The sequence below is a fragment of the Sphaerodactylus townsendi genome, linkage group LG03 (assembly GCF_021028975.2).
Source record: "Sphaerodactylus townsendi isolate TG3544 linkage group LG03, MPM_Stown_v2.3, whole genome shotgun sequence".
Classification (NCBI taxonomy): Eukaryota; Metazoa; Chordata; class Lepidosauria; order Squamata; family Sphaerodactylidae; genus Sphaerodactylus; species Sphaerodactylus townsendi.
Window position 1 is genome coordinate 62,525,323 of NC_059427.1, and position 72,089 is coordinate 62,597,411.

Sequence of the window (72,089 nt, forward strand, 5' to 3'; positions counted from 1 at the left end):
AAGCATTTGTAACAGTTATGGGGGAGGCACATGATACCTGAGGTAGCTTCTCATCTCATATTTCCATGTGCCCTTAAGATCTATAGGAGAAGGCCTAGTACATGTACCTCCCCTTCAGTGGAGTGGTGGCAACCTGTGTTTTCTACAGTGGTACTAGTTCTTTAGGATGTCTTGCCAAAAGGGGTTTGGCCAAAAACTCCCTTCCTTTAATTAAAATGTATTAAAACCATATATTTTTAAAGGGAAGAATTTATAATCAAACTACTTTTCCCGAGTGGACTGTTTTAATAGCGTATGCTGTTTAAGTTTATTTGTCCTTATTTTATTTTCCCATTTAATTATTTTGTACAGTTTTTATACCATTTCTTGTAAATTGTTCATAAGTTCTTTTTATGGTTAGGAAGTAGGGTGTAAATGCAAATTAGACAGTAATCGTAAGTATAATTAACTAATGTTGTTATTAACTGTCACAGTAATTCTTCACAGCTATATGCATATTATCACTGGTGACATGATATAGTTCTGCCATGATGGTGTAGAAAATCTTGGAATCCTGGCCATTTCTTGCTAAAATTCACTGTCAGTATCCCATTGTTTCTGTTTGATATAACATTATTTAGCATTTATACCGTATTCAGAACTTGACAGGCTCACTCTTTATTTAGTCATTATACCAGCTCTGCCAGGTTGGCCATCATTATCACCATATTGCACATGAGAGGCAGAGGCTAAGAGAGAAGGGCTTGCCTGAGGAGATGTGTGTTGCCAGCCTTCCACTTCCACCTGCTCACATCTCCCTCCCAGCCTGAAAATATGTGTCTGTGTGCAGAGGCGTAGCAGGGCAAAATGGCGCCCAGGGCAAAATAAATTTTTACCAAAAACAAAACAGGGGTGTGTGCTGCTATATCCACCCTGCTATGGAAATCCACACAAGTTTAGGTAAGCACTCTATTTCACCCTAAATACCTTTAAAAAACTATTCAGAAGTGCTGTCACTTTTTCTGCTGTTGCAGAAAAAAATAGGTAGAAAAATATAATTATGAGAAGAAGGGTCTCTTAGAAAACCCCCATTTCTTGAGTGATGAACCAATATCCTTTTGTAGCGAGGATACCCCTCTGGGATTAGGAGGAGATGGGCTTTTGATAGAGGGTAATTTGATTATTAGGCATATAAAGAGAAGTGTCTGTAACAGGCATCTTGACTGCATGGTGAGTTGCCTGCCTGGCACAAAGGTTGGGGAATCACATGCTGTCAAAATAGGTTGATGGGGCTGGGCATGAGTCACTATTCATAGCACCAAGGACATTGGGACATGTACTCATGTGGTCCTGGAGGAAAAAAAATAAGTTACCAGGCAAAAAGTTAAGAGGCTTTTTCTAAAGAAAAAAGAAGGTTTGCCCCAATGAATTGAACCACAGACTCTGGCAAAATAAATGCAAATCAATAATTAGGAATTCAAAAAGAGAATTTGAGAATCAGATTGCAAAAAGAATCAAAACAAACAATAAACATTTCTTTAAATATACATGGATCTGAAAACCAGTCAAAGAAACATTTGGGCCTTTGGAGACCAAGGAATAAAAAGATTGCTAAAGGAAGATGGGGAGATGACAGAGAAGATCAATTAATTTTTTGCTTCCACAGTGAGCAGGTGATAGAGATAATCAGCTGTTTGACCATATTTCATTGGAATCCCTAAACCCAAAGGAGAGCAGGTCTTGAAATCAGAATTAAACAGAGTTTGGTCATCCAACTCTAAGGCCCTTTCTGCACGGGCCATTTACAGCGGCCAGGGACAGCAAAAATGCCGTCCCTGGGCAGCTGTTTGCACAGGCAGCTGTCCTGTGCAGCTCCGAGCAGTGTGAAGGCGCTGCTTTCCACCTCCCTTCCCGAGGGAGGTTTTTGGAAAGAGCCGCCTTCCCATCAGCGCGGTGCAAACCGCACTGCACTGAAAGTGCCGCTTTCCAGCCCCCCCCCCCCCCACTCACCTCGTCCTCCACCAGTGGAGCATTCATCCAGTGGAGCACTCATCCCCACTTTTCAAAAATGTATGACAATTTCCCTGAATACAGAACTGGGATGAAGGAGACTTTGGTGAAGATAAAATGCTACTTTGTATTATTATGCAGAATTAGAATTTTATCTCATAATTTAGACATGAAAGCCAAAAAAGTGGGGGCGGGGGGCAAATGCAACCTCTTAACATTCATGAGAACAGATACAGATCATTCACCAGGACTACCAGTGCTGCTGCTTCATTTCCATAATTAGGTCAGAAGAATGACTCATCCATATGTGTCTGGAATCTTCTGTCATCAATTCAATAACTTTGAATACTGTTTGTTTATTTCTTCTGCTATTGGTGTTTTAGTACATTTCATATTTGCATACTTTTAAAATTACATTTTATTTTAATTAATTTGAAAATCATATTGGAAAAGCCATATTGTTGAAAAGTGGGAATATAAATATTTCAAGTAAATAAATAAATGGAGAGAATGTTGTACACAGTTCTAAAACCCACAAGTAAATCCTGCTAAATGATTTTTTTTAGAATGGTTTCAGTCCCTGTCTCTTGTATTGATAATACAATATGACTTTCCTCTATTGGAACACTGATGACTCTGATTAATAAATCCATGGTTTAGCCAAGTTGGTTCTAGCCAGCACAGAGAGATATGGACACCACAACTCCCAGGATCCAAATCCCCGGAGGTAAAGTGATTAAGCAGTTATGACATGTTTGACTTAGATTTTGCCCATTAACAATTAATTCACACATATCATTGCTGGATAGTAAACACAATGTTTTGCTTACACAGATGTTAAATTTGAACATTAAATTTAAATTCAAGGCCTTGAAAAGCAAGCCACACTTGCTAAATAAATTATTCTTAGCTCAAATCCTAACAAAAAAAGGCGGGAAGAATAATAAGCTACATTTTGTTTTGATAATGTCTTCTCAGTCCCACCTATAATCCCTACAAATATCCTTTCAAGAGCTACCAAAATCCAACAACTGGTGGAAAAAAAAGCCTTGCAATGTCTTCACACTTTACCCTTTTTGTGTTGATTGTAGATTTAAGTATAAACATATCCCCTCTGGATGGACACTTCATACATTTTATTGTGAGCTCCAACTCTCAAAACTTATGACAGGATCAATTTTAAGGCATAACTAGACTCCTGTTCTATTTTGAAAGGATGACTATGTAACAAATATTAAAACTGCTGGGCAGCAGCAGCAGAATCCCAGTATCACAATATTCAGTAACATAATTGGTTAATGAAGTGATAGGAGACAATTTGATAAGGACATAGAAAAGCATCTGTTTGCCTCCGTTCACCAATAAAATAAACCAGACTCAGAAAATCGAGAAGTATTTGTCTGATACATTTTACCAGTAAGAAGTGAAATTTCTCTCTATTTCTCTTCTCTCTTTTTATATATAAACATGATTCTTCTTTCTTGCTCCAGTTTTTTCTACAGTTGCTGCAGAATGCAGAATGGAAACAATGTAAAAAATATCAAAGTCTTCTTTAGTTTCCCAATGTTGTTTTCAGTTCACAAAATATGGGATAGGACAATTAAGAACAATATGTGCTCTTGTATCCAATCTGGTTTTAATGGTTATTAAGTTATTTAAAAATTAGCCTGTATTCCTCAGCTCAATTTCTTAGAAATTAGTTCCCTTGAAAACAATGGGTTGGTTGTATGCAACCAAACTGTAATTATTCTCAAGGGATAATCCCTAATTTCTGTTATCTGTTCCTAGTACTGTGCTGACCCGATTTTGCCTTTTAGGGAGAAGCTGAGATGCTGTTAGTGTGCACACAGTAGAACTACGTGAAGTACAGCTGTCACTGTTCAGGACTGCAGTCTCCATTCAAGAACAATGTGTTTGTTTGTTTGCTTGCTTATTTAAAATGTTTTTATGCTGCCTTTCCACACTACCAGGACCCACAAGGCAGCAAACATTAAAATCATTAAAAAATTTGCACAATTAAAAATAGTTAAAATCATAAATAATTCATTTAAAAACACACAAACGACAGTAGAAGGAGGGACAATGACTGCTATTTGGGGTGTACTAGACAAAACAAAAAGTCTTCACATGCAGGTGACAGACTTTGATAGGGATGAATCTCCCTGGGGAAGAAGTTCCAAATTTTAAATCAATAAATTGTGGCAATTGAGTCTGGATTCCAATGCACATCCATACAAATGCATGTGAATGGACCTGAAATGCCACTCACTGCTTTCATTGCACTATCTGGATATGTGCTGAATATCTTGGAAGATACATCTGTTCTATGAACAGTATTAAGCATTATATTGAACATCTTACATTTTCATCATAAAATAAACTGAAAGGTCATTTCTGCATGGCCAGAGCAGTGAGGCTGGATCGGCACGGCCGCACAACCCCCCAAACGCCTCCTTACCTTCTGTCACTCTGTGGAGGTCAGGGGACACGCCCCCATGGCCAGAGCAACAACTGCAGGGATGGAGGCCAGGAGGCCTCCACAGAGCGACGGAAGTCAGGAGAAGGTAAGGAGGAGTTTGGGGCCAGAGTGGGGAAAACGCACCTTCCACCCATTGTTGTTCGCACGGCAGCGGGTTGAAGACGACACTTTTGAAAAACCTTGCTCCCTGAACCAGCGCCTCAGGGACAGAATATTAGGCTGTGCGGAAACAGCCTAATATTCAGTTTTTTAAGGCTGACACTTAATTTGCCATTCAGTCATATGTTTCTTTTTCACAATGAATTTTTTTAAGTAAAAAGCAATCCAGGATGGGAGAGCTATAACTTTAAACTAAAGGGAGTGTGGGTGAATGTTTAATTCCTTCGTACAGGGAAAATGCAATAACCTTCACCTGTTAAACTCTGTTCATATACCATTTCACAGATTTATGTAAGTTTTTTTTAAGCCATGTGGGTGGGATATATATTTACATGCATATACACACATTTCCATATTAAATTTAAAAATTGCAATTGCAGTTTATCATCATATTCCATTTTTTGCACATTTAGTTAAAATAGGAACAATATAATATATGGGAGTAGGCAATAGTTGAATTTTATACCAGTAAACAAAATATTGCTGAGCGTAAAACTGATAGAAAACATTTATATTAACTCCTTCAAGGTTTGGATTTTTCCAGATGAAAATATTTCTTAATAGCTGGGGGCATTATCTTTTAAAAATTGCTCCCAGTTCAGACTCTTACTAGCATAATTATCATATAGTGTATTTCACTAACTACAGAAAACATGTTTATTCCAGCTGAATTCTGAAAGTATTTACAGGCAATCATCAATGCAGAAGTTATTGTGGAGTGATTGCTAAAGACTATGCAATGTTAGACCTGGATTTAAGAGCAGAGATTACAGGCACAGCACTTACCTTCAGGTACAAATTATACTACTTTGTCCCATCATGTAAAATTCAGGGAAGTTTTTTTATCAGTATAATCCAAGTGAACCATTGAAATCAAACAGCGAGAATCCATAAAACTCACCAAGAGATTGCAAACTAGAATGCACCAATATACGTTTTCTTCTCCTAATTTCTACAGAGATTATTAGCATTTGTCCAAGGATGTGTGTTGCTGGCGTTATATAAAATACTTAAAGCAATGCTGACTGAACTTCCTCTTGACCTATTAGATCTCTATATATTTGCAGTAAGATTACTCTTGTTTATAAAAAGTGTACAGTTAATTTCATTTGTAATCCTTAGCATTGCAAACTACAACCAGTAAAGTAGGTTTATTTGCCAAAAAATGATATGCTCATTACATGCTTTTGCTTCATTCACACCCAAACTCAAAAAGGTATCCAATAAAAGCTGTAGAATAGCCCATGTTTAATCTAATCTTCTATCTCTGACTTTTTAATTGTGAACAATGGCAACATTATCATTTATCTTCCTTCCCAGTGTTTGTGCAGAATTGTGCGGTGGTTAAGAGCAAGTGGATTTTAATCTGGAGAACCGGGTTGATTCCCCACTCCTCCACCTGAGTGGCAGAGGCTTATCTGGAGAACCAGATGTGTTTCCGCACTCCTACGTTCCTGCAGGGTGACCTTGGGCTAGTCACAGTTCTTTGGAACTCTCTTAGCCCCACCTACGTCATAAGGTGCCTGTTGTGAGAAGAGGAAGGGAAAGGAGCTTGCAAGCCACCTTGAGCCTCCTTACAGGAGAGAAAGGTGGTATAAAAATCCAAACTTCTTCTTGGTTCATTACACGGACCTTTGCAACATTTTGCTAAGAATGATTTCACATACACCCAAGGAAATGGGTTATTCTTTCTTCACATAAACACTAGGCCTACATTCTATATTTTTCCTAGACCAAAATATGGAAATATTAGCATGTGTCTGGGTGGAGTTCATTTGCAGCCGCTTTTGAATGTCTCTGGGGTTTTTTTGGTTTTGGTATTCTTTTAGTGCTGGTAGCCAAGTTTGTTGATTTTCAGACTCTCTTCCTTCTCAGTGTTTGTGCATTTCACTGGCTTGCCTGTGTAGTCTGACATAGTAGCTGCACCTGCATCCAAAATGTTAGCAACTACCAACATACAGCCACAAAGCTTGGAAAATTCACAACAGCTAGCTGATTCCATGAAAGCCTTCAACTTCTACAACTTTGTCCCTTCCAAGGAAGCTCTCGGAACCTTCAGAAACTCAATGGTTTTACCAAAGAATTTTCAGTAGTTCCTGTAGCAACCCTTTATCACTTTGGGTAAGAATATCCAGTAAACACACAAGGTTGCATTTTTTAGAATTTTTCTCCATGACCCCCCTGTTTGTTGTCAGGCATTGGTTCTTTACAGACACTGTAAAACATGACCTCCTGTTTGTTGTCAGGAATTGGCCTTCACAGACACTGTAAAACATTTAGGCTGGGGGGAAAGTTTCATCTGAAGAGTTCCGCAACAATTTTACCCCAAAACATTTTATTTCAAACCTGAAAACATTGTAAATGCATCCTCTTTTTTAGCAATTCTTTTGGTGAAACATTTTCAAAAAGTTTTGACTTGCTGTGTGATCTCTTTAAGATGTTTCCCATGCCTCTCTACAGTATCCAAACTTCCTCCTCAGTGCCATTGTTTGAACTCATTCTGGCCATCTCATTTATTGTTGTGATTTGTTTTTTTTTCTCTTGCTTTGGGGGTGAAATCTACATAGCATCAATTACACGAACTGTGGAGAGTCACAGTGTAACCTCAGCTTGTGAGTTCTGTGAGGCAGTAGTTGGAAGGAGTTGCAAAGAAACTAAATTTAAAACAGAATGGTTTACTTAACAAATAACACTTTTAACATTTAACATTTAACACATTACGGTCCTGTTAAGTTGCATTTTCAAGTCCTTATATTTACAGTCTACTGATATTGCCAAGTCCAATTCTTCTTTGCAAGTGGGTTGGCTCCTGAAGACTCCAAGGGATTGATGAACAGGATTCAACATGATGAACTCTCACCCATTACAACCACAAAAACCCTGAAACAATAAACTCCAACATTTACAACATAGCAAAAACAAACAACTACCTTCCCACTAGTTCCCAACAACATTGCAGTTACCTTAACAAGGTGTTAAGGGCTTATACAAATCAAGGTCCGAGTCTAGTAGCCTTGTCTCCTCTAAACTACATGAGCTCTGCAGCCTCCTGCTGCTTTGAGTCTCCACCCCTTTCTGGGTCAACCCATTCTGAGCATGGGGGTTACAACAGCATGAAGCATTCCAGCATCAAATCCATGAAGTATATATTCTTAATCCCATCTAACCATATTAGCTGACTTTCCAGACCTAGTTTCCCATTTCCCAAGACCTGAAGTCAGTTAATACATCTTTTCTTATATATACGCTCCTCAGGACTAGGGCAAAATACACATTGCTCTACTTTATTATTTAGGAAATGTTCTCATTGTCTTTTAATCAACAATGGAGGTTTACAATATACAATAAAATGAATGAGATTAGAAAAACAATTTTACTTTCCAAACAATACCACTGTAAAATATAAAAATCCATATAAACTCTATGTAAATCAAAGTCTCTGTGGAACAGGCAAGTCTTTCAGCCCACACCAAGAAGGTCTTTATAATATGGCCACACTCATTTCTTGTGGGAGAGTATTCCACTGGTGGCAGGCAGCAACAGAGAAAACATTTCCTTGTGTCTCAGCCAGCCAATTAGACAACACTATTTCTCTTAGCAGATTCCAAGTCCTAAATCGGGCAATATGGGTGGAGAAAGTTCTTTAGGCACTGATCAAACTAGCCATTTAGGATTGTAAAGGTCAAATTCAGCACCTTGTATGCTGGCTGACAGCAAACTGGCTGGCAGCAAATGTGGCAACACATTTCAGCGAATCCATTTAATAGATAAAAAGAAAATAAAAATGTAACTTATCCCTATGGTGTTGCAGTTCACACTGGCAATTCACACTCTGACTATCCCTATCATGGTGTCTCTGGATGGGTATCTTGATGGGTACCATAGTACCCATCAACCACTTTTCTGGCACCTGACAAGTGTTCTTAGGAAGTGGGCAGGGCTAGGTAGGCTGTTTGCCCAGTAAGACTTCTGATTGTCTGTTGGAGATTTGATTGACTGTTGAGGTTTTTAAAAAGATGTTTCTTTGGCAGCAGCTGCCACCACAGCACAGACATGTGAGTTGTGCTACTAAAGTAAAGCTGTGGCTGGCTCTGCCTCCTGTGGCAGCCATTTTGTTGCCTTGCCCACCATGCCATGTCAGAATCCCAAATGTCCCTGCAAACGCAAAAGCACTGATGACCTCTGTCTTAAACAATCCCAAAATGGAGTTATAAAAGTAGAAAACAATGCAGTGAGAGCAAGATAATCCATACAATAACCAGAATGCTTGAGGGAAAGGGGGCAGGCTTTCTGATCTATTTAGGCAGGCCAATCCACAAAGTAGAAGTCACAATAGAGCCAGTATGTGCTGATTTTACCCATTTGCAGGGTGGTACCTTCAAAAGGCTTTGCTCAAATAAGCAAAGCTGTCATGTAATTGGGGAGGCAATCCTGAAGACATGAGGGTCCAAGATCATGAAAGGTTTTGTAGATGATAACCAATACCTTGAGTGGAACCTGGTAACCGATTTATATATGGAGAAAAGGCAACATAGTATAACCTGATCTTGTCAGATCTCAGATGCTAAGCAGGGTTGGTACTTGGAAAGGAGATCTCCAAGGAAGACTCTGAAGAGAAAGGCAATGGCAGACCACCTCTGCTTCTCACTTGCCTTGAAGGCCCCTTGCTGCGGTTGCCATAAGTTAGCTGCAATTTGTTGGCACTTTACACACACACAGATTTGTATATTTTTATACTTAATTTAACTAGTATTCTATATTTACAATGTGTGCCATTTATCATAAAATATACCTATAATATATAATGCTTTTGAAAAAGCATACATTTTAAAAGGAAAAAATTATTTGAGGAAGCAGAAAATATCATGGAAAATAAATTGGTTTGCACAAAGGGAAAAGGAAAGCAAAATGGAATGTTTAGTTCAGAACAGCAGGGATCAGAAATTCAATACCTTCCCTCTCTGTCATTCAACTTCATTTCACTAACTTTTCTAGGTTTTGCCCAGGATATATTCTACCTTCTGTGAGCTGCATTTCCCACCTGAGGATAAAACTTGGGCATTCAGTTGTTTTTACTATCAACTTCTGATAAGTAGATTGATGACTCAGAACTGATCCAAATTTGGCCCAAGATGATTCCACTAATAGAATTAGCTATATGAGGTGATACTCTAGGGGTATTTTTTTAGTGTTGGATGCTTTGTAATTACATTGATCTTTTGTGCAGAATGAGGGAAGACCTGTCAGTACCACCAGCCATATGATTTTGGAATAAACTTATACAAGAAAAAATAAAAGCATCTATGCAGCCACTGTGTTCTGTGTAGTTTCACTTTTAATGCTACCTGGCATAACGTTCCGGCTTGGCTCTCAAGCACTGACTTGTACACACAGTAATGATTTTCCTGTTTCAATCATTCCTGCAGCACCTTGTGCAGCATCTCCATGCTATATGTAGAATGTTACGTCACCTTGTTCTAGCAGCAATCAGGGACAAGTGATGCTTGTAGAGTGACGTGGGGACCAGCTCTATTGTTTATGTGCTGTAATTTGCTTTTCAAACTGTAATTTGTCCAAGCAAATATGAAGGCTTACAATGTACTAATTCTACTTAGTTGGCATATTTCAGCTAAGAGAAACAAGAAGAATCAGAAGGAAGAGATGAAAGGCAACAGAAATGAGCCTGTTAATTCACCCTCTGTACAAGTTTTCCTTTTGTCTGGTAGCCTGTGAGAAGCAGCAGGATGTTTGAGGATATACTGAGAAAACACAACAGCTACACAGGAGTTCTATTTGCTTTCACTGTTCATCTTGTCATTGTGGGGTCTTGTTTATGCATGCAGTGAATGTGTGCGGGCAAACCCAGTTAGGGAGAGCACGTTCTATGAAGCTACTGAATCAGAGTAATTATCATTGCCCCAGCTGAACCAGGGGCCACAGTAAGACTGGGCTCTACCATCTGTGGCCCTGTATACATCTGATATACATAACACAGAACCAAGAAATAAAAATGCTGTATAAAAAGCAGAGAAAACTACATTGTTATCATAATTGGAAAAAAGGAAAAATTAAACATGTTACAATATTTCAGTGTTCAAACAGAACAGTGCAGATGAGTCCCCAAGAATTGTGCTGTGCTCCATTCTGCAAAACAAAAAAAGTGCTTACATGTGGATTACCAGCACAGTCACAAAAAGTGGGGGGGAAAGAGGTTGGTACATATACCTGGGTCTATATCCCACATATTTTTCATTTATGTGTTAACTGAAGGTGGATTGACAGGAAAAAGCTTTTTCTGCTGTGAATCACACATCTCCTACAAGATAGCATATTGTTTCCCTGAGGCTTTCAGAATCATAGCAAGGTGAACAGTTCCACAGTGCCAAGGCTCAAACAGAGAACAAGTGACACCTAGCTGTGGTGTGAAAATGGCAATCATGCCAAAATTGGAAGACTGTTATTATCTGGAAAAGGAGCCAGAGGCTAAACAAAGAAAATAAGAAAATAAAAGTATAGGTGTACATTACAGCGGGTATCTGGTAATGGATTGAGAACTGTCTTAATCCATACATCTCAATTGTTAGTTAATGAAAGGTTTGAGAACATCTATGGACCCTAAAATAAAACGAAAAGTCTTATACAGTCAGTTATGATAGCTGGAATGTCCATCCATCAGCCTCTCTTCTGCATGGTTCAAATTCTGACAGTAGTTTCTGGCCTATAAACCTCTCAGTGTCTGTGTGGTGGGGGTGGGGGTGGGAACAGTGCAACATTCTAGCTGCATCAAAAACCCTGACATCTGGCAAGTCTAGTTTTAATTTACATTGCAGAGATTAGTCAGGTTTAAAGGAGGAAAACAAACACATTAGTTCATGTTGAAATAATTCCTGTGCAACCGTTTGGATATCTCATCTCAGCCAGCTTGGTAGCTGGCAAATGCTACATAAATTTACTTGTGTGCTAGGCTGAGCAGGAGAACCCTACCATGGTTCTTATTACTATCAAAATAATACCATGCCACAGATCTCAATTAGCCATTCCTAGAAGCATGATTATTAAAGTACATGAGAAGAGAGTTCTCTTCCACTTTCTTTGAAAACAGATTACCCAGAGATATTTGACATCATAATTACAGTAAAAACAAAGCTGTGTTTGCTGTGACATCAAATCATACAAGCAGCTGCTGCTGCCTTGTTGGCATCAACATGAGACTCAGCGACTGGCATCAGCACTGAGGACCAAACTGTATGTGTGCAATGTTTATCCCAATGATTATTTTTCTATGAACAGCAAGTGGAGAAATTTGGGAAGACGACTGGGTAAAAACTCTGAAGTCAGTTCTCCTATTCCAGCCTTTTGCTGTAAATTGCAGATGCCATAACTGCATTTAATTTAAAAAAAAGGAAACTGAAACACACACAAGATTAGAACCTCTCTCAAATGGAATGACTTCCTTTACCTCACTTATCTATCCCTACAAATCCACTACCAAACTGAAGATTGTTGCTGAGTTTGCTGATCACCTGTGCAATGAAAGTCTGCCACAGTTCCATCCTTCTCCACAACAAGTGATTACACAACTGTCAGTATAATAATGGAACTGCAGCAATCTATTTTTTATTTCACCTCAAATGTTGGAAGAACGTTTCTAGACACGTGCATGCAAGATTTGGGAGAACAATGAGAATGTGGACAGATCTATTGACTAAAAAAACTATGTTCACTCCACACTGTACTATGGAGATAAGGGAGTGGCCAAGACTGAGGGCAGCTGCCATAGCAGGCCGGGGAAGGGTGGCAGTGGCCTTGTTGCTTCCTCCCCGCTTCCCAGTGAGCAGTGCGTGCGCCGGGAGCCCATCTGGGCATGCGCAGCTCAGCCCAGCTCATCCGCTGCACCTGACACCAGGGAACAACATCGTGACATTAAGAGGCCCCGCCTGCACCTTTATAAGGTGGGGCCGGGTGCGCTGAGGCCCTCTTGCTTCACCAAGTCCGCGCTGGTCGCATTGAAGCTGCTGATATCAGATGATGTGGAAGGTAGGAGGCTCCGGGGGAAAGGTCCTGCCTTATTTTAAAAATTATGGGGGAGAGTAGCAGGTCTTTTCAGTCTGTCTGAGGCCAGCCCAGGCACAGCTTAGGCTGACCGGTTCATCAGGCACCAGCTCCCTCACTACCACCACCCTCCAGTCCTCCTCTGCTCTAACCTTTGAGATATTTAACGTCTGTTAGTGGAGGCAAGCACCATTTTCTATTCACACACACACACCCTACCCCAGCTGTTGTAAGGGAATATGCTGGGCAACTGGGCTTTCTCTGGCTGAGGTTTCAACAGCTTTAGCTCATTGTTGTCATAGAAGTGTGGGCAATTTAATATTTAGTTACAAGGTACCTAAACTTGGGTACCAAGCCCTGGTTGGTAACATCTTCTTGGGGTTATACGTATTTAATTAAATCTATTTGTATTTGTAAAATCAGCACGGCATCAAGGGCACGCAAGGCGGTGGTAGCAAAAAAAAGGCTATCCCTCTGATTGTCAAAGGCTTTCACAGCTGGATTCAACTGGTTGTTGTGGGTTTTCCGGGTTGTGTGGCCATGATCTGGTAGATCTTGTTCCTAACATTTCGCCTGCATCTGTGGCTGGCATCTTCAGAGGTGTATCACAGAGAGAAGCCTATTACACACTGTGTTTAGTGAGAAGGGAATGTTTAATAGGGTATATATTGTCCATGTCCCAGGGTGGGGAACCAATCAATAAGTGTTTGGGTGGAACTTGCTATGAAAAGGTGTGATAGAGTGCATTGTATTGCAGGTGGGGTTATCAGTCCAAATGCGACCACAGGGGTCCTCTGGCTTCCTTGGCCCCGCCCATGTTGATGACGACATCGGTGGCGCTGAGGGCACCAGAAGACAACACCAGAAGGATGTCCTGCTACCTTGCTATCTTCCTGGTCATGTGGGGGGCCGATTTTGTGCCCCCACGTGACCAAATCAGTGGCACCCGGGGGCAGAGGGTACCCCCTGTCCCTAGGCAAATATGCCCCTGATTATGAACTACCAAGTTACTTCTGACTTATGAATCAATTACCTCCAAAACATCCTTTCTTTAACAGGCTGGACTGTGGTAATACAGAAAGCCTAGCCAGAGCAAGAACCAACACATTTCCTCTTACACTAACTCCAGAGAGATTTACAACATCTTTACACCAGAAGCATGTTTGTGTGTATTGTCTAAATCTCTGAAGGGTCACTGGAGCACATTTTGTTTATCTGCCCAAAATTTATGGAATTTAGACCCAGTTTTTTTCCTTAAGGCTCCAATTTTGGCAGGCCCTTGCCCTCCAAACTGAATTATCTCCTGAATAATCAGGATCCCATGCTATTGGAAATGTTGGCCAATTTCTTGATTAATATTCTGAAATAATCCTCTGGGCTTTCCTCTCTGTATATATTATGTTTGTACACTTTCAATACCCCCTCAGTTCTCTTATTTTGTCTAATTTTATCTGGTGTATTTCTTTTGATGCCTAATAAAGGTCACTGTACTACAGAAGGCCTAGCCATTTGATTTCATATGCTGTTTAGAATATAGAACATGGAGCATAGGAGGAACTTCAGGGGTTATCTTGAATGCAGGAATATCACAACTACCTTTCCAGCAACTTCCTAAATGACCCCGACTCTACTTGTTTTTGATCAGGGTCATATGGGGGTGGGGTTCCAGATGGAATTTTTATCCAGGGCCCATAGAGGCTCTTGGCACTGGTGACTGATATTCCTATTTTAAGTTGATAAAGCATAGGTGATCCTTACATTATGCAAAATACATACGTAATATTTTTATATTTGCCCCAGGACTGCTGTTGGTCATAGAATTTATCACTAACTTATTTGCAATATGAAAACCAAAATCTATTGCATAATTAAATAAGGCCTCATTTGTAAAATGCTTCTTATTGTCATGTATGCTCTATAATATCAATTATGGGTAGTATCCTCTTGAGCGGTACATCTTCCATGATTGTCCAACCTCAACGTAGTGTTCTGTAAATAGCATTCCAGCTTACCGTGCCTTATGGCTACCTGAATCTTTGAGTATCCACTTGTCATTGCAATCGATAAGACTGTACTCATACATTTTTAATAGCCAAGGTTACACAATCCTAAAACCACTTCCTCCTATGTAATCATTTTGTGCTCATTGAGTAGGTTGTTTGAGAACTGCTATTACCATGTTACCAACGAGGCGGTGCTCACCACAGTGGCAAGTACAAGCACAAGCTGGGGGTAGGAGCATCTTGTTAAACCAAATTATAAAGAGCCAGGCGGCAGGAAACTGGTAGCAGAGGTTTCCCTGAAATGGCAGATTAGGACTCTTAACAATGACAGACTTGGATTCTTTTGAACTGGCTTGTGCTGCCTGTGGCCAAGGAATAACAATGAAGCTTTACACCAACCGTGATTGTGATCTTCAACAGACCAGTGAACAGAGGACTAGGAAATGGGGGTTGGTGGCAGAAACCCCCAGTAGACTGGTTGAGGGAGAGGAGACAATAGCCTTTTTTCAACCTGGGCTTTGTACCATCACCCCTTCTTTGCCATTGCCTAATGTAGTTAATGTTGCCTAATGTAGTTAATTATTAGGAGTATGTGCTGCTAGGAATAGTTAGTTTTCTCCTTATATATTGTTAGCTACATTTCCTTTGTATATTGCTAGGAACTGTAGCTAACTTTGTAGTTTAACTTCCTCTTGTAGAGTGTTAGGGAGTGTAGGAGGAATAAGTGTAGCCAGCTCCTTCTGGAGTAATTTGGTAGTATTGCTAGGCTGTCTCTTTTTTGCAGCAGTTTTAGTTTAGTGTAGAGTAGTCTCAGTACTATTGTTAATGATTTAGTTTACTGTTAATGTACTGGTATAGAGTTGATGTATAGATACATTGTGCATTTATGGTTGTAGATGTATTGATACATTGTTAATTGATATTGCCTACATATTGATGTTTGTTATACTGATTGATTGTTAATATATTGTTGATGTATTGTTAATACACTGATTTATTATTAATGTATTGATAGTATCAATTTAGTACTGATATGTATTGATATGTATAATGTAGTGCTGCTGTTATTGTTACTAGCTAATTGTTAGGCTTGGGGTGTTTAACTTGCCATTGGAAATTTCATTCTCATGTAGTTTTCATGTATGTTATTAGCATTTACTTTGTTACAATGTATATTGTTTTATTGTGTTGTTAACCACCATGAGCCTTTCGGGGATAGGGTGGGGTATAAATCAAATAACAAATACAAATACAAATCTAGTTTATGTTGTCAAAAATAAGCAGCATTACCTCACTATGGTACAATCCTTTATTTCCAAGCACCTGAATGTTTAGTTATTTATCTTAAACCATTCATTTAAGGCAGAACTGCAGTTCAAATACACATATACTAAATTGCTTCAAAAGTTCTATCATGTAATGCAAAAAGCCCAAAACCTGTTTATGACAAACAACATATCAAGAAGTGCTTCAACAGAAACATTTGTATAACTGTCATTAAGAATGCTACGGTCACATCAAGGTCTGGTTTTGTAATTCCTGGATTTTCAACTTCAATAATCCATTATAAATGCAATCTCTAAAATATATCTGTTAGTCATTGGCCCTTTCCACACAAACCTTTTAAAATGTTTTGAGGCAGGAAATAAAACATTTCCTCCATGAAGTTTTCCATTGTTTTTACCCCCTTCGCAGGCAGGCAGGACCAACACCCCCCTCCCCCCCGTCATGATATGGCCTGTTTCCCCTGCATGACTCCACAGATGGGAGCTGGGGAAGGGGTTTTTGAGAATCACGTTATGTGTGATTCTCTTGTTTTAATGCAATTAAAAACCCGGGGGGGGGGGATGCAGAGCAGATCCGTGTTAGGATAGGGATCCATGCGAAGTTCCCTCCAAACCTGGGTTTTTTACCAGGTTTGTCCCAGTTTAATTGGCTTGTGCGGAAAGGGCCTTAGTCCTAACTATTTTTTTATGCAATGCCTGAATGTAAACATCCTTCTTTAATTCTGCCAAGTTCTCTGAGAATCACTGATTATCTGCAAACTGAATTCATTTTTCTCTGTGTGACATCAGAAGTAAATCATAGTGTTAGTCTTTTTTAAATCCCCCCCCTTTTAAAATCCAGTGAAAGAAATAAGATGCTCCATAATATGGGCCAGAACAATATTCTCACAAAGAGAGAAGGTCTCACTTTCAGTACGTAAACTGACACCATTAGTTTGACAGATTTCACTTCACTATTAGTCAGATGTTTATTTTCAAAGATGACTTAGACCGCTCTATAAGACTGGAAACTTTACACAACTCACAGTGCTGGTTTATCCGTAGAAAAACAAATGAGCTTCATAAATGGGAACTGTAGTCACATCACCAATTTCTTCTGCAGTGAATCAATCTTGATGTCAGAACTGGGGGAAAAGCAACAACAAAGATGTTCAAGATAAAGAGCAAAGGCAAAGTAGAAAAATAAACAGCAGCAAGCTGTAAATGAGCTATAATGTGTAGCAGGGTGTCAAAAGACCAGGAGTGTGGGGGTGCATGTCTGTCTTGTAAATCCTGGGTTCTTTTTTTCCCAGATACTGAAAAAACGCTGAGTCTTCCAAAGATTTTATTGAAAAACAGAAAATAAGAGAATGTTCTAATACATAGATTTTTCAGCTACAGCACCATTCCAAACATGACTTGTTGCAGACCTGGGCCAGGAACTGCTTTCCCCTGCCCGGCCTACATCAGAATCTTCTTTTTTCTCTCCCCTTGGTTTCCAGCTAATCTCCATTTCCTGCCCCCACCCCATAGATCAACCTCTCTGATCTCCAACCGTTTGACCACTTGATTCCTTTGTGTAATTTATTCAAAGAAACTAAGCTTCCTATATCCAGAGATCAAAGGTCCTATATCCAGAGATCAGGCTGGTGTGAATCTGCCTGAGACTGTAACCGGAACAACATCTTCACACAGAGCAAGGCAATTAGTGAGTTTCTAGCCCTGTTTTCAAAAATGTTTCTCCCCATATCTCAGGACTCAGTTGCCTCAGCATAAGATATTGTTCAATCTTGCTTTCTTTAAGATACAATATGTACACTATCTGAGTATTCATGTATTTTAACAAAAATATTTCTCAAACACACACAATTTCTGTAGTTGTGGGAGCCTCTAAATGGATGTGCCATAGGTTGGATCCAGTGCTGGGATTCTAAAAGATCAACCACCAGTTCGCGGCCCCCCCCCCACCGCACACACCCACCTCCCACTTACCTGTCTGCTGAACCCATGCCCCCCCTTCCCAATGTTGGGAGACGGAGGCAAGGGAAGGCAGTGACTTCGGGGGGTTGTGACGGAGGGCCAGCCACCTACCGATTAGGCTGCGTGCCTCTGAGCCGGGGGTGCAGCCTTCGGGGGAGACCTGCTGGAGCGCCAGCAGGCTGTACTTTGAGGGAGGCCTGCTGGGGTGCCTTTGAGGGAGGCCTGCTGGGATGTCTTTGAGGGAGGCCAGCAGGCCATGGTGTGCACATGTCCCAATCTGCAGCTGCCGATCAGGCCATGGGCCTCTGGGATGACGGCCTTGAGGGGAGGCCACACTGCTGCCCCAGGCGCATGGCCCAATCTGTGGCTGCCCTGGGATTCTAGCCGGTTAGTTACCAGTTCAGCAGAACCCATGCGAACCAGCTGAATCCCACCTCTGGTTGGATTCAACCAGCTTTTCAGCTAATGAAAGCAAGAGAGGATCTCCTTTGACAATCAAAAAGACTGTGCTGAGGGTCATGAACAAAAGCCATATGGGATGAGGGATAGCACATAGGGGAATTTTGTGAAATTGAATGAAAAACCTCACTGGATCCAACACAATTTTAAAAAAATGTTCGTCTATAGAAAACAAATTTTTAAACACAACACTTAAATCAGTTTGTTTGTGAATCAATCCATAATGAATATATGAAGCTTTCATTGTATAGGTTATGCACTGATTTCCCTTGTACACGCTATCTTGAGTTAACATTCATATGTAGCACAAATAGCATAAGGGAGTCTAGCAGTAAATCCTGCCTATGTTTACTCAAAACAATTCACAATTAGGCTTATAGCTTAGAAAGTATGGTTAGAATTATAGCTAATATCGTTGTTAAGTCTCACGGAGTCATATTTCTGCCACCAAAGTAGTACCAAAGTAGCATATTTCTGCCACCAAAGTGTCTCCCCTGGTTTAGTCTCCTGCTAATTTCTAGAAACATAAAACATTCGACCATTACCACACTGCTCTACTTCAATGGTAGCTGCTTGTGAGAAGCCATCGGTGCAAGAAGCCATGTATCTCTTCTAACTTCTAGTTCCAGCTTAGCCCTAAGCTCAATTGAAGACTTTAAATTGTTTACATATCAGATGCAGTGTATTTTATACTCCTTCTGTCCAAACTTCCATGTGGCCATTTCAAATTATGTTTCTTTTGTAGTAGAACATACTGAAGACTTAAGGAGCCTTTGCAATAAACTGTTTATTTACAAATGTAAGAAGGGACATCTACATAATGGAAGAGGAAGTAGCAAACACTAAATTGCCCTCAGAGCCATGTCCATACCCTATAGAGCAGGGGTCTGCAACCTGCGGCTCTCCAGATCTTCAATTGGCCATGCTGGCAGGGTCTGATGGGATTTGTAGTCCATGAACATCTGGAGAGCCACAGGTTGCAGACCCCTGCTATAGAGCATATGGCACAGTCAGAGGCATATCAGGATGAAATGGCACCCAGAGACAACTCCTTCTCCAGGTGCCCCCCTTGTGCTCAGGGGTGGGGCTTGGGGGTGTGGCCAAACCCGAGCCCCACCCCTGGCCTCCATGCAGAATTGGAGGTTTTGGCCACACTACTCACCCCCTCCCCCATCCCAACCAGCCCCAGTTCAATGGAATTTGCTTCTGAAAAATACTGGCAGATCTTATGAGAAGATCCCCCCCCACACACGTCCCAAGTCACTTTGCTGACCCAGGAATCAATGTGAAAGATGCGTGGAGTTTTTTTTGCTTTGGGAATCACCAAGGCTCCAAAACACAGGCTAAAACCATTAATGTATAATCTTTAATAACAAATAACAAGTGATTAAGTAATTGTCCTCTGCATTGTGGGGTGACAACAGGTTGGGACACCTGCCTCTGGAGCAGGGAGAGTCTGGCACGAAGCTCCCCAACTTTCCCACAGACAAGGAAGGGGGTACTTCTGGTCTCCAGGGATCCCAACCAAGGCAGAGCTGGGCAACTGCAGCTGGACTTCCAGCCACCTTCTGCCGCTTCCCTTCCACTCTGAGCAGGCTGCCTACTCAAAAAGGAAGGGAAGGGGTCATAGCTGGAGCTCCAGCCATGGCTGCTCCACTTCCCTTGCCCATGTTGTCCTCTTCGACAATGTGGGCAGGCTGAAGGAGGCTGAAGACTCAGGGAGAAGGCATCTGGTCATGTGGAGGACCGATTTTGTGCCCCCATGTGACAAGATTAGTTGTGCCCGGAGAGATGGGTTACCCCATGTCCCAGGGCAGATACACCACTGGGCACAGTCTTCATCGTAAATATTAAGTAGAAGTACAGCAGCAGCAATATCAATGCACCTTCCTCAAATCACATCGTCTGTGAGTAGCTTCTCTCACCAATGCCATTGGCAAACTCAATCATGCAAACTGGTTTTTGCCCCTTCACTATTTTTAAATAGACATGAATCCAAAGTAACTTCCACATGGTTTAGAACAAATAGCTTCTTTTTGCATCTAACTTCCCACTAAACAGTGTCCATTTCCCCCCACCAATTAGCACATTCCACATTGATACAAGGAATATTTTTTTAAAATTTCAAGGATGGAACAATAAGAATGAAACAGAAACTTTTCTGTCCCCATAGACCACACATGCATTCCTCCCCAGACTATATACAACCAATTCCTACCCCTCCCCAGAGTCTGTCTTAGTGTTCCCTTCAGAACCTCAATAACTCCTTGCTCAAAGTATGAGGGTCAAGCCATATTTCAGATTTGAACAGCAAAAATATCATATGCAAAAGCAAGAATAGGCTGCACCAGATCAGTCTGTGATCAGATGGCTCAATAAGATGCAATATGTATTCCTTCATTTACACATTGCATAAAAACAATGCATAATATTTACAAAGGAATTTTAATCTATCTTCATTGCCAATCCACACCACAAGGTGGCAAGATTGTAAAAATAAAGATAAAAAAGGTTAGAAGCATATACAAATGCTGATACCATCAGACACAGTATGTAAAAACATAAGAGTCCTGTTGGACCAGACTAGTGGTTCCTCTAGTCGAACATCCTCTTTCACACAGCAGCTAAATTGCTCCCTGAAGGGTTAGCTAAAAAGGAACAGCGGTCAACGACTTCCCCTAATGTGGCCTTCTAGCACTGGGTTTCAGTGTTTACTACCTCTGACTGTGCAAGTCCTTACGTAAAGGACTGGTTGTTATACTTACTAAATAATGAGACAAGTCACAGGTTTCAGCCTCTCACCAGGTTAAGTTACAAAAACTTAAGCAGTGGTTTATTCAGTATGAAACTTAAGAAAAGGAATACGGTATGATTATAGCATGATAAAAAGAAACAAAATAACAATTCTAAGGGATGGTAAGTTAAGAAGTGGAAAATACCATCAGATAATTAACCTTTGGCAACCCTGTACAGTTTTCAATGCAAGGATGTGGTTTGCCATTGCCTGTCTCCACAACACACTGCTGTTCTTCCTTGGTGGTCTCCCATCCAAATACTAACCATGGCTGATGCTGCTCATCTTCCAAGATTTGATGAGATCAGGCCAACCTGGGCTGTGCAGGTCAGAACAAAGTGTAGGTCATGTTAAATAGTAGTAGTAGTAGTTGTTGTTGTTGTTGTAATTCATTAATTTATAAATTTATAAATGTATTTATTATATTTAATAGACCGCCCTATCCCTGAAGGGCTCAGGGCGGTGTACAATAAAACCAACAACAGACAATATAATCTAGTATAACAAAAAAGCAAAAGTGCATTAAAATCCATTAAAACAGTAGCAGCATCATAACACGCGAAAACTCATATTTTAAAAGAGGCATCCAAATCTCAAAACTCCCTACTCCATACCCCCTTGGGAGGTATAGTTACCAACTATAGTGAGTTAGGATACCCAAATGTCTATTTAAGCCAGGATGTGATGCTGTGATTAATCTTGTAAGTTCTATTTTAGTGCTTTTTACATTGGATCTTTCCCTTAGCTTTCTCTCTCTTTCTGTTGGTTTGGCTCTTTCTTCCCCTTCTGGTTGGAAAGTCTCTTGTTGGGATGCAGCATAGGAAGGCAATGTTGTTATCCACTCTGTAAATGTGATTTCTTCAGTATCATGTCTGCTTCTTTTGTGGAGTCATCTTATTTTGAAGCACACAGAATGCTTCTTTCACCTGTGTAGGCAACATTGCATATCTGGACATCATAGGTCTTAAGATCCATGACTCCGTAGCCTCTTGAATTTGTATTGTAGCCAACTAATATTCCAACTTCAGTTTTGGACTATAAATGGAACATATTTCTCCATCCATTATAATTGTGTTTCCACTGTTCAGCAATCTAGGCACTGATATTAAATTTTCACTGGCATCAGGTGCAAACAGTGCCTCTTTTAGGTCATGCTGTACTGTCTCTTCAGTAGAACTCAAAACATCAGTTCTCACAGTACCTATTCCATATACTTTCAGTGGTTTACCATCAGCTTGCAAAAGTTTATCTTCTCATTATTGCAAACATGGGGAAAAGAAATAAACTCACTTTAGTGTTGCAGTCATTTGCAATCATTTATGCACATCTTTTCTTTTTTTCCGTTTTCTTTAACTGAAGTGATTTTATCTTTTCTTTGTCTTTATAGTTAAAGTTTTACTAATATCACCTGTTCTATAAGCATTACTTGGTTCTTCTTCTCTGCCTCTCCCGGTTGATTTTCTTTCAAGACAATATTAGCCACTTGTCCCTTTCTTCCACAGTTAAAACAAACTACTTCATTAGCATGATCCAGTCTAAGCACAGATAAGCCTTTCATTGCATTGGATGCTTTCCTTTCTGCATCTGTCTCTCTTACATAAGTCAGAACATACTTCGGGTCCAATGACTCTCTGGCCTCAAGCACAGACACTTGGGCAGATTCTGCATGAGCCAAAAATGCCGGTGTGAAAATGGTGTGAAAAAAGTGTAAAAGGGTTTAAATGGTGTAAAAGGGTTTACACTGTTTTCACACCATTTTCATACCGCTGTTTTTGGCCCATGCAGAATCTGCCTTGTTTTTCAAAACTTTCAGGCAAAGACCACAGGATTACAGAAATCAAATCTTTATCCCCCAAAATTTTCCCACTGCCCTGATTTCCACAATCATCTCAAACATCCATTTTAAAAGCTCATTCAAGTTGCTCCTTCTTTCATCCTTGCACTGTAATACTTCCTTTTTAGAAGTCTTATTTTCTTAACTGATTTTCCACAGTATTTCTCATCCAAGACTTTCCAAAGATTTGCTGATCATAACAAGGGCACTCTCCTCATCCTCTATTGTTGAAGCCAGGAGATGGCATGCTATGGAATCAGCCATTTTAAACGATTCCAACTCATGTAGATTTGGGGGCATTTCTTGCTCAATCACATGGGAGAGATTTTGAATAGCAAGAACATGCTTCATAGAAAATTTCCAGATCAAAAATTTTACTCACCCAAACAAGGGAGAGTAGGTAAAGTGGGACTGCTTGCCAGGACAAATTGGTTTTGGTCTTGTACTACTCTCACTTTTGCTGAAACAGTTGTTGCTAGGTTAGAGGCACTGACATAGGCATCTCCATCTGATATCTTGCTTCTTTAGGAGCTCCCTTTATATAAGCAACTCACTTTGCAACAAAGAGAAAAGTATATGTAGTGGAAACTTCTGGGCCCATAACCTTTTGTTGTATTGCAATGAATTAGCAGAGCAAATGATAGGGTGAGCTGTTTTCTAGAGCTTCACTAGATAACAAAATAAAGTTACACTAAATATAGGAACAGCAAACTCTATCAATGCAAGTGCTCCGTCTGGGTATCTGTGCAGTCTATCTGTGACTGTACGACTGCCTCGCCTCTTTTTCTGAAAGATGAAAGGAGAGATCTTTCCAGAAACTCATGTGATTCTAGGCATATGACTTCAGCAGTTAATTCTTGCTTGACTGAATGAAGCAGGTACTTGTAAAATCCTAACAGATACCCATCACAAATAACTAAGCTCTGCATTCCCCTTGTATGGGCTAATAGCAGAAAATCAACATTTTCTAATTTGTTGGGTTAAATTCCAGTCCAGTGAATGTACTAATCAAACCTGATATTAGAACTATTCACTTCACAACCATTTTGCAGAATTAGGACAAGTATTTACTACCAAGAATTAACAAATAAATCAAAAGCTCTAGCAACAGTTTAGCACTTGATAACAAGCCTTTTCCACTGAACAACTGAAAAGGCCCATTATTACTGTGCCAACTTAAATCTAGTCTTCTAATGCAGATTTATCAGCAAGGGAAGGAGAAAAAGAATTACGGAGAGTATTAATAGCAGTCACTGAGGGAACACTGTATGATTCAATGAATAAGAACACCAGCTTTTTTCCTCTGTGACTTCTGAAATAGCATGCAAACTTGGAATAAAAATAGAAAACATACTTTTTTCTGGCAAATTAACTGGAGTCATCCAGTATAATGTTTTGGTCCTGAAGGCTTTAAAAATAACATATTTGTCCTTCTGTAATTTACTCTGAACTGATGCCAGACTGAAAAAAGAGTTTTGTGCCATAATGAAAAACAGCTAATGTATAAGAATGCTTTTGAAAGCACTCAGTGTAGCAAGGAGAAGCCATGATGGCATCGGCTATTTGCTCTGATTTTATGGCTCTTCAGAGTAAAAAAAGAAGCATGTAATGACAAAAATCTCAAGAGCCCTAATCACTTGATTTTAATTGATGCTATTTTCCTCTGGCTCTTTGTTAGCAATGCTGCATAACACAGTTTTACCAAGAAACAAAGAAACCTGATGAACCAAACTGAAGAATTTCAGTCTGAACCTTTATGACAGATAGAAAAAGTTTTTAGTAAAAGAATGAAGAAATATTAATACTAATAAATATAATGGAAAGGAGATGACATTATTCTCTAAACATATTCCATGTTTAATTCTGAGGCTACCCAGAGCAGATAATACATGAATATTCTTTCCATCTCTTCTCAGATTAATAGCATTTAAACATTCACATAAATTGCATTTAATAGTATCTATTGTTCCCCCCCCCCCCCGATGTGATGAGAAAGACTAGAACAGGAGGATAGTTGTTGTGCTTCAACTGGGGAAGTAAGGAAAGGTGTGGTATTGTTACCCAAAGTAGGCTGTCTCCATTTTTAGTTGAGAGAATTAGGAGACAGAGCTTAGCAAGAAGTATTAGGAGAGACATGTGTAGTTGTGGGGCAAAAAGACATCTGTAGTTGTGGGGCAAAAAGTTGACATCACAGCACTCCAGACAAGCTTCCCTTATACCACAGATTGTATGTAAAGCATTCCCTTGTGTAAATGTTACATGTCTTCAGGATACAAACTCTAAAAGTTCTGCTTCCCAGCAATCAATATTAGGTGGGGAGTTAGATTTTCAAGTCTACAAAACCAGTTTCTTAGCAACTAAGGCTGTGTATTGAATCCAAGCCACTTGCATGTTATTTAAGATCACTTGGCATGCAAACAAGTACCAAAGGAACAAAGGAAAATTCACAGATTGAGCATAGGGAGAGATTAATTCTTTGCCTGACATTTTCCTCTAAACCATAAATTATCACACAGCTTCAATGCACATGTGTTAGATGCACATCTTAACTCCACACATATCCAACAATTAGCTGGACCAGTTGGGAAGGAATCACTGAGCATTCAGTAATATTTTTAGCATCAGTAATATATTTAACCAGGGTTGATTTCCCACTCTTCCACATGAAGCCTGCTAGGTCATCTTGGGCTAGTCACAATTCTCTCAGAACTTTCTCAGCCTCAGCTATCTCACAAGGTGACTGTTGCGGGGAGAGCAAGGGAAGGAGTTTGTAACCCACTTTTGAGACTCCGTATGGTTGAAAAAAGTGGGGTATAAATTCAAACTCTTATTTTCTTCAGAATTAGCATGGAGGAAACTACTGAATTCAATTTCATTGCTCTTGGATTGTGTCTGCTTATTTGTCATTCCACACTGATCATATGGAGTGGGAAGAATGTCTCCTGCTCTCTGCACAGCAAGCTGGGAATGTTTTGAAAACGTCTCAGGGAAAAAAGTCACTAGTTTAGCATTTTCAAAATAAAATATTTGGAGGGAAAATAAAACATTTTCCAAACATTTTGAGGAAAAAACTGTGTAGAATTCCTGCAGGAAATATTTAATATTCCAGCTTCAAAATGTTTTATTTGTGTTGGGCAGAATGGACCAAGGACAGCATGTGGATATACATTGTTGACTCTATTTTATGGAAACTTAGTACTCACATACAGAGCATGAAGGTGATATGCCCAAACAACCAAGGAGGAGGGCAAATGCTGTTACACCACATTGCTATTGTTCTGCTCAGTAGCCTTACAGATATTCTACTTCATGATGTATGTATATACATGTGTGCGGAGAGAGAGATGATATTGCTATCTCCAGTAGCAACAATAATCTGAATTGATGAAAGAGAGATGATATTGCTATCTCCAGTAGCAACAATAATCTGAATTGATGAAAGATTAATGGCTGAGATTAATTGCTTTGTACCGATTTCCCCTGATAGTTATGTTGTTTTTGCTGGTGATAATCTAGGAGTGAAAGGCTTTAAAAACTTTAAAAGGCTTTTTTTAAGCTGCACCAGTAGGAAACCATGATGTGGTCAATTCTGATTTTTGTATTGAAAGTTGAGTACTAATCGTTAAGAAATACACCCTGCTGATGGCCCGTACCCATGAAAAACAAAACAAAAAAACCTCTGTCTGGTAATTAAGGAGAAGACCAGTGATATTGGCAGATTTATTTGGCAGATTAATAGCTGTCAGATTCAGATTTAGTTTTTCTCTTATACTTCACTCTAAGACTTTTGGATTCATGGAAGAAGTTCCAGGTTGTGAGCACTACTAAGAAATTAGCTTCAAGGCTTTGGACAGATATGGATGGCAATATACACACAGGAAGTTAAATGTTCTTCTTCTTGATAGCTGTTTGAGAAAGAAACAAAGGGCAGTTCCTGCATGGGCTGAAAGCAACGGCTTCAGCCTGGTAAAACACCGTTTTGGCGGGGACCCTTCGCACAGGCGCTGCTGCCAAATTGATGCAGCAGCGCTCTGTGCCCGCCAAAATGGTGTTTTCGAAACTCACTTGAGGAGCAAGTTTTCCTGTTAACGGCAGCGGGTGGAAGCCGGCATTTCCTCTTCCTCGTTTCTCAGCTCAACGCCTTCATTAGTTTCAGTTGGAGCTATCACATTCTGTTAATGTCACTCTGAGGAGGGAAGGGGATACACCCCCTGGTGCTTCAGCCATTGCTCTGGCCATGGGGGTGTGTCCCCTTCCCTCCTCAGAGCAACGACAGAGTGATGGCTGCCAGCAGAAGGTAAGGAGGCGTTTGGGGCCGGGGAGGGGAATACGCAGCTGTGCAAAGCTTGCTCCAACAGCTGTGCATCCCATGAGGCTGTTTGTGTGAACGGCCCCAGAGCCTGCATCAGCATGATTAATGCCGATGCAGGCTCTCTCCCTTGGCTGTGCAGAAACAGCCAAAGAAAAGTAAATACACAACACATAATCTTACCAGTGATTAATTTAATCCTGTGGTGACTAAAAGATCACAAAGCCTTGTTATCCAACTGTGCTAGCCCTAGCACTTCAGAGCTAAGCTTGCTGATAACTTATTCTCACCAACTGTGCAGAAGAAATAGGTGTTTTATCTTTCTGTTGATTAACAGAAAGGCTTTAAATGCTCTGTCCCTTCTCCTACACTTGCAAAGGGTCTTGACTCTTGAGTATTCAACTTTTGTCCATTAATGTTTTAGCTACACTGAAATGTTACCAACAGAGAGCATGAATAGTTGTTAGTGTTACAAAATTGGTAGGACTATACAAGATGTCATAGGGATTAACTGATGCCTCAACAGGTGATGCCTTGATTTATAAATTTGTTGGTACTAATACGTTGATTTTTAAACATGCTAACACGTTGATTTTAAAACACGCTAACATCACAAGAGAATCATAAAATCATAGAATCATAGAGCTGGAAGAGACCACAAGGGCCATCAAGTCCAACTCTCTGCAAGAGTTAGAATGGCTATGAAAAAGTGGACTGTGGAGGTCAGGTTCATGTGAAATGATGCCACTGTGAAATAATGCATGCACTTAGAGGGGATGGTTTGGGGGTACAAGTCGTGGTGGGGTTCAGCAGGTTCACACCACTTTGGCAGAACCAGTTGTTAAAATGGTGCTTGTCAACAACCAGTCGTTAAAATATTTGAATCCCACCACTGGGTGCAAGCCAATGGGGGGTTGAACCTGAACCTGTGGTAGTAGTGTCCCCTGCCTTACACTTCACATTGCTAAGGAACATGTCAAGATGAAGTATCAGGATGGTGATATTATGAAAGGTAACAGACAATGCTTTCCATTTGCTAGTGCTTACATGTGTAATATGTATAATCAGCTAGATTTATTATTTTACTGTAATGCTAAAGAGAAGAAATAAGTTTTTAAACAATATTTTTAATGGGTCTTCTTGACTGATTTTAGATTTAGATTTTACACAGATTTAGATTTTACACAGAGAAAAGAAGACTTTTGATAAATTTATTACTAGGAATCACGTTTGATTCTATTTCATACCCATGCTTGATCTGTAGGATCCATATTAACCAGGGAGAGTCCCACTGCTGCTAGGGAAGACACCAGATCTGCTGCTTGAGATGAGGTCATGTCCACATGAATATTGAAATCCCCCAAGACAATCAGCCCGGGACATCATAAGGTCTGACACAACCTCTTGCAGTTTTGGCAGGGTGTTGCCTGTGCACTAGGTAGCCAGTATACCAGCAAGATTGCAAAACTCTCCACAGCATCCCACATTAGGCCTACACAGTCAGTGTCAGAGATCATTGGATCAGGGGTTGACCTGAAGGGGAAATCTTCTGAATGAGCATTTTGGGCCCCCCCCCATCCTTCGTCCAGGACTGATGGAAGATGGAGAATCCAGGGGAGGCTAGTTTTTTTAGGGCAACAGTTTTGTCCTCCCAAACCCAGGTCTCGGTAATATGTTCATTATTATCCTGCTGTTGCGGGGAGGTCTCTTTTTCTTTTCTTTAAAAATGTTTTTTGCATGTTGCATGACTGCAGGGGTTCATTTTTGTATGCCTTTACAGCTACGCATGTGTTCCAAAATTTTTTAAAAAGAGAAGCGTTTGTGTGAAGGTACGAAAGCAATTCGAATTGTTTCCATGGGCTCCAATTGCTGCCTGCACAGCATGCATTTGAATGGGGAAAAGGAAAACAGGTTCCTTATAACAACTGCAAATGGGGAAAAGGAAAACAGGTTCCTTATAACAACTGCAACAACATTTGCTGTGCGGAATCCACCAAAACTACATATTTCCAAGTAAGCTTAATAGAAAACAGAAAGAGAAATGAATTTCAGGAAAAATAAAAACTCTACTACGTGTATTAAATATCCATTCAGCATGGAAAATTCCCATTGATTGTTTAACCCTATGTGGAATATTACAACCTACATAAAACATACAGTATTGTCATTTTTGACACCTTGGCAACACCTTAAAGAAATGTGTATATTCAGTGAAAAATCACTGCCTAGTTATAAATTAAATTCTCTGTTACACAAATAATTAATAAAACATTTAAACAGATGCTTCCTCATTACCGAAGCACAAAATTTAGGCACCTTAAAGGTGGTTTCATTAGAGCCATCAGAAAGAAGGAAGGTATAAACCTTGCTCCATCTACTTGCAAAATTGAATAGAACTTGGATGATGTATAAGAAATGAATATCCTTATAAAATGAATGATACAATGTCACATGCCTAACTTATTCAACGGCATTCATTTGGTACAGACAAGAACATCTCCCTATAAAAAGAGCTGAAGGTGAGACATAAAAGTGGACTAATGTGGAGGAAATCATCTCCTTGGATTTTCAGTTGCTTATCTAGTGGGGCTACTGGTTCAGTTGACTCAATCTGACATTTGTAGGCCATTTTAGGCGGCTGTGGTGTGGCTCACTTTGATTACTTTGGTCACTTTGATTTTGGTGGCTGTAGTATGGCTCAATTTGAAGAATATCCAGATGCTACCAACCACATTGGATGAGGGACAGAATATCTTGGATAGAGACTAGGGGTATGGAGACAGTTTTGTTGAACCAAAAAAAGCAAAAAAAATATTTTTGGCAAGTTTGACTTTTTTTTTTCAACTGAAAGAAATGGTCTTCCTTTAATAGCAACCAAAAAGTTTAATCTGAAAATATTTTTGTTTAAAAAATTAGTTATTTTCCTGGCTTTTCAGGATTCCCTATAGGCTTCAACAGAGGCATTTAAATTTAAAATGTTAATTTTAAATGTTTCCATTGAAACCTAGAAGGAATATTTTTGGGCCTCTGGGATTTTGTTTTTTGTTTTTAAGGTAGTGGCACCAAATACAAAACATAGCAGCTGGTGACTCTCCTTACAAGAACCAACAAACATGGTAACGATTGCATCAAGGGTACAATTTCATTGGCCCCAAATGGAAGTAAAAATGGAGGCCCATAAAATTGGACATCCTGACCAATCTTAACCAAATTTGTGGGTTCTTGTAAGGAGAGTCATCAGCAGTTGTACTGCAAATGTGGTGCGTCTACCTTAAAAAATAGCCTCTCCAGAGTCCTGCAAAGGATTCTAATAGCATATTGTGGAGGCATTCTCCACTAGGATAACAACAATTTTTAAAAATCCAGTAAATTTCAGGTTTGGGTATAAAACTTAGAAATTTTTGGTAATGCTGAATAAAGCTGATAACCATTGGCTTCATTTGGGTTTTTATGGAACTTTTCTGGGTTTCTAAAATCCGAATCCATATAAAACATATGGTGCTTCTCCCTACCACTATTTCCCAAGCCTCTGTGGACTTTTTCCGGCTTTAACACTGCTTCTTTTATTTTATTGCTGTTTAATGTGATTTAACGTAGTTTTGTACCCATTGCAAGTAGCCTTGAATGCACCCTGGGGCACAGAAGCAGCATAATTATTTGCCTAAATAAATACTATTTTCATCTCACATTTAGAACGAACTGCGCTCTTGTTGGAAACTTTCTAGGTATCTTGTCTTAAACCAAGGACACAGTTCTTCTAAAGGCTCCCTCCTCCTAGATTGAGCTGGGGGAATGATTAGAATAATCAGTAGGGATACAGTCATCTATCAGGCATAAGAACCATCTCCAGTCCTGAAGTCTGAAAGCAAGGTGTTTGCAAGATGTTAGTTTCCTTTGCAGATTCCTCTGCCCCACCTATTCCTTGCTAACCATACAGCAATGTCCACATTTCATTCTATTGAAAAACAAGACAAGAGGACTAGCTACCACATTTTTTTGATGCTGGAACAGTTCATGCAGCAGGCAGGTAAAATTGCAGGAAAGAGATCTTATTAAGTATGTTGAAGCTTGAATTACAATTCTGAGACTCCGCTGTTAATGGGCTTGAAACTGTACACTCCCTTGTTTCCTATAGCCTCCTGTGTCACATCAAGCTTTTCCCTATTGAAGTCTGACACTATTTGTGTAGTTCCAAACCACTAAGAGGCATTCTAGATGAAGAAATGATATCTAAGGGGAGAAAGGTTCATCCCTTGTTTGTACTTTCTACTTATGTAACCGTACTGACCTTTGCATTTATTGTTCAGAAAGTCAGCAACTTCATGCCTCCAAGGCACCTTCTGTTTCCTGAGAATAATTCTGTGGGAGATGAGAAAAGCTGCCAGGATGTAGGGGGGAGTGCCTGCCCCAGCTGACCTAGGGCAGGAGAAGCCACTGTGATGCAAAGAAAATTCTTTGGTTTTCTCCAAGGCTGAAATGTTTATAGTTTTAAAATAACTTTGCCTTTAAATTACAAAGAACCAAAACTTTCTGATCAGGACTCTGCTTCCAGTTAAAGCAATGTTTTAAATAGTGCTCATTTTGTTAGGTTTTGTGGTTTAGTTCTTGCCAGTTTACTTACATATTAATGATCATGTTAATGTTTTGTTTAATGCTGTTAGAATACACAATTCCCTTATTGCTATCCCAAGTTTTATTTTATTTGGCAGATATTCTAAATTAGAATAGAAAACCCCATGACAGTAATTGGTTCATGTGCATCTAAAAATATGCTTCTAAAAACATTTTAATCTAAAAACACTTTAGACAATGCAAGAAGCCAGTGTAGTACAGTGGTTAGAGTGTCAGACTAGGATTTGGGACACTCAGTTTGAATCCCCATTCTGTCACAGAAGCTTACTGGGTGAACGAGGGCCAGTTAAACCCTTTTATCCTAATCTACCTTGTAGATGTTGTAGGGATGTTGTCAGGATAAAATGGAGAAAATGAGGGCTAAATCAACTGCCTTCAGTTCCCACTGGGGAGAAAGGTAGGACATAAACGGGGTAAACAAATAAATAATCAAAGATTCAAAGAAATGAAATCTGAGAGCCATGGTTTAATCATTCCCATTTCTGTTCTCATACTTGTAATGTAATGTAAGAATTCTGATTCCTACTTCTCTTCAGTTTTTCTCTTAACAATTCAATCAAAGTGGCTTATATTATTCACTTCTATACTGATTTCTTGGTGTTTGTTAATTCTAGGACGTACTAACTTGGAGAATCCTGAACACTTTAGCACTGTCATGCACAGCAACATTGTCCATTACTTGTAAAATACAGACAAGTCACTTTGTAAATGTGCTGTATTTCTTGGGATACAAGACCTATTTGGAAGAAGACTCTGAATGAAAAATACATGTTTCACGCATGGGTATAGCATTTGAAGCTTATTTGAAGTTTATATTTAACAACACAAAAGGATGTAAAAGGACAAGAGGCTACTGTTAGGACAAAATATGGAAAAAGCAGAATGGTTTCCAGCTGGCAATACCAGCTTCAAAATGTGTTGAAAAGGAGGAGGAGGAGGAGGAAGGGGAAGAGTTTGGATTTATACCCCCACCTTTCTCCCCTATAAGGAGACTCAAGGTGTCTTACAAGCTTTTTTCCCTTCCTCTCCCCACAACAGACACCTTCTGAGGTAGGTGGGGCTGAGAGAGTTCTGAAGGACTAGCCCAAGGTCACCCAGCAGGAATGAAGGAGTGCAGAAGCACATCTGGTTCACCAGATAAGCCTCTGCCACTCAGTTGGAATGGGGAATCAAACCTGGTTCTCCAGATTAGAATCCACCTGCTCTTAACCACTACACCACGCTGGCTCTCAAAAAAGAATGTATTTTACCTCCATATTTGTTCAATATGTATACAGAACAAAGCTGGAATAGATTTAGATGAAAGTGGAGTGAAAACAGGGGGAGGAACTTTAACAATTTGAAAGATGCTGATAAAATCACATTACTGGCAGAAAGTAGCAAATAACTACTGGTCGAAATTGAAAATTGAAACTACTACAGGTAGAAATTAAAGCAGGACTTCAGCTGAATATCAAGAAGACAAAAGTAATAACTACTGGGGAATTACTCAGTTTAAAGATTGACCATTAGGAAACTGAATTGTTCAAGACTTTCTATTCCTTGGTTCCATCATTAACCAAAAGGGAGACCCCAAAAAATCAGGAGATTGAGACTGGGAAGGAAGCCATGAAGGAGCTAGAAAAGATTCTTAAGCATAAGGAAGTGTCACTGTCAAGCAAGATCAAATTAATTCATGCCACAGTATTTCCTATTACTATGTACGCGTGTGAAAGTTGGACAATGAAGAAAACTGACAGGAAGAAAGTAGATTCCTTTGAAATGTGGTGTTGAATGAGAGCTTTATGGATACTGTGGACTGCCAAAAAGATAAATCAATGGGTTATAGATCAAATCAAGCCTGAACTCTCACTAGAGGCTAAAATGACTAAAGTGGGGTTATCGTACTTTGTCCACCTTATAAGAAAACAAGAATCACTGGAAATGGCAATGCTAGGAAAAGTTGAAGGCAGCAGGAAAAGAGGAACATAAGAACAAGCCTGCTGGATCAGACCAGAGTCCATCTAGTCCAGCACTCTGCTACTCGCAATGGCCCACCAGGTGCCTTTGGGAGCTCACGTGCAGGATGTGAAAGCAATGAGAAGACCCAGCATGAGATGGATTGACATGATAAAGGAAGTCATGGCTCTCAGTTTGCAAGACCTGAGCAAGGCTATTAATGATAGGACATTTTAGAGGACATTGATTCATAGAATGGCCATGAGTTGGACACAATTTGATGGCACCCCCCCCCCAATACATTTTTATATTAGTAAAGTTTACCAAAAGAATCTTGATAAAGCTGAACATATGTTCACAAGTTTGTTTTGTTGCTATGTTTATCAGCATATACATTCAGACTGGTATTATAGGGAGAAGAAAGATGCAAGAGACTGAAAACTGCAGTAATGTATGCGCCAGTTTTAGAAATTCTTTTTGTTAAAAGAATTACGCAAGAATGAAATACAGAACAGAAGGAAACTTGCTCATCTGTAATCCTGATGTGCTCAAATGTACAGTTATATTAGGATTCCTTCTGAGCAATGTTTCACTGATGTGCATATGTATACTAGAGTACTGGAAAAAATCAGTAAAAAGACTCTTGGTATCACCATATGTACAATCACATCAAAAGAGATAAAATACTGTAAAAAGCTATGTATACAAATACATTTGTATATATTTAGGACTTAGGGTGGATTACACAGTGTAAATTGATGCGATCAATAGGATCAGACATGTAAAAAGTCCTGTGAGTAGGATTACAACCCTGAACTGTTCTGTTATTCTATATTATCTTTACCTTTATAAATATGCCGTCCTGAACAACTCTTTTTTACATAGTTCATAGAATGACAGAAGTTCATGGTCTACCTGATTTGGTCAAACAGCCCATTCGAAAAGGTGGGGGTCACAACAGACATATGTTCATGCAGTCATATGTGTAATCATGTCAACACTATTATATGCAATGTTTAGCAATGCACACATGTATAGCAGTAATGGAAAAATGCTATGGATTCCCCATTCAGTGGGGTGACATCAACACATCCTAGTCATTATGGACTATGCTGCTGCATCATCATCACTTTTGTTACCTTTATTTGACTATCTCACTGGACTCAAGATGGATTACCAATGTAATGAGAATTATGCAGTCAATCAGTGAGAGGAGTACAAAGTAATGATATGATAAAATAAGTTTAACAGCAAAGATTCTTAACAAAATAATGTTGCGGGACTGGGATTGAAGAACTGGGAAACAGTGCAAGCTTACATGATTCCCAGAACCTATTTTCCGAGATTCCATGTGCATTGAAGGGGCTCTGTTCTGCTTATTTTCCGGGACTGGCTTGTCAAGGGAAATAATAACAGAAAGAAGTTGGCTTACAATGGGAGAAAAAATATGCAATTTTTAGGAAGAGGGTCAACATGCTGGTTTGAGGCTGTGGCCTGTGTCACCCACTACACTGTGCAACAAACCCTTCACCGTATGCCAGTGGTGGCCAAACTGTGGCTTGTGAACCATATGTGGCTCTTTTGCCACATAATGTGCAGCTCACAATCAGGCAGGCTGGTTAGTGGAGTGGGTCCCGCCCTCTCCTGGCTTGTCCCTTGCTCTATATATTTCTTGCCCTGGTCACACTGCTGTGCTTTGCTGTGGGACAGCAAGGCCAAAAGGGGCAGCAAGAGGATGGGTGAGGGTCGGAGGCTACTTCTAAAGCATGTAGCCAAATTGTAATTGTAAGCTGCTTTGAGACATCTTAAGGTTAAAAAAGTGGGGTATAAAAACCAACTCTTCTTCTTCAGTTGAATGTATTCCCATCTTTGCTGCTCATTTTAATATTTTTTAAACAGCTTAGCAGACATTAGGTACAGAAACAGAAGATGCATACTGAAAACAAATTTCAGTACAGCAGAAAAAGTATTTCTTGGAAACAAGAATTTCTTGCAAGTCTTTGCAGAGCCCCTTCCCAGTTTTTAAAAACAATAAACTATTGGAGCATCTTTGAGTCTGCTGGCACATATGAAATTCTGAACTGGTTGCCACAAAATGACTGCCACAGGAGGCAAACAAAGCCACAAAATGACTGCACAGCTTATCTTCAGTATTACAGTGCAGATCCTTGTGCTATGGGGGCAGCTGCTCCCAAAGCAACATTTTTAAAAATCCGCACAATTAAATCTCCAATAGGCAATCACAACCCTTGCTTATAGCAAAGATGGAGACTCACAATATTTCTAGTAACAGCAATACCAGTAAATATCTCCAATATTTTTCTCCATGTTTTATCCAGATATTTAATGTCTTAGCTAAAGAAGTAACTTAAGCAACACCTGTTTTTACCCCTTTTGTTTTTATTTTTGGCGGTCATGTTTAATGTTAATAAAAATTACATACATTATTAATTACATATGTATATTTCTTAATATGTGCATGTAATATTTTTTCATGTCTTGTGGCTCTTGAACATCTGAAGTTTATTCTATGTGGGTAAATTTGGCCACCCCTTCCTTGGGTGGTCACTGTGGTTAGTCAGCTGCAGAATGATATATATTTTTTCACAATCATCAGCCTCATGAAGGGATACTGGTTAAATCCCCTTGTGTATTGGCCCCAGTCTTGTTTAACTTATTTATTAATGATTTTGTACATGTGTTGTCAGATGTTAACACACACAGCCCAGTTCTTTCAAACAAACCCATACCACTCCTACTTTATGCTGATGACGTGATACTGATCTCTGGGTCTCAAGTGGGTCTTGAAAGGCTCCTTAGAAAAACTATGGAGTACTGTACATCTAACTTCCTGTCCTTAAACCCAGAAAAATAAAAAATGGCATTTTTTCCAATGTATTTAAGCCTTCGAGATAAGTTATTAATGGGGTTAAGGTCGAACACTCCAAGTCCTTTAAATACCTAGGCCTAACCTTTCATCATAAAGCCACATAGGCCAGACACAGAGACATTGCTGCAAAAGGAAGTTATCACGCTGCTTCAGCTGTGGTAAAGTTTTTTCACACCAGGGGAAGGGGATATATCCCAGCAGCCCTAAAGGTTTTCAACTCCAAGGTAGTTCAGCAACTTCTCTATGGAGTTCCTTTATGGAAATCCTCAAAGCATGGAACAATTCCGTTGAAATAATACAATCTGGCTTCCTATATAAAATACTCAGATTACTGCACTCTGTACCATATGCTGTACTATGCTTAGAAACTGGTCAGAACCTACTTGAAACAAGAGCATGGCTGAATACATTCAAGTATTGGATCAAATTATGTTTTAACTCTGATGTGCGCATACTGCGCACCCATATACTGCGCGCCCAGACCTATTTGCCTCTGAATGGTATCAACTTCTCAAATACCCCTTTAAGAACCAAGACTGAAAAAAACTGCTTTTGCACCTCCAAGGGTTCTTCCAGATCCAAATAATGATTACATAGTATCATTACAATTTTTCATAGCAGATCACACTCTGAACGCCTACAGAATGTTCTCCATGGGCCATATCAATGGCATCCTTATTTTTAATCACACACAGGCAAACCATCTACTAATTGTCATGGCTCCACACATGTGATGCCCAGAAAAGCAAAGTGTGATTTGAAGAGATTCAGTACCTATGTTACATGATAGCTTAAAATGACTTACACCCGCTACAGTCCAGAATCAACCCCTGTTGCAAACCCATCCTAAGAAAAAAAACCATCCTAAGGGGAAAAAAAAGCAAGTCCAGTGGTTCCTTGGCTTAACTAGTTATTTTGGACTTCCTTTCCCAATCTGAGGCCTCCTTTCCTGAGGAAGTGAGGAAAATCACTAAAGCACTATACTGCTGGCTCTGGATCACATCCTTATAATATATGTCCAAGGATGGAGAACCCCTACCCCACCTAACCTTGCATCTACTTCCTCCTCTGGAGGCCATGAGCCTGCCACGGCTGTTCCAGGTAAGCCCCCAAGGACTCTACTGTTGGCTGGTCTCATTTAGGTGGTGGGGGCTTGGATGGCTATTCCTGGTCTCCATCAGATGATCAGGGGAGAGAAGGCAAGGCAGTGCCAGCAGAGGGCAGCTAGGCAGTTATGAGAGACTGAGAGAAGAAAGACCAACATCTGGAGCAGATGGGAGGCCCAGCAGGCCCCAAAACACAAGAAATATGGGAGAAGGCTTTTAAACACTTGGAGGGGAAGTGGTAGGCTGGAGAGAGTGAAGCAGTGGCAGCCCCTTGACTGGGAGGCCAATTACTGATGGGGCTTTTAACCTGGGTTGCCACCTCTGGGTAGGGAAATACCTGGCGTTTTTGTGGGTGGATCCTGGTGAGACAGGGTTTGGGAAAGGGAGTGGCCTCAACAACTTATAATGCCATAGAGTCCACCTTCCAAAACTGTAATTTTCTCCAGGGGAACTGATCTTGGTCATCTGGAGATGTACTATAATAGCAAAAGATCTTCAGGTGCTACCTGAAGGTTGGCAACCCAATTTGCAACACATTAGTGGGAAGCCTGAGAAGTCTTTCCCTGGTTCTGCTTTATAAAGTCTGCTTGGAGACAGCCAAGTAAGAAGGTGGGCACGCCTTGTCCTCAAAGCCAAAGGGAAGGCAGAGTCCAGGGAGAGAGGTAAACATGATCCATTGCTGAATCAATGCTCACAGGCACACTAGAAAAGGAGGAGCTGGAAGGCAAACTCTCCCAGACTGTGCCTCCCAACCAATGTAGTTTGACAATGAGGCAATTGATACTTTCCCAAATCTAGGCCAAAATTCAGATGAAGAATGTGACAAGTCTTATTTTCCTACTAGGAATGCACAACCTCCTAAGATTTTTGGGATCTGCGTTTATTTTGAACTATAAACCTTCCTTTCATTTTCCAGCTGTTCTATAGGCAGCGAGTGCATAGGATTTGAGTTTGCTGCTGTGAGGTAAATTTTGTAGTGCACAAAGAAATTTCTAAGACCACTGAGGCTGAGTTAATATATAAACAGCTAAGGAGATTTTAAAGGAACAAACCAGCAGCACAGGTCTCCAGGTAGACAAAGTAGAAACCTGGCAGAGGTACAAAAATTTAAACTAGTTATGACTTCAGAGAGTAATTAGACTTTTCTTCAATGCTTTCAGGCAAAAACATTAGGTTGGATCTTCTCTCACATACCCAATTCCCCCCTCACCAGCCTACCCTTTCCCAGAGTCAAAATAAATGGTACAAGGACTGCTCATCACCAGAGACCAGTTTAACAACTGAACATTCTCTTCTCTCCTGGAGACAGTGCTAAACCACTCTGCCACACTTCCAGACAGAGCTACTGTATGGTTTGTTGTCACTGGTCTCTGCCTGTGGCAGAAATCTCTCTTTTCCTGCAATCCCTCCAACATGTCATCCCCCTTCTTGACAGTGACTGGATGCTGTAGCAGAACTCCTTTGGGCTCATCTGAGTGGCTGATTTTCCCTTAAGAGGCATGACAGCTTTCTGTCCATCACAGGAAAATGTTGGAAGAATAACTGTTATGCAAGTCCTAGTTCATGGGAAAATGTGGTTGAATCACACTCCTGTGTGCAAACACTTTGGCTATTCAAATATATTAATTTTTTTTACATTTAAAATGCTTTAGTGGTACATGCTAAATGGCAAACTAAGGGGTGGGGGCTCAACCTCATGTTTACCCTATGATGCTAAAGCAGATTACAAAATGAGTGTTGAACTCTTCCCATACCTGGTGTTTCTTTTCTGAAAATGCTGCTCCCATACTTCCACACACACACACCAGATAGGGTGCAAGATTAGAAGTTAGTTCAGAGATAGGAAAGCTGGATGGCAGAGGATTTGCAGGGAAGAATCAGCAGACATGGGAAAGTTAAGTGCTCTACCCACTTGTCAATTTTCCCTGGAAATTATTCCATGTCTTGTTTTTATGGCTTGTTTATTACTGATAATTTTATGTTGTTGGCTTTATGATTTTATTGTATTGTTTTTACTTTGTAAGTCACCTCCGGCACATCTACATTTTGTAAATGAACAAAAATATGTGAGGATATGTATTTACCACAGACTGAAAGCTTGGGATGCCTACAGTTACATATCTACAATCTTTCCTTCATAGCAGAAATAGAAAGAGGGGCTGTTATCTGAATTGTAATACAAGTTATACAAGTAAGCATGATACAAACTTTGCAAAGCCAGAAACAATTTCTTGTAAAAACAAGCCTGAAGTTGTAGCTGTTTTCTTTTTTATGTCATAGCTGTTTTCAAACACTATAAAATTTGAAAGCATTAATATAAAAATGTGCTGCAACTTACTATAAATAATGAATTGAGATTAAACCATACATACAAGCTTCTGAAACATGTCTCATAATGATTGCATGATTTTAGTAACTTAATATTTTAATGCTAATAGTTTATATTTGTTATTTGTTTTAATGCTGTTTTTAACTCATTTATACTGTTTTAATGTTGCTGCTAGACCCATTGAGTGGTTGGCAACTCAACAATCTAAGAAATAAAAAATAAATCCTATGAATATTGAATGTATGTTTTATTCATACAAGGTAAGCCATTGTCATGCTTATTAGCACTAATGTTATGGAAATGTACTCCATTTTTCAAAGAAAAGGCATCGCGTTCTTCCCATTGGGCAAAGTGGGCAGCTGCCCAGGGTGCCACCTTCTGGTGGGCGACAAAAATGCAGGTTCGTTTGTGGGGGATTTTGTTTTTTCAGTGTTTTTCCCGTTTTTGGCCTACACAGGGCACAGTTTTAAGGCTAGCAGCATGAAATTTTCAGGGATTTTTTGGGAGACTCTCCTGATGATATGACCCAGGTTTGGTGAGGTTTGGTTCAGGGAGTCCAAAGTTATGGACTCCCAAAGGGAGTGCCCCATCCCCCATTGTTTCCAATGGGAGCTAATAGGAGATGGGGGCTACACCTTTGAGGTTCCATAACTTTGGACGCTTTGAACCAAACTTCACCAAACCTGGGTGGTATCATCAGTAGGGTCTCAAAAAGATACTCTGAAATGTTGGTGCTGCTATCTTAATAATTACACCCCTGACAACAGGCACTCCCTAAATTTCCCCAGATTCTCTTTTTAAATCCACTCCCTTCCTGCCAATGCTTGTTTTCTTTTTCTTTTATTCTCTCAATGCCTAATAAAGGTTGTTGTTGTTGTTGTTGTTGTTGTTGTTGTTAAATCCACCCCCTTTGGCATGGATTTAAAGAGAGAATCTGAGGTCCCCAGTTTTAACATTGAAAGGGATGCTGTTTCAAGGTGGGGGAGAATCCACCCCAAAATAGCATCACTTTCAATGTTGTTTAAACTGGGGACCCCAGATTCTCCCTTTAAGGAGGATTTAAAAGGAGAATCTGGGCTCCCTAGTTTAAACACAACTGAAAATGATGCTGTTTGGGGGTGGATTCTAGCATCACTTGTTTAAACTAGAGAGCCCAGATTCTCCTTTTAAATCCACCTTAGAGGGAGAATCTGGGGTCCCCAGTTTAAACAACATTGAAAGTGATGCTGTTTCCCCCAATTGGGGGGACTGGATACAACACCATAAAATGTTTTCATAGCAGTGATAAAACATTTTGAAAGCTTTTTGAAAATGGCTTTTTGAAAGCTTTTTTTCCAAAAATTATTTCTGCTGTGTGGCATGGCCCATTGCTGTGTTCAGATTTGTGAGTTGGGGGATGTTCTATAATGTGATGGTGACTTTGAAACGACCTGGTGGAAAAAATCATTGTTTGTTCATGGTGGGGGAGGGTGGCCGCCCTTGGGGGGCATCAAACTCAAGTTTTGCTCAGGGCTCCAGTTTGCCTAGGTACGCCTTTGTCTCTAGTATATGATAATAATGTATCAATATTTATCCTTAACACATTATGGAAGATTCAGACTGCATTCCTAGTCTCCTCCACAGTAAATTGACAATAATGCTATTTTCTAAACATAAACAAAGTTAACAAAAAGGCACCATATTCATGATCACCAAATTTTCCTTGTAACTAAAAATTGTTATTGGCAAAAAGTTATTCTATAAGGCATCTTGATTGATGCCTATTGCTGATCAAAGCTGAAGGAAGTTACTTTAGTAGGCTGATAAATTCAAAAGAATAATATCTCTATTACATTTTAACAAGCCTGTAAAAGTGCCATGACAATTAGATTAATCCTTTACACAAGGTTAAGTATGTCATAAACAGTTACAGCAAGTTGTCAACCCAGTTGTAAACAGGATTACTTTGAAACATAATTGCAAAATACAGTTAGGTAAGGGAAGACTTAGAACTTGACAAAGATTTGTTTACTCCAGGAATGACAAAAAAGAAATGGCCAATTTGTTGAAATTACACCAACATTTTTGCATATTTCCAGTTTTCCCAAGCTTTTATTCCTTTGTTGCTGAGTCAAGACAAGACACTTGGAAAGGCATGCTGTACAATTTTAAAACTTCAATTCTAGTGAATTTTCTATATCATATATCAGACCTCATGGCTGGGCACTTATCACAAAAGTAGCAAAAGGTCAAGATATGTTTGTGCATTCTAAGAGGATTCCCTAGCTGTGCAAACAATTTGTCATTTGTCAATTTGAAAAGAAATGTGGAAGACTTTAAATGGCCTGCTGGGCACTAAGCATGCCAGTTGCTCTCAGAGTATTATGAGCAGCTGAGTATCACTTAAAGAGACAAAAGAAAAGAAAGAGGAAGGGGGAAATTGCCTGCTCAAAAGCTTGCAATATCCAGAGGAAAATACAGAGATTTACTCTCCCACCATTCTTGCTGACCCTAACTTATAAATAACTAGTGGGCCCGGCCACGCGTTGCTATGGCAGTTGTCCTTCTCATCACAATCGGCAACCCACACAGATGTCCATGCAGGTCCAATGATCCCCAGCATAGCCTTTTGGGGTGGTCAAATGGAATCCCTCTTTCCCTTTTCAATGCACATCGTTATATGGTGCTGTCTTGTTTTTTTAGTATAAGGTAACCCTTCCCATTCCACAGCGGAACTGTCCAGAATGTGAATCCCGCTGTCTATGAGGCTGGTTGACACGCACAGTCCTGGCTTGGGTAAGGCAGAACTGGGGCAAGGAGGCTATCCCAGTCAGGCAGCAGAGGCAGGGTGGTGAGGCGCTCAGATCAAGGCCAGCTCCCTGGGTTCTTAAAGGGCCACATGCAAAAGAAGTGGAGCCAGTAGTGTTGGTTCGCCCCCACCCCACGGATTTTCTTAAAAGAAAAAGGCAAACTCCAGCTCGCTTTTAATAAAAGAGAGCTTTGGCGAATATGGGTGAGGAAGTGGGTAAATGGTGGTTGGATGTGAGGGGTGCAGAGTGAGGTGTATAAGGATGAGCTGGATGTGTGTTGTGTGGTAGTAGTGGGTGAGGCACAGAGAGTGAAAGTTACCTCCGTGTGAGGGGGGGAATCCCACCTGGCATCTCACATGGCAAAGTGTGTATGTGTTTCACTTCCACTCATATTACCTAACAGTATTACCTATTTACTGTTTTAACTGCTCATCTCTGACCATCTGCACGAACATTCTAAGTCCTCATACCAAGCCCTCAGGCCACAGACATGCTGCACGAACATTCTAAGGGTGACAGTTAAACACAGCCAGCTTCATGGCTTGGTGCGCCAGGAAAAAGATGTTTTACCTGGCTCAGGTATGGACTTTTGGTGGTTTGAAGGTCCAATTACTTGCCTGCAACAGGGAGGGACGTCCTGTGAAAATTTGGGGGTGATCCATCCAGCAGTTTCTGAGGGAGACCATCAGGGACAAACACACTGTTATATATATATATATATATATATATATATATATATATATATATATATATATATATATAGGGTATGTATGTGTGTGTATAGTTTATTACATTGGAGAGGGAGGGGGGAGAGTCACTCTATCCAGGAGTTTACCTGCCAATAGGAGTAGCTCAGAGGCAAACTGGAGCCCGGGGACAAAACTTGAGTTTCCCACCCCCCTGTATGGGTGGCCACCCTCCCCCACCACAACCAAACAATGATTTTTTGCACCAGCTCACAAATCACCCACACACACTCCCAGCAAAACATACATGGCTCTCTCCGCACCAACTCTCTTTCCTAATTTGCCCTCACACCAACCCTATGAGGTAGGTTGTTAGCCTGAGAAACAGCTCCAAGCCAGTGCAAGTGGGAATTAAGAATGTAAATCTCTCACAAATCACCCCCAGCAAAACCTTTACCAAACAAATGTCAGCATCAACTCTCACAAATCACCCCCTCACCCACTTCCAGCAAAACATACATGGCTCTCTCCCCACCAACTCTCTTTCCTCATTTTGTCCTCACACCAACCCTATGAGGTAGGTTGTTAACCTGAGAAACAGCTCCAAGCCAGTGCAAGTGGGTATTAAGCAAGTAAATCTCTCACAAATCACCCCCACCAAAACTAACTAACTAACTAACTTACTTACTTACTTACTTACTTACTTTGTTTGTTTGTTTGTTTGTTTATTACTGGGTTTTGTATACCGCCCTACCCCCGAAGGGCTCTGGGCGGTGGACAACATAGATTTACACATATACAGTTAAAAACCCATTAAAGCAAAACACAGTGATCAATATAATAAAACAGTGTCCGCAAGAAACCCTCATTAAAACCCTCTCAAGAGGGGGAAAAAAAAGTGGGTCCCATACATGGTAAGGGACCTGAGCACAGGAGGATAAAGGGGGCACTTATCAGCGGCTGGACACTTCAAAGGCCCGGTGGAACAACTCCGTCTTACAGGCCCTGCGGAACTCACCAAGATCCCACAGGGCCCGGACAGCTAGAGGAAGAGTGTTCCACCAGGCAGTGGCCAGGGCTGTAAAAACCCTGGCCCAAGTGGAGGCCAGCCGCATCATTGAGGGGCCGGGAACCACCAGCAGATTGGCCTCTGCTGAACACAGAGGCCTAGTAGGGACATATGGGGTAATGCGGTCCCAAAGGTATGAGAGTCCCAGGCCGCATAAGGTCTTAAAGGTCAGCACCCATACCTTGAAGATGATTCGGAACTCAACTGAGAGCCAATGCAGGCGATACAGCACCAGTTGAATATGATCACTGAAGGTGCCCCCCGTGAGCAGGCGATCCGCTACATGTTGGACCAGTTGTAACCTCTGGATCAAACGCAAGGGTAGGCCCGCATAGAGTGAGTTACAATAGTCCAACCTGGAGGTGATCGTTGCATGGATCACAGTGGCTAGGTCCATATGGGAGAGGAAGGGAGCCAGCCGCCGGGCCTGACGAAGATAGAAAAACGCAGTTCGGGTTGTATGAGCCACCTGGGTCTCCATTGAAAGAGACGAATCCAGGTGGACCCCCAGGCTGCGAATGGAGGAAGTCGGCGCCAATGAGACCCCCTCCCACACTGGCAGCTGGAAATTCCCAATCTCACCCCCGTGGCCAAGCCAAAGGATATCCGTCTTCACTGGATTAAGTTTTAAGCTGCTCTGCTGCAACCAACCAGCAACTGCCTCCAAACAATGCTGTAGAGCTGCAGGGGTGATGACCATTCCCCCCTCCATCAACAGAATGAGTTGAGTGTCATCGGCATGCTGATGACAGATCAGCCCAAAGCTCCATACCAACTGAGCAAGGGGTCGCATATAGATGTTAAATAACAGCGGGGACAGTAGCGCCCCCTGAGGCACTCCACAATGAAGCGGGCACTTCCAGGAGGCTTGGTCCCCGCACCACACTTGCTGACTCCGATCCCGGAGGAACGAGACAATCCATTGAAGGACAGTGCCCCGTACCCTGGAAACGGCCAGGCGGAGGGTCAAAAGATCACGGTCGACCACATCAAACGCTGCGGTCAGATCTAGCAATACCAGCAGTGCCAATCCACCTCAGTCAAACTGCATATGGAGCATATCTGTGACGGTGACGAGAACCATCTCCGTCCCATGCCCAGCACGGAAGCCGGACTGGAAGGGATCGAAAGCCGATGTGTCATCCAGGAAACCCTGAAGCTGCTCCAACACCACTCTCTCAATTACCTTCCCCAGAAACAAAAGATTTGAAACAGGGCGGTAATTGGCCAGATCTCCAGGATCTAACGATGGTCTTTTCAAGAGTGGGCGGACCACTGCCTCCTTCAACCCACCCGGAAAGACTCCTTGCTCAAGGGAGCCATTGATGATATTCAACAGGTGGGGATGTAACTCCTCTCGGCAGGTTTTGATAAGCCAGGAGGGGCACGGATCCAGAGGACTGGTAGTAGGTCTAACAGCAGCCAAGGCCCTGTCGACAGCGGCTTCAGAAAGCAGAGAAAACTGGGCCAAACATGGGCCTGAAGACAGCAAGGGAGCCTCCAGTTCACTAATTGTAGACAAAGTGGGGGGGAAGGTCCTGGCGAAGTTATGTGACTTTATCCGCAAAAAAGCTCATTAATGCCTCACAGCTAATAGCCAATTGAGAATTTATTGAGCCTTCCGATAAAGAGGTTAAGGACCGAATCACACTAAACAATTGTGCCGGGCGAGAGCTAGCAGACGCAAGAGGAGGAGAAGAAAACCCTCTTCACCTCCTTCGTCGCCATCTCATAGGCTTTCATAAACGTCCTATAAGATGTCCGTGCAGCTTCGTAACGAGATTTCCTCCACACTCGCTCTAGACGTCTGAGTCCCCATTTCATATGGCGGAGCTCCATAGTATACCACGGGGCCCACCGAGAACAGGGACGCAGAGGACGCCAGGGGGCAACAATCTCAATGGCATCGGAGAGCCGGGAATTCCAATCCTCCACCTGCTCATCGAGTGTGCTGGTAGGTTCAGGATCCCGCAGAGCATTCAGGAAACCAATTGGATCCATAAGTCTCTGCAGGCAGACATAAATCAGCCCTTCACCTAGACAGGGGTGGTGTCGCAAATCCATCCGAACCTTCAGGGCATAATGGTCGGACCATGGCACTCTGTCGACAAAGGATACGACCAAATCAACTCCTGACCCAAAGACCAAATCCAGCGTGTGACCAGCCTCATGAGTGGAGCCAGAACATGGCCTAGCGTCGCCATGGATGACACTAGGTCCACAGCCACTGTACATGAGGCGGTATCGACATGGTCGTTGAAGTCACCCAAGACAACAAGTCTGGGGAATCGCAACGCCCAGTCAGCCACCACCTCCAGCAGCCATGGCAGGCCATCCCCAGGTGCGCTAGGCGACCGGTACACCAAAAGGACCGCCAACCTCTCCAAGGCCGACTACTCTAGGCTGACACACTCCATGCCAGTGATCTCCGGGACAGGGACAGCCCTGAAAGGGATAGAATCACAGATGAACATTGCCACGCCGCCCCCTGACATTTACCAAACAAATGTCAGCATCATCTCTTACATCATCACTCCCCCCCCCCCACACACACACACACTTCCAGCAAAATATACATGGCTCTCTAGCTTACAAAAAACCTGCTATGGGCAGCTTGCAACAGTGACAGTATGAATGTGCTTGGTGCCTTTGTAAATCACATCAATTGCAATAGTGCATAGACAAACTTTTTGCTATTCCAGTGTGAATCAAGGAACTTCGAAGTTCTCAGGTCAAGTAAACTGGCAAGCAGGAGCAACCATTGCAGGTGATACCTGCACAACTCCCTTTCAAGTTTTATTTATTTACTGTATTTATAGTGTGCCATTCTCACTGACACTCAAGGTGGATTACATGGTTTAAGTTGATGAAATCAATAAGAGACACCTTGTAGGGTAGGTGAAGTGGAGAGAGTTCTGAGAAAACTGTAACTAGCCCAGGATCACCCAGCAAACATTATGTGTGGCAGTGGGAAATCAAACCCAGTTCTGCAGATTAGAGTCTACAGCTCTTTACCACTACACCATGATGGCAAGAGGCAGGCCATTCCACATAGTGGAGGCCACAACAATGGGTACATGTACATGGGCAGTTATTGATTTTGATTTTGCCCACAAGTGTGGCATCTGAAGAAGGACCCACTTAGATGGTCAAGGCTGTCATGGCAGAGCATAGAAGGAGAGATTGCTTTGCCGATATGAGGATCCAAAGTCATAAAGGTTGTGTGACAACCAATACTTTGAACTGAGTCAGGTAACTGAGGGACAGCCAGCGGAATGACTGCAAGGCATGTATAATATGAGAGGTCCAGCTAGCTCTTGATAGCAACCAAGCTGCATCATTTGAACCAACTGGTTTCCATGCTAACTTCAAGGGCAGTACATTACAATAGCCTAGTCTTGACGTTATAGTGCCACAGATCCATGTGGCCAGATTAGCTGAGTCAAGGTTGGGGATCATTTTCCAGGCTAAACTAAGTTGGAAGAAAGTGTTTTTGCCCCTTCATTAACTTTCTTCTCTAGCAGTAACAATAGGTACAGGTCAACAAGGGTCAACTGAACCAAACTGAAAGTGGGAAGGAGAATTGCCCTTCAAAATATCAGGCATTCTAACCAGTATTACTTTCATATCAGGTTTCAGTTTCATTAGCCATTTAACCACAGCAGACAGGCAGTGGCTCAACACCTCTACTGCATTGCCCAGAAATTTGTGTGGAGAGATATGGTGATGGGTGTCATCAGCATATTGATGGCATTCACTGCCAAAAATATGAATGATTTTTTTTCTGAAGGAATTTACATAGAGATTGAATAACATGGCAGGATCAGTCTATGACATGAGAAATACCATATTGATGATAACTGGTCTGTAACAGCAACCCTTTGACTTTAATGGCTTGTCAATATGGTGCTAGATGGACTAGGATCGAGAGACAAAGTGCTTATGTAACCTACTTATCCTTGGCCATATCAATCTCCATTGGAGACTTAGGAAATAATATATGACAGCACCCTGTGGCTTAACAAACAAATATGAAATTGCTCGAACAAATTAACAAACCTTTAATCTTAACAAAACTTTCTCTCATTTAAGTATAAATAATAGTGATCATATAGTGAATATATACAAAAACTTCAGTGCATTTTTAAGAAAAAGCACTCAGAACAGTTATCACCACTAACAGTGTCCAATAATGAAAGAATAGCAAGGAAGTCCAAACTATTAATAAAGCTGGGCTTCTTTCTCTCATCTGGCCTTCTGCATCTGATGTAGCTGCTGCAGGTCTTTCCTCAATTTGGGCCTGTAAAAATAAGTAATTCTCTCAATTGAGCTGTAGGCCTTCCTTCTACTGCAGGCCAGATCAACTGAGGAGGGTTACATAATTAACAACCTAATACACCTTTCCATTACATTAGGAACATTCTAATATATTTTTCTTTCTTATGGGGCCCAACACATACCTATGAAAAATAAATAATTATCTCAGTTGAGCTGCAGGCCTTCCTTCTACTGCAGGCCAGATCAACTGAGGAGGGTGGAGCTCTTGCAGTTGATAATAAGTAAGCAATCTTACCAACCGCACATGCTCAGTGAGCTCTTATCCCCTGGGCCCTAAGATCCAAACAAAACAAAAACACTAAAATGGCATGGGTTACACTTGCCTTCCCAGATCTCAAAATCTCATCAATATCCATCATGTTAATTTGGTCAAAATGGTCTATAAACAGAGAAGTTGTAGATTAGACATTCTTTCTGGCTGTTTCCGCACAGCCAGAGGCAGCGGTTTCCCACCAGCATAAATGAAGCCGGTGGAGCATCAGAACCGTTCGCATGATCCCACTGAGCCACCCAGCGTGTCTGCAAGGGACTTACCTTGCCTTCCTCTGCAGCTCAGGGGTCACAGGACAGTGTGGGCATGTCTTTCCAGCTGCCCAGAGCTGCAGAGGAAGGCAAGATAAGTCCCTTGCAGATACTAGAGGGACCAAAAGTGGCAGCCTCATGCCAGTGCAGTTTGCATCGCACCGGCGGGAAGACGCCACTTTTTAAAAACCTCGCTCAGGGAGTGAGGCTTAAAAGAGGCGTCTTCGCGCCGCTTGGGTGGGTCCAGCATGGTGCTGCTGCAATGCTGCAGCACCTGCTGTGTGAACAGTGCCCCAGGGATGGTGTTTTAACCATCCTAGGGTGCTGCTTTCTGTCCGTGTGGAAACATCCTCTGTTTATATTACAACCAACATTCAAATCAGAATGTATTAGAGATTTTACTTGCAAAAAAGCCCTTGCAACTCCTGATCCTGAGACAATATTCACATTTAAGAGTCGGAAGATACTGAATGCCTTAAGCAACTGGAATGGTCATAAACTAGCTGTTGCAATAGTAGCACAGAAGTAACATTTCTTTACTGCTGTCATTGCTGCTTTCACAGATCTTCCAATAAACCCTGCAGCACACTTTGTTGGATTCAGTATGAGTTTTCTGCCTATGTTATTCTAAATGTCTCTCAGACCTCTTCAGGTCACCTTGCTGTGGGAAACACCATGGGGACAGTTCTGCTCAAAAAGTGGGAAGAATGAAGGGCAACCTTGTTGATAGCATCAAGGAACTTCACACTCCAATCTTCCAATACAACTTCAACAAAGCTAAAATCCTAAAATCCATCCCAGGGCATTCTGGAATCCAGTAGAATCCATGGATCTTTGCAGATTGTTACCATTGTAACCCCCTGTCCTCTGCAGAGGGTCAGAATCATATTGACTTTTGCCTTGAGCTGATAATATTCAGGCCTTGGTGCAAGCTGAATCTCCAACTCCACAGCCAGATGCTCCATCAAAAGCCAAAATGCCAAAGAAGCTACAAAATTCTGAGCTGGCACCAACAAAAAAACTCTTGGCATGAAGGTTGAAATTCCCCAGAACAATTAATTTAGGTGTCTTGTGAAATAGGCCTTTCAGTACCTGTGTGAGTCTGAAAGGTAGTCCAGTGGGAACTGGACTGCCAGTAAACAAGTAGAATGCCCATTTTATCCCTGGCACCCAATAGAGGGAGCAGACAGTTATTGCCAACCAGAGTTTGTACTTGGAGTCAGAACAAGGGAAAGATTGTAAAATTGGTGAAGGGATATAAACACAGGTGGAGTTAGCTTAGACAAACTATATAATTTTTAACTTTCATTTTTAACTCTCATACTATATTAAATCTCGGTCAAATTGTTTTATTTTATGTCATAGAACAGTGGTTCTCAACCTGAAGGTTGGGACCCCTTTGGGGGTCAAATGACACTTTCACAGGGGTCGCCTAAGACTTTCTGCATCAGTGTTCTCCATCTGTAAAATGGACAAATGTTAGGGTTGGGGGTCCCCACAACATGAGGAACTGTATTAAAGGGTCGCGGCATTAGGAAGGTTGAGAACCACTGTCATAGAACCTTTTCTTAAAGGCGAAGGCCCAAGAGATTAGATGCTGTTGGTAGAACATCCAACTGTCCAACATCCTACTTCAGTGCAAATGGTATTACAATTAGCCACGAACTTAGGAGTCAAAATATGCAATTGGCCTAGAGATACCTGGTCTCTTGGTTGTTTCTTTAGCACCCTAGCTCCCCAGCTAAATAGCCTATTATCCATGTTGGCATTGAATTGGAGCAACTGCCTTTGCACTTGAGTAGAAGACACTACTTTTTCCCAAACTTGCAAATTCAGCATGGTTTTTCATACATTTTATAGTGCTCCTCTCAAAATTGGTATTCTAATTATAGAACTATGTCTAAATCTATTTTAATTTTTATAATTATTTTAAAAACCAAATTATTTTTGCTGCATTATTAAAAAGATATTTCCATTCTCCCTTCCCCCCCCCAGCTTTTGTAATTTTAGTGTGACTCACTCAATTTATATTTCTTTAGAGGCATGTGTAGGTGTGTAAGTACTTATATATTATGAAGGAATATGACCTTATAATCCCATCAAGTTGCTACTTTCAGAAGAAAATGTACCCATTCTTTTGGTTTCATGCTGAGAGTGCACAGTGAATATTTTCTGTTACTCTAACACACAAAATAGCAGCATTTATATGGACTGTTTTTAATGGAGTAAATCTAGCAATTTGGAGTATTCAAATGGGGAAGAAATATAGCATTGTTCCAGTGCATCATATGTAAGACGGCACTAATGTGACCAGATTCCACTGACCGAAGGGATCTCAATTTAGTCTCCCATTATTAAATATTTTTGTCTTGTGCTTCTATTGTATCCTAGAGCTCCTTCCTTTTTATGCTAGTTGTGTCATCCACCTGCAACATCAGGACTGCTGATGGAATTATTTCATTTTTATATGATAGCTTCAGCCTGTTCTCCTCAAGTAAAACAAAAGTAATATTCAGCAACTCACAATACTAACTTCTATTGACAAAATGTAAGTAACCATGGCTTGTCTTGCAGAATTGTTGGGGAAATAATGAGGAAAGAAGATGCTGCAGTTCCTCGGTAACATTCAGGAAAGACTATGCAGTAAATCTCAATAAATAATATCCCAAGATAAAAGCATATTAGTAGGACCCACTGTCTGCTCAACGGATTCACTCCATCTCAGTCTAAAAGCAGGCTGCTCTAGGGCTGCCAGTTCCAGTTGTGTTTGGGAAAGGCTGATCTTGGGGAAAGAAGGGAACTCAGCTGGGTTGTTGTGACACAGAGTCCACCCTCCAAAGTGTCATTTTCTCAAGGTGAATTGATCTCTGTAGAGTTTGGAGAGTAGTTGAAATTACAGGCCCCATCTGTATGCTTTGTGGAAGTTATTAGCCTAAGTGGCAATTGAGGAAAATAAACCTGTACGGAAGTCATTAGCCTAAGTGGCAAGTAAGAAAATAAGCCTTTGTGGCTAGGTCTATTTAAGGAACTTTCAAGAAACAAGAAGAATTGTACCTATCTGAAACCATAACTGTACCTATCTGAAACCAAGCAGATACTGTTACACTTTTTTAAAACTTCCAAATAAACTCTATTCATGTTTTATTTAAAATATCCTCTTTTACCCTATGCACTGATCACTGAAAGTCATTTTACCAAATATGAGTAAGCCCATCCTGTTCTTTGGGTCTGACTGAGAATTCTAAGGCAAGAGCCTTTGGTGGCAGTGAAAATACGGAGGGGACACTAAGGAAGGAAAGGAGGCAACATAACTCACATCACCTCAAAACACTACAGAGAAATGTCTTTACAAGTGTTATACACAGGGGGCATCAGTAAAGAGCAAATTATATGGTTTAGTAGATTATATGGCTAGATGGAAAAAAATTTACAGAGCATTTCAACAGAGAAAAAAATCAAACAATGTAGAAAGGTGGCATCTAGAACAAGACAAGCAAAGGAAGAATACAGCTCAGAAGACAATATAGATATAATAGAAGATAATATCATCTGTCTCATGACAAATTAAAACACTGTCAACATAATTAAAACAAGAAAATTAAAATGTTTAATTCAGTTACAGCAGTTACAGTTAAAACAAGAAAATAAAAACCTCTTAACTCGACTATAGCAAACAGACAAAAGAACTCAAGAGAATATCATTGAAGTAAAGGAAGACAGACAAAAAAAATTAAGAACTGGACTGCAGGAAATAAGCCCCTCCCCCCCCCATCAAGTTGGATATTCATGAAATCAAAGCCAAATAAACATAAATTAAAGATAAACAGGGCACTTTTCAAACACCATTCATCAATCCACCAGATGCGACAAAATACCTCCATCCCCTCTGTCCCCACTGCCTCACCACACTCCAAATGCTGAAATGAGTCTCACACATTCAAACTAGGTCATACACATACAAATGCAAATAAACACCTGGACACATGCAAATGCACCTCATTCCCCTCCCACCTCAGAGATGGACAAAACAAATACCCAGCAGCACAACACACTCCCCATTGTGCCACAGAGAGAAATACATCTTACCCAGTGGTGGGATTCAAACAATTTAACAAACGGTTCTGGTCGTGGGATTCAAATAATTTAACAACTGGTTGTTTACAAGCACTATTTTAACAACTGGTTCTGCCAAAGTGGTGCGAACCTGCTGAATACCACCACTGCCCACAACTACTGTGAACTTAAATGCTAAAATTAATCACTGCATAATCATATTATGTCAAGAAATGGCTTTAAAAACAAATGGGGTAAACAATCTAAGATTGAGGACTTCTTTGCATTTAAAGCCAACAACAACAAGGTAGCTGATTTTATAATTCCTGTTTCAAATTGGTTTTCTCCCTTGACTTCTGATCATTTATCTCAGAGTGGTGATAATAACGATGAAACTTCCTCTAATTCTAATCCCTCTTGTAGCATTACTTACACTTCCATTGCCACCTGTAACAAGCACAAACCAATGCATCCTAGTGGTGGCAATGAAGAAGCTAATAAAAACATGCACTCTGAGCATGCAAGGGGTGGGAAGTGAGGGAGGGGAGTGAGTGAGGGGTGGCATGCAAGGGAGAGGAGGGAGGGGGAGGTGGCCCAGCATCTGGACATGGCCCACCCACCCTAGCGGAGGGAGAGGGAGGGGGAGAGGTGGCATGCAAGGGAAGGAGAGTGAGGGAGGGGAGGGAGTGAGGGAGTGAGGGGTGGCATGCAAGAGAAAAGAGGGAGGGAGCCCAGCATCTGGACATGGCCCATCCACCCTAGCGGAGAGTCTTCTTGTAAGAAGACTCAAGGAAACTCCCTTCTTAGCCCCACAACAAACATCTTGTGAGGTAGATGGGACTGAGAAAGTTCCAAAGAACTGTGACTGGCCCCAGGTCACCCAACAAGCATCATGTGGAGGAGAGGGGAAATAAATCCAGTTCACCAGATAAGAATCTGCCACTCATGTGGAGGAGTGGGGAATAAAACCCGTTCTCCATATTAGAGTCCACCATGCTCAACTGCTCAGCATGCTGATTCTCCTAAACTATGGGGAGAATGATGCTGTACACCCCTCTGAAGAGAAAAAAGAAGCATAAGTATGTAAATAATGCATGTATAAAAACTGCACCAGCATGTGAATATGGAACCATCTCATCCTGGTTTGTCAACACATGTTGTGACTAACCCTACAAAATCTCAGGCAGAACAGTCTTTATTTTTTATAAATAACTGAAAACATTGGACCTGTCAAAACTCTTGAAAAGAACACACACAAAACCCCTGTGCAACATGATGACAATTCTTCCAACTACTGTTGAAGCATAAAATTTGTAGAATTATGGGATGTAATCCACACTTGGTTAACTGCCTTTCAATCTGCACAGATTCTTGCCAGGGATCTTGCAGGCCCTGGAAAGCTCTATGGGTCAGATGGGCTGGGAGTGGCTTCTTGCTCACCCCTGTGATAGTGCTGGGTATGTATTTTTCATAGCAGAAATGGCAGAATAGAACCACCCCCAGATGAAGGAACAGGGGGAAGAGTCCTCCAACAGTATAAAGAAGCCACGGAATCCATCTCCCCAGAGAAGGATATTGTGGGAATAGAGCAGGCAGCACACTCACTGCTTCTTGGGTACTTTTTCCATTGAATTTGTCCATATGATAGCAGGGAGGCAAACGAGGCAGAGGAAGTGTAGAAACTCCAGGTTCTTCCCAACTGGGACCTGGTAACCTTATCTAAAGTTATCAGAGAGGTTCCCAGATTTTGAAGTGGATTTTGATACAGCAGGAAAATGCTCATAAAGGCACTGGAAGCCCTGGAGAAGGTCAAAAAGCAGTGGGAAGATGGTGAGGTTTCTCCAAATGATCTCCAGCTTAATCAAATCCTGCCTGATCTGAGTGTGAAAGTTTTTGTTGAAATGGCTGATGGCAACCAGAAAATCTCCAGCTACTCATCCAAAGTCTTTGCTGCTGACCTTACCTACAGACATGTCTTTAATGCTTCCAGCACGGTCCAGTTGGTCGCCATGATTTCCAAGGCCTACCACACTAGTGTCACCAAAGTATCTGATGGACCACGAGAGCAGCTTCTGCTGCTTCCTTGCTATGGAAGTTGACCAGCCAAGCTTGGCTGCCAAAAGAACCAAGCTGAAGGCTTCATCGTGGCTTAGGAACTGATGAAGAAGCTGGTGCTGGAGAAGAAGACAGAATTTGAGAAGTGCTTGGAGATAGGTGCTGCCTGCCAGTGGAGATGCTGAACTATGTCTGAAGGTGCTTAGCCTGGAGGAGGCAAACAAGTCCATGTAGCCACAGATAAATGGCTCAAGAAGTGTAGACCTGACGCCATGGATCTATCTCTTTCATTATAACATAGCTACTATAAATGTACCAGGAGAGTGGAAAATATACCGGGAGATTGGGGATTGCAGGATCTCTGTGTGTAAGATGTCATAGACTGGAAATGTATGTTTGCATCCTGCCACTTAGTGATAAAAATGGACCTTGCATTTAGTATATTTAAATTTGCATACTTTCTTGTCAATTGGTTGCAGCAAAAGAAAACAGAAATCCAGTGGCACCTTGAAGACCAACAATATTTTTTCAAGTATGAGCATTATGTGTGTCAGAGGGGGAAATGGATCCCATGGTATGAAACAAGAAGAATTTTTGCAGTATTTGTGGCAAACAAGCCAAGGGTGTAGCCCACTCTCACAGAACCTGGTGACATGTCCCAGTAAAGAAGTGTTGAAACACTAATATCAAACTCACTCCTCCTTCTAATACTGAAGTTGATGGTTGAGGGCCTATTAGTTACAAAGCCAATTGAGGCCATCCCCAGGTGCTCACAGGTAGAGCATTCGCTTTGCATGCAGAAGGTCCTGGGTTCCACCTCTAGCATCTTCAGATTAAAAGAATCCTGTAGTTCAGGCTGTTGTGGGTTTCTTGGGCTATGTGGCCATGGTCTGGTACCCCTATCTTTTTCCTGTGGTGAGACCAGATGGATGATGGGGAGGGGTTGATTTCCATGACCTTTAGCAGCAGTGACCTCTGGGTTCTTGTGACATCATAGTGCCAGCTTGACAAAGGAGGCCTTGTTACCATGGGAACACTGCTAACCAGAGGATGGCAAGCTCAGGGGCACTCAGACCAGCAACAGGAGGAGGTGGGAAGAGGAGGCATCCACAAATGGCCCTTGGGTATGATCTCTCCAGTCTGGAAGGGTCAGTGTGGAGTGGTAGCCAATTGGTCAGAACAGGATGTGAGGTATATGGGCTTAAATCCCGATTGAGCTGTAAGACTTAAACTGTGCTGTGAGGACTGAAGATGAAATTCTGGACAAAGAGACCCAAAAGGACATTGTGGGGGAAGTGTGAAGATCACTAGTAACTGATTAATGAATAATGTATTTTGGTGTATTGCCTACTGGGTTCGTTGTGTGCTCTTCCTTCCAGAGAGCAGCCAAGGGTCCTTGGGAGGAGAACCCGATGGGCTGAAGTCGAACTGCCCTTGAGTTCTCAGAAAGGCTCTTAAGTCCTGAATCTCCCTCTGTTTCTCCACCAGGCAGCAAGCACATGGGGCAAAGTGGACAGCAGAGGAGGCGAGTGGAAGCACAGAAGAAGAGGGTGACCCTGTGGATGGGAGAAGATCAGGAAGGCAAGTTCTCCTGCAGTATTATTTACGTCTAAGAAGCAACTATATACAACAAATTTATGGTTTTCTACTGATTTGCTGAATTTCTCTGACACGTTTTGAGTATTTTCTTTAAAGGAGGAGAGAGTTTCTAGTGGAAACATGAAGTAGCTGCTACCTGGGATTTTGCAGTGCAAGGGACTGTAAACTTCGTAAGGGTTAAGGATGATTTGCCAAGGAAGGGTGTCATGGAATGATGCTATCGCTACAGTAAAGTCACATATGACTGTGAAAAGCATCTTTGCCTTTTGATCTCCTGGAGGGAGGACAGAAAACTATGCAGAGGTGCCAGGATGAAACTTCCAAAAGGCCCTAAGTTACCTTGTGGCCTGAACAGAGTTTTCCTGAGAAGGGGAAAACAAAGGGTTTTGAATTCCATCTTGAGACGTGGTCAGAGAAGCATCTCTGGGCCATGGGTTCTCGGAATGGGGACAAAGAACCAAAAGGAATGTAACCAGTTGAGCAATCTCGCTAAAACACATTTTCTTAGTGTTTTTTTTTCCTTTGTTTTGAACTTTTACAATAAATCCTTGAACAATCAGCTGGTCTGGAGTCATTAGGAGGGGGAAAGGACCCGAGACCGAGGTGGGATAAGAGTGGCTCTCCCAAGCTTAATCTCAGCCTCAGTCGTCATAAAGGGCTTTTATGTTAGCTCTGAGTCTGGGTATGACACATCTGCCCTGTTTTTATGTTCCTTGATACAACAAGACTCAAGAGACGATTGACAGGATTTGATGCAGACTGTTCATCCCCTTGAGATGGTTCCCCACAGTAACTGGGGGGGAGGGGAATGGTCCCAGCTGTAGGTGAAGAGAAGAACAGCCTTGCCAGATCAAACAGAGGCTCTAGTCAGTCCAGCCTCTTTTTTTGTGGCCAGCATCCAGAGCAGTGGTGGGAATCAAAAATTTTAGTAACAGGTTTCCGATGGTGGTGGGATTCAAACAGTGGCGTAACACCATTGGGGCTGGGCGGGGCACGGCAGGGGCGTGGCCAGGCATTCCAGGGGTGTGGCATTCCTGGGCAGGGCTGTGGCAAGGACGCAGGGTGCGTGCACCCTAGGTGCAGTTCCCCTTCACCCCGCCTCTAGATTCAAATGATGACTGTTTAAAGTATTAAAAAAGCAATATACCGAAAGGTAGTGTATTATTTCTTCTTTATATTGATCGATTTTAAATAATGACGTAAGTAAGGAGAGAAACCAAAAACTGTTTACAATTGTTAACATATTACAAACATATCTAATTGTCTATCTCTCTCAACCCCCCCAACTAAAACATCCTATATTGCCTCCCTCCTTCCCATATTTCCCTCCCTCCCTACTTGCTACTTCCCCTTCAGATTCCTATAACTACTTTATCTATTCCACTTGAAAGAAAACTAACAGAGGGAGAGATCCAAAATCCTTAATCTAAAAGAGTAGTTTAAACTTCTCTCTTTCCAATATAAATTTCAAGGGGAAAAAAGAAAATGAAAAATCTTTACCTATAATACTTTCCCAACCTTTATACCAATGAACAAAAAAATAGAATTACTATATATTGTATTATTTCATACAGTTCATACATACATGGGGGGTGCCATGGGGGCAGGGGGCTGCAGGGGGCCCTGGGGGGCGATTTTGCATCCCCCACTTGTTGTACCCAGGGACAGAGATTACCCCCTTGTCCCTAGTGGAGTTAATCATTAATAACTGGTTCTCCGAACTGAGAAAATTTTAGTAACCGGTTCTACTGGATAGGTGCGAATAGGCTGCATCCCACCTCTGATCTTACCGTGACATGCTTCTGAGGATACTAGCCATAGATGAGAGTGAAAAGTCACAGACACACACCACAGACACACAACCTGGAAAACCCACAACAGCCTTGGTACTATTTGGGGCATGTGGGGCATGTATTGTCCTCTGACATTCTTTCCTGGTCTCACAACCTTTCCAATGTTCTTCTGGCTCTCAACCATTGATTTACATGTGTCTTTCATTTTGAACTCTTCTCCTTCTAGCTCCTTATTTATCTGTCCCCATTTCTATAAAGGTAGCACAGCTCCTTCTCATGCACATTAGGCAGCAGAAAGAACAATTTCTCAGAATTTATATCTAAGAACATTATATCTAAGAACGTTAGTGGAAAAGTGGTATATCATGCAGTGTAATTAAAATGGAAAACAGAATGGCAATTTATTGTATTCCCTTCTGTCTGAATAAACAGAAAGGGACAGGCGTTTAAAAGAGTAAAAATCAACTTCATTTTATTTGCTTATTAAACTGTGCGTAGCAGCCAATAATTTAAAATGATTTAATTAATTCTGCTCCTCATGCTCTTTTCTGACTCAGACAGGCTATTATATTTTCAAAGTTACTTAACAGTCAAAGAAAAGTGCAGTCTGTTGCAGAACAGGGAGAACTACTCAGGAGACCTTTCAAAGGGACAGAATCTTCTCTAAACAACAGTCCATGTTGCAATTAAACATAGTTCTCCACACAAATGCATGAGCAGTTAGCTGACACAGCAGAATGGGAACAAAGTGTGGCTAACAGAATGGCTAATTGCTCGTGCTGGCAGGGGATAATGGGAACTGTAGTCCATAACATCTGGAGGGCCATGAGTTTGACACCTGTCTCTAGCCCAATTCACATATACAGCAATCCATTAGGATTTTATTCATAACTAGCGTGGCCCGGCCACGCGTTGCTGTGGCTTATTGTGGTGAAATGGGAAAGGAACAGTAGCAGCAAATCAATTGCAGAGGCCAGCAGTACATGCTCATGCAAACATGCAGCCTGATACTGTGCGATGTCAGTGATGTGTGTGCCCGCATTCCTGGGGGGGGGGGGAATGGAAAGGCACCCCTCCCACACATCTAGGCTAGCTGGTCATGATCCTTTACCTGGGAGTAAGTTTGGTTGGTGGCAATGGGTGTCGCTTCTGAGGAAACCCTCTGACGGGTGCGACGCAGCCATTCAAAGTATGTCATGGTTGCTGTACTGAGCTTACTCCTGAGTAATGCGTGCCTGGTTTTCTTAACTGTAATTGCAGTAGTCAGGGAATCTAGGGTGCCTGGCCCCTCCCTCCCGTCCCTTGCAAGTCACCCCTCACTCTCTTCTCTCCCTCCCTTCTCTTCCTTTGCATGCCACCCCTCCCCCTCCCTCCCTTCCCTTTCCCTCCGCTAGGGTGGGTGGGTCATATCAAGATGCTGGGCCCCCTGCCTCCCCTCCCTTGCATGCCACCCCTCACTCTCTTCTCTCCCTCACTTCTCTTCCCTTGCATGCCACCCCTCCCCCTCCCTCCCTTCCCTTTCCCTCCGCTAGGGTGGGTGGGTCATATCAAGATGTAGGGCCCCCTGCCTCCCCTCCCTTGCATGCCACCCAGTGGTGGGATCCAAAAATTTTAGTAACAGGTTCCCATGGTGGTGGGATTCAAACTGTGGCGTAGCGCCAATGGGGCTGGGCGGGACACGATGGGGGCGTGGCCGGCCATTCCAGGGGCAGGGCATTACTGGGTGGGGCTGTGGCAAGGACACAGCCGCTGTGCCGGTCCTTGGGTGGGAAACGAATGCACGCATCTAGGGCGCCCAGGCTGCCTACGCATGCGCTTCGGTGCACCTCCTGCTAGACTGCTTCAAGTTCTAAGCTCGCTACTTCTGAGAGAAGGGGCGAATTAACTAAGAGCCAAAAATCACGTGGACAAAATCACCAATTAGTAAATCCGCCCTTCCTCGGCACACACAAATAATTTCTAGTAACCTACTCTCGGGAACCCTGCTTGAGAAACTGTAAGCTGGATCCCTGCATCTCTGATGCCATCCCTCTCCCTCTCAGTGGCAGTGGAGGTTAAGAGCTTGTGTATTTCTAATCTGAAAAAACCGGGTTTGATTCTCCCTCAAGTTCGTAGCCTGAGCTGTGGAGGCTTATCTGGGGAATTCAGAGTAGCCTGTACACTCCCACACACGCCAGCTGGGTGACCTTGGGCTAGTCACAGCTTCTCGGAGCTCTCTAAGAAGTCCCACCCACCTCACAGGGGTGTTTGTTGTGAGGGGAAGGGCAAGGAGGATTGTCAGTCCCTTTGGAGTCTCCTACAGGAGAGAAAAGGGGGATATAAATCCAAACTACTACTCCTCCTCTTCTCCTCTCCCTCTCCTCCTCCTCCTCCTCCTCCTCCTCCTCCTCCTCCTCCCCTCTCCCTCGTGTGTATGTGTGTGTATGTGTTTCACTTCCACTCGAGTTACTGCCTATGTGCTGTTTTCACTGCTCATCTTTGGCCATCTGAGTGAACATTCTAAGGGCATGAACATTCTAAGAGTGACAGTTACACACAGGCCCCTCCCTGTCCTTCACCAGGGAGCGCCAGGAAAAAGGCGTTTTTACCTGGGCCAGGTATGAAATTTCAGGTATGTGAACATCTGAAAACACTCTCGCCTGACTGACTATAGTGGCTGGGAATTTTCAGAGGAATTGGCCCAGCAGTTACTGAGGTACCCTGTCATCAACACATACACGGTTAGCTTTTTATATATATAGACTAGCAGGATGTCTGTGCTTCGCTACGTGGTTTGTAATATGTATGTAATCTGTTTTGATTGTATTTGGCTGTAGTGGCCTGGTTAATGTGAAGGTTGGTCGAGGAATACTTTTTCACAGCCTGTCTGTTAGCCTCGGGGTGACATTCAGCTTACTTCATCACAGCCTCTCGATGAATTTCAGGGTGACATTCAGCATTCAGTAGACCTGTCCGTGCACTTTGAATGTTGGATGAAATTGCTCTCTTTCACCTTGTGGGCTCCAAAAGATGTCATTTGGAAGCAGCTGTTGTATTTTTGGGATGCAGAAAGGAAGTGTTCTGCCATTGGATGCTGATGAGTGAAAAGGCTGTGAAGAGGTTCAGGGTAGGGTTGAAGGGCAGGGAGCTGGACTGTACCGCCACTGCAGCACATTCCTGGGGATTCATCCCACCACTTCAGAGCACGACACCAAGCACAGGGTGATCAGAGGCCGAGAGCAATAAACTTCTCTCCAATCTGATGTCCATATGCAAAACCCAACAAATGTTTAGTAGTCCAAGGTGATAGTGTGGTTTGTAATCTATTTTGGCTGTAGCGGTGTTGTTAACGTGAGGGTGGGTGGAGGAGTACTTTTTCACAGCCTGTTTGTTAACTTTGGGGTGACATTCAGCATACTTTTTTGCAGCCTGTTTGTGAACTTTGGGGTGACATGCAGCATATTTCCTCACAGCCTGTCTGTGGACTGATGGGTTTGTTTTCAAATAGGTTCACATCCGTTGTGGAGGGTGATGGTAGAGTGCAGTTGGTGAAGGACATGAAGCTGCTGGTGTTGAACTGTCACCCTTAGAATGTTTGTGTAGCACGTCTGTGGACTGAGCAATTGGTTTGCCCCTAGAATGTTCGCTCAGATGGCCAGAGATGAGCAGTGAAAACAGTAAATAGGTAATAAATCAAGGAAAAGTGAATATTTTGGGTAATCCTTTCTTAGTGAACACCTGAAGTATGTAAGGAACAGGTGTGCCAAATTTCATGTGTGTGGCTTCGGTGGTTTTTGAGTTCTGTTGATGAGTCAGTCAGTGAGTGGTATTTCGTGTTTATATATATAGATACAATACACTAATGGGCTCAAGGCAAGGCAATTCTGAAGCACAAGCTGCAGGTGCTGACCAGCCTCCCTTCAGCTCCTCCCACTTTCTTTGGGGAGGCTCTATTGGGAGGCTAGAGTCAAAGCACACAATCAAGTCAAGTGGTTTTAGGTGAGGCAGAATTGCCAAAGTAGGACATGAATGAGAAGGAATAGCTGGCAATGGTCCTGGGAAATTTTAATCACCCCAACACAAACTTCTGGACAAGAGAGGTTGAAGTGGTACATTCTTCAGTGCACAGTGCACTGTGAATTCATGCATTACAAGAAAAGTATCTTGAGTTTGGACTTATTCTGCTTCCCTAAGCAAACTGAGGATACATTAAACCCTTGAGAAACTGCTGGCAATTCTGGATCAATTCAGTTTGCAAAGGGATGTGGTACACCTAAATATCAGCAAGTTCCTCTAAACCAAGGGGAACTCCTGATTGCCAGAACTCCAGTTCTGCCCCAAAGTTGGATACAAAGCCTCTAACTAGCCCTATAGCTCAATTAGTTCTCGGATAGTGTAGTCTCAAATGGTCTGTTGATTTTGTATTGAACTAACAAGACCAGCAGATTACACCTTAGCTACAGGCAATCAACAAAACACCATAAAGTGCACAATTTAATGAAGTGAGAAATGGCTGGCAAGGGGAAAAGCTCTTTCTCCTGTGACACCTTTTTTGTCCGTGATGTCTGGACAAAAAATGAGGCAGCTTTTTTCAAAGGCATCCCTAGAACGTCTTATTTGTGCTGTACAGAATGGGCCATTGTTGCCATAGGTTTCCCCCTTCAAGGTTCCAGGGGGTATAGCCTCTAGGGTACTGGTGGGATTAAAATAATTTAACAACTGGTTGTTTACAAGCACCATTTTAACAACCAGTTCTGCTCCCGAAGTGGTGCGAACCTGCTGAATGTCACCACTGCTCTAGGGTCTGCATTTATCCTTTTTCAGAGAGTTTGTCAGATATCTGGATACTATGAGTTGATAGGCACGAAGATTCTGTTGCACTGTTAAGAACCTTACCTTTTGCCAGTTTCCCGGTCATGTAGGGAAAGCTACACATATGCTTGCCTACTGCTTCCTATGTGCTATTCCGAATGTATGAACATTCCCATCACTTCTCCTTCACTTTTTAGTCGAGCCCTGTCCACTCTCCAACTTGTATGCTACTAATGGAGATACTGTTACCTTCCACCCATCTACCGCAAACTATTTTAGGAGCATCTTTGACTCCTCTGCCTAATTTCTTCTTTTGTAGCACATCCAAGATGTATTCTCTTCTCTTTGTAAATTTGTGCATGCTACGATGATCTGTTAGCTACATTACTGTTACCTCTTGATGGCTTGGTGTAACAATGGTAGAAAAGTTTTTGTCATATCTTCATTCTCCAAATAATTCTAAATGTCTCTGCTAAATGTATGTTTCTTTCTCATCACAATTATGGTGTCACCTCTTGATGTAAGTCCCCATAATTGTGCCCAGCCACACTTCATATATGCTTCAAGGTTTGATTTTTTTCACTTTTATAGTATACTGGACAGTTGGAGATAAGAGTTAGTTGAGGAAACAGTAGAGACAAAGGAAAAAAACCAAGGGTTACAGCTTTCCATCACTCTTTCCTTGATTACATGTTTTCTTCACATCCCCCTTTATTAAAACATTTTTATTTTGCCTTCTACCACATATCCTATTCTCCATCTTTGCGTCTCGTTTTCCTTATATATCTAGTTCTCATCTCCTGTCTCTCCTCTTTATCCTTATGTTCAGACAGCTTTTCTCCCTACTATTTGCCAGGCTGCTTCTGTCTTCAACATACTTTTTCTTTTTAGTGAAGATTTTCCATATGTCCTAGTCTTGTGTTATCTGCTCCTTCACTGCCCTGCTTTTCACCTCCTGTCACTCAACTCCTTACACAATTTAACCTGCCTGTGGCTACTATAATCTGAATCTGAAAGTAGAAACCAACAAAGGCACAAATGAAACTGCCTTGAACTGAATCAGTATCGTCTACTCAGCTCTGGCAGCAGCTCTCCAGGGTCTCAGGTAGAGGTCTTTCACATCTCCTACTGCCTGGTTCATTTAATGGGAGATGCCACAGATTGAACCTGGGACCTTCCTTATGCAAAGCAGATACTCTACCACTGAGTCACAGTTTCTCCCCTAAGACACTTTTCTTTCAGAAATTCTGGCAGCTTCTCAATTCACCTTTTCACCTGATCATATGGCAAAAAGGCATGATGCAGACTCCAAAAAAAACCTCTGGTCAATAGATGTTAGAGGTGAAAAGAAAGATGTCTTTGATTTTACATCTTAAGGATTACATATATGGAATAGAAAAAGGATAACTAGCAGGAAAAGTTGTTTGATACCTCAAGGTCAGCTGGAATACATCAGTATAGAATCCTCTGATAGTTCCGGTGCTTCTCGCACCTTCACCAATTTCGCAAGATACAATAATAAGCCCCTTTTGTTTTTCACTGCTCTGACATATAATTACCATTCCAAAGGGCCATTTGCTCATCTCCTGAATACCAGTAAATCATTAAATTTAACTTAATACCTGTACCAGGTTCCCCTTCCCTGAACCTCACCGGTACCTCTTCCTGAATATTCAGGTACCTCTTCATGAACCCCACACCCATAAGGTCTCAGGTCCTCTTGTCCACCAATCAAAAGAGAGCCTCAAATCCACCAGCAGGAATCCCAAGTTTACAGGGTTGGTCCAATGGAATTGCAACAGCTAGTTTCAAATCCAACTTGACCAATGGTGAGGCTTCACCATTGAAGGCCAGATACAACCAAGTGTATAGGCTAGCCCAGGGGTAGGGAACCTGCGGCTCTCCAGATGTTCAGGAACTACAATTCCCATCAGCCTCTGTCAGCATGGCCAATTGGCCATGCTGGTAGGGGCTGATGGGAATTGTAGTTCCTGAACATCTGGAGAGCCGCAGGTTCCCTACCCCTGGGCTAGCAGCATCAAAATTTCAGGGGCCGTTTCCGCACAGGCGGAATATTTCGGCCTGGGGATGGCAAAAACGCCGTCGCCAGGCCGCCGTTCGCAACGGGGGCGCAGCTGCATCGCAGCCGCGCCGCCCTCGCGCCGCCCGACCGGCGCGAAGCCGGCGTTTCCCGAGTGCACTGGGAAGCGCACTTTTGTGGAAACGCCGGCTTGAAGCCGCTGCCGTGCGAATGGCAGCAGCTTCAAGGCGCCTCCCCCCCACTCCCTCCCTGCACTTACCTTGTCCCCGGGCCTCCGGCGCGTCGCCGAGGCCTGGGGACACGCCCCCCTGCCCTGCGATGCAGGAGCAGGCGCGCAGGGCGGGGGGCGTGTCCTCAGGCCTCGGCGACATGCCGGAGGCCCGGGGACATGCCGGATCGGCTGGGCGACGGCGCTCTGCGGTGCCATCATCCCGGCTCTTTCTGGGACCGTTCGCATGAGTACACCGACCCAGCTGCTTCGCCTCCGTGCGGAAACAGCCAGGGTTTCTTTAGGAGACTATCCTGATGATACCTCCCATGTTTAGAGAAGTTTGGTTCAGGGGGTCCAAAGTTATGGACCCTCAAAAGGGTAGCCCCATCTACTATTAGCTCCCATTGGAAACAATGGGGGATGGGGCACCTTCTTTGTGGGTTCAAAACTTTGGATCCCCTGAACCAAACTTCACCAATCTTGGCTAGTGTCACCAGGAGTGTTGCTGGACAATATCCTAAAATTTTGGTGCCGCTATCCTAAAATTGCACCCCCTGCTGGCCGACAAAATAAAAACACTAAAAATATCAAAAATACAATTCTGCTCCCCCCAGGCGCCCGCCCAGTGCAACGCGCACCCGCCTGTCCCATGGTAGCTATGCCACTAGTTTTGAAGCTCTCCAAGTCATCTTCCACATTAATAGGGACACACTGGATTTCTATTTAAGATCAAGTAGAATTGCTTCCCGATCCCATTTCCTACAGCTTTAGATTTCACTCACAGCTGGCTTCCTACTCCATACTTTCTGTTTTTACCCCCCCCCCCCCATTAATATTGACTATATAGAAACACACCTTAATTTCAACTATATATTTGGTTTTATATTGCTACCATTGGCATGACTGTATTGGTTTTCATTTTTTTTGTACTGATTTCCACATATATTAGACAGGTTAATAAAGTTTTATTGCATCATAACTGACAGCTCTGTAGACACACACACAAAGGTTATGTGACTTATTACAGCGTCATTGCGTACACATGTGAGAAGGGGAATGTCTTTACTGTGGCAGATTGGGCACAAGGATGCTGTGTATCAGGAATTACCTCAGGAATAAAAGCTATGGAAAAAGAAAAGCATAAATTGCTGCATCTCAGTTGTCAGTTGTCTTCCTTTATATAAGGTCAACCAGTCTGACGATGATTACCCATGCTTTTATAGCCTCCCAACTGTACTACTGCAGCACTTTTTTTTCTTTTGGTGGCCTTTAAGGGCAATCTATAAACTTCAGCTAATGCAAAATTCAGTCGTCTGTCTGGGTTAGCCAATGAGAGCCCTTTACGCCTGTGTAGAGGGAACACCATTGATGGCCAATGTTTTCAAGCTCAGTGTAAGTGGTGACATTTCTGTAAAGCTCTTTATGATATATAACTCATATATGTGAATGACTATCTTTACCAAATGGAATCTATGTACTAGTTGCACTCATAAAATCAGCATCTGCTTCCCAGATTTGTCAGATCCTTTGCTTTCAGAACTCATACATTCTCAGTTATATTGCCAGCTTGATGGTCAAGAGGGTGCTTCGTTGTTGGTTTTCTGCAAGGTGCAAAGCTAATATATTTTCCAGGGCTTTTCAGGCATGATTTTTACATGCTGTGCCAGATGCTTTTGTCTGATGTTTTGGTTTGGGAATGGATTCATGGATGTGACATTTTTGTTTGGATTTTTAAAATTATTTTAAGTTCTTAACATCATTTTTTTAGTTCTTGGTGCAAGCTACCTTGAACCTGCTTGGGAAAAAGTAAGGTATAAAATCAATGCCAAGGAGCAACAAAGGAAAATGAAAGATGAAAGAGCCAGGTCTGATGATGTTTGTCTCTAAATACCTCTGACGAGACGTAGGAGTTAAACAGGAGAAAATAGGGACTGTTTCATTTCTATGATTGACCTGCTTAATCCTATATCTCTGTCCAGTTACAATAGACACCTCTGTGTTCTTAGAGATTTTAGTTCCTCTTATGGGCTGTATCCTGGTCATATTAACAGCATACCCTTGGCAGTAAATAAATGCTGAGCGTAGCAGTTCTTAAATGGTGGCCAGCAGTCACCTTCACATACTGCCAATTCCTGTAATCTATATCTCTTTGATTGAACAACCTGCCCCCCTCTTGGTGATATCTCTGCATTATGCTTTGTAGCACTGCCCATTTATTCCCTGGAACTGTGCCAGCATTTTAAACAATCTTTTTAAAAATCTGAGTGTGTGTATGGAGTTTGAGTACAACCAATTTCATACCTACCAGTGACTCACAAAGATGCAATTCTAAAAGAACTGGTAAGGGACATAATCCTTTCAGCTTTATTCCTGTTGTTAACTTTAACTCTTTTTTAAAAAAATTCCCAGCACAATAGTACCTACTATGCCAACAACAGGCATGTTCTTCAACTCACTTGTAGGCAGTCAAAAAATGTAAAATACGGATAGTGTGAATTGTTTCTTTACTAGTGATGAGTACTTCAGATGAAACCCTTTCATAGACAAACACTGTCCAACCTGGCTTAGCTGTAGAATTTGCAGAAACTACTTAACAAGTGTCAAGGTAAAGGTAATGCCAGTCAGAAATGCGGACACTGTAGAGGGATTGGATGGAGTTGCATAGCAGGTAACAGTTTAGGCATGCTCATGGACCAGATTTTGCTGGTTGAAAATCAAACTGGTATAATGGCTGAGGGTATCTTCCATCAGCTGCACATTGTTCACAAACACTCGGCCTTCTTAGACTAACCTAATCTGGCTATGCAGATCAATACTTCTATAACTTTGTAGTTGGAATTATTGTAATTTTTTTTGTAAAAAGCCAATGCTTTTTACATTGGCCTGTCTTTGAAGACACCCTAGAAACTGTAGCCGGTTTAGAATGTGTTGGCCTGATTATTTTCATAGACTAATTGACAAGAACATATCTTACCTATCTTAAAACAGCTACTTTGTCTGCCTGCTTATTTTCAAGTTCAGTTCAAGGTTCTGTTTATGATCTTCACAAGGGCTATAAAGGAGGCCAACAAACTATAACATACATAACGGAACCACATTTTAAAACCATTTAAGCCCAACACCACCCATAAAATACATGCATCATTAAAACAATTAAAAAGCTAAAATACAAAAGCATGGGGAAAAATCAAAACATTCATAAGGAAGGAAGGATCACTGAGGGAATGCAAAAGAGGGAAGACAAAAAATCTTCACCTGCTGGTAGAAAATGACAACAAGAGAAGGTAAATCTCCTTGGGAAGAGAGTTCTAGAGTTTTGCCCATCATGGCCTGGGACCAGAGGTGGGATCCAGCAGGTTCTCACAGGTTCCCAAGAGTAGGTTACTAATTATTTGTGTGTGCCAAGAGGGGGTTACTAATTGGTGATTTTGCCACGTGATTTTTGCCTTAGTTACGCCCCTCCTCTCAGCAGTAGTGCGCAGAACTTGAAGCAGTCTAGCAGGAGGTGCACCGGCGTGTGTGGCAGCCTGCGCCTGCGTGCATTCGTTTCCCACCCAAGGACTGGCGCAGTGGCTGCGTCCTTGCCACAGCCCCACCCAGTAATGCCCCGCCCCTGGAATGCCTGGCCATGCCCCCATCGTGCCCCGCCCAGCCCTATTGGTGCTACGCCACAGTTTGAATCCCACCACCATGGGAACCTGTTTCTAAAATTTTTGGATCCCACCACTGCCTGGGACCCATGTAACTGAAGGGCCATTGCTTAGATCCAGACTACATTTTCCACTAATGGAGGAGGAGGGGAGATTTCCAACAATTCCCCCTTCTTGCTGCAGACCAATGATTTGCCTCCACACTGTTCCGGACAGTGCCCTATCCTCCCGGAGGAGCATTTTGGGGAGATATGTGCCGTATAACAGGAGGGGGGGGGGGCAAGAAAGTTCCATTCCTTTCAATGAATGAAAAATTTAGTCTGGATCCAATTCTATATCTTCCCATATGTCCCCATGTACCTGTTGCAGACCTCAGGCTTCCCTCCTCTTTCCCTACCTAGAGCAATTTATATCTGGCATCAATTAGAGCTCTGTCCTTTCTTTTGCAGCCACCACTTAGCAGAATGAGGTAAGGGAGTGCTGTCTCCCGACATTTTTAAGAGACACTGCAAGTCCATTTGATTTTCCAGGGCAAATGGTACATACTGCACTTATTTTTTAGGAGGGAGAGAGGTTTTTGAGGTTGGAGTTTTATGTTATTCTGTATGTTTTTAATCCGTGTTTTGCAAGTCACCATGAGCCATATGTAAAGGAGGAATATAAACAGCATAACAAATGGCTGATGAGCTTATTAGTGCCAGATCCCAGCAGTTCCCCCAAATCATTGGATACTCATATTGTGTTCATGCCCTGCAAATCCATGTGTATTAATAAGGAAAAAAATAATTTTGAAATACAAATTGAATTGCTTTTATGTATATATAGGGTGTTCTACGATACAGATTAAAAAACAAAGAAAAAGGTTTTTCCCCAATGTGAGCTCAGCACTTCATTTTCTGACCAGCATACTGCAGTGACTATAGATCTCTGCCAAGCAGTCTACTATGAAAGCATCATTCCTTGCTCTGTGAGACTTCACAGCTAATTCAAAACCTATCAAGTGTGGAAAGATTAAAAGAAGAAGCACTAGCTGAAAAGAAGAGGGTGGCAGCAATAAAGCAAAAATGCAGTATAAAAATTATTTAAGAGATGGAAGATTCCCAAGAGAAAAATGAATAGCTGGGTTATTGGGGAGGTGTAAAAGGAGCTATGACAAAATATTTAGAAATAGTAATGTTGCATGACTCCCAGAAAATTGTTTTTATTTATCATATTTCTATCACATTTTCATGGGATTCACTACTCAGGTCATTTTAATCTTACAACATACAATAAGTCTTTTCAGATGTATGCCAATAAAGGCTTGTTGTTGTTGTTGCTGCTGCTGTTGTTACTGAACTCTTTTCAGATGATAAAAAAATCTGTGAACCCAGAGAGCAGGGGCTGCACTGCAGTCTCTGCTACTACTTGTACATTTCTCTGGACCTCCATCATGTACACAGTGTTGGATCCAGAGCACAGAAAGCAAAGTAAAGCTGGCATGCTCATACACCTTCTTGCTAAAACCCAGTGAGTTCCTGGACATTTTGTTCCTGGGGATCAGGCAGTGGCATAGCTACAATGGGGACATCCAGGGACATTTGCCCCAGGCACCATCATTGTAGGTCACATGGGGCACAAAATGCCCCCCACAAGGCCATGCCCCCCTGCTGGGCTAAGCACAAGTGCTTCAGAAGCCCAGGCTATACTGAGCCACCCTAGTTCTGTATGTTAATAAAGGTTTTTTTTCAGTAGGCTTGGTCCTGCCTTTGGGCTATCTTTTAAGTTATGGTGAGAATTTTAAAATTATGATTTTTACCTGTAATGTAGGTTTAACATGTTGTCATCACCCTGAGCCTTTCTGGGATGGGCAAGGTATAAAACTAAAAATAAAAATGAATTTAATTTTTTTTAACATCATACCCATGAGCCTTTGCTAAATATGCAAATTATTAATTTTTCTTTCTAGTTTTTTTTGCAGTAAGAAGTCATCATCATGGAACATACACACTGCTTCACAAGTTATATAGCAGTGATTGCATGTCTGCCATCACATACTCATTCAACACACAGTTTCAGTTTTCATTCTTTTTGAATGGCTTTTCACCTAAAATATGTGCTTGTTTAAAGTTCCATCAAGTGTCAGCCAACTCATGGCAACACCAGTGAGGGCTGTCAAGGCAAGTAAGAAGCAACAGGTTTTGCCACTGCCTCTCTCTGCAGAGCCTTCGTTTCAAGTACTGACTCTGCTTAGCTTCCAAGACCTGATGAAACACCATGCTACCTTCTTTCCTT